Source organism: Hypomesus nipponensis, chromosome 6, assembly GCF_054491055.1.
Source record: "Hypomesus nipponensis isolate SF chromosome 6, ASM5449105v1, whole genome shotgun sequence".
NCBI classification, from domain to species: Eukaryota; Metazoa; Chordata; class Actinopteri; order Osmeriformes; family Osmeridae; genus Hypomesus; species Hypomesus nipponensis.
The window spans coordinates 3,620,771-3,692,859 of record NC_140366.1 but is presented as its reverse complement, the minus strand read 5'-3'; the positions used below and the strand labels follow the sequence as shown (position 1 = coordinate 3,692,859).

At 44.4% G+C, this 72,089-nt stretch overlaps 1 protein-coding gene and 2 long non-coding RNA genes across 3 annotated transcripts in view; 2 read left to right on the top strand and 1 right to left on the bottom strand.

Moving 5' to 3' along the window:
- Positions 1-15,931, top strand: part of fut8b (fucosyltransferase 8b (alpha (1,6) fucosyltransferase)) — a 25,051-nt gene extending 9,120 nt beyond the window's left edge. Inside the window, exons 3-9 of the mRNA XM_084700911.1 lie at positions 3,254-3,416; positions 5,468-5,582; positions 7,751-7,988; positions 9,380-9,626; positions 11,363-11,539; positions 13,783-13,933; positions 14,255-15,931. Coding sequence (XP_084557037.1) covers positions 3,254-3,416; positions 5,468-5,582; positions 7,751-7,988; positions 9,380-9,626; positions 11,363-11,539; positions 13,783-13,933; positions 14,255-14,593 — 1,430 coding nt within the window. The 3' untranslated portion in view covers positions 14,594-15,931. The remainder of the gene's footprint in view (positions 1-3,253; positions 3,417-5,467; positions 5,583-7,750; positions 7,989-9,379; positions 9,627-11,362; positions 11,540-13,782; positions 13,934-14,254) is intronic.
- Positions 15,932-48,429: 32,498 nt separating this feature from the next.
- Positions 48,430-50,224, bottom strand: LOC146286432 (uncharacterized). The gene is made up of 2 exons (XR_014758497.1): positions 50,087-50,224; positions 48,430-49,975 (listed from the first exon to the last, which is right to left on the bottom strand). It is a non-coding gene; the product is annotated as an uncharacterized LOC146286432 (long non-coding RNA).
- On the top strand, positions 50,195-51,469 carry LOC146286431 (uncharacterized). Its single transcript, XR_014758496.1, has 2 exons — positions 50,195-50,328; positions 50,420-51,469. It is a non-coding gene; the product is annotated as an uncharacterized LOC146286431 (long non-coding RNA).
- Positions 51,470-72,089: the final 20,620 nt, after the last annotated feature.

The following is a 72,089-nucleotide window of genomic DNA, read 5'->3' as shown; positions in this document are numbered from 1 at the left end:
CCTCTTTCAGCCTATTGTTGTTGGCCAAACATGAAGTCATTTTGCTCTCATGTTGTGCAAGTCTCGATCTTCTACAGTGTATCTGTTTACAATATTTAGCCATTTTGCGGAGGAACCCGCATCACTGCTTGCAGCTATATTTGAGTTTTCAATTTTGCACCACGGTGTGCTGTGAATGCTTGGTAGTGTGCAGCAATTGCTTAGTTGTGTGTACTGTTATGAATGGTATGTGTGGATCATTTGAAAATACAGTTGGAACACAACTAGATAATCAGCGTCAGCACCCTTGAGTACCCAGCATGCAGTGCGGCATGTCAAAAAACGCAAAGACTTGTGGAAAATAGTTTGGTTACAAAAGCTGTGCGAGGGATTTCAATTGTTGTGTTCGTTTAGTTAGATGTTTGTAATGTTTTTGTTGGTTAGTTAATATAATCGTGTTGGTCACCCTGATTGTGTATGTTGTGTAGTTTAATCGGATGAGAGTCGGCTGCTTTACCGACACAGGCTATTCTCGCAAGGAGCTGAATATGAACGCTGCTCTAGCCCAGTTGCCCACATGACTATTGTTAGTTGTGCATTGACTGAGAGTCTGGAAAGAGATCAACTCAAGAAGAGTTTCAATATCCTATAAAAAGTTAATACTTAGCCCTTAGTAATTATATTATACAGTCTCAGCAGTTGGTGTATAGTAGAGAGGCTAGAGAGACTGACTTGTTACCTTATGCTCATGAGTTCAAATCCTCTTTCAGCCTATTGTTGTTGGCCAAACATGAAGTCATTTTGCTCTCATGTTGTGCAAGTCTCGATCTTCTACAGTGTATCTGTTTACAATATTTAGCCATTTTGCGGAGGAACCCGCATCACTGCTTGCAGCTATATTTGAGTTTTCAATTTTGCACCACGGTGTGCTGTGAATGCTTGGTAGTGTGCAGCAATTGCTTAGTTGTGTGTACTGTTATGAATGGTATGTGTGGATCATTTGAAAATACAGTTGGAACACAACTAGATAATCAGCGTCAGCACCCTTGAGTACCCAGCATGCAGTGCGGCATGTCAAAAAACGCAAAGACTTGTGGAAAATAGTTTGGTTACAAAAGCTGTGCGAGGGATTTCAATTGTTGTGTTCGTTTAGTTAGATGTTTGTAATGTTTTTGTTGGTTAGTTAATATAATCGTGTTGGTCACCCTGATTGTGTATGTTGTGTAGTTTAATCGGATGAGAGTCGGCTGCTTTACCGACACAGGCTATTCTCGCAAGGAGCTGAATATGAACGCTGCTCTAGCCCAGTTGCCCACATGACTATTGTTAGTTGTGCATTGACTGAGAGTCTGGAAAGAGATCAACTCAAGAAGAGTTTCAATATCCTATAAAAAGTTAATACTTAGCCCTTAGTAATTATATTATACAGTCTCAGCAGTTGGTGTATAGTAGAGAGGCTAGAGAGACTGACTTGTTACCTTATGCTCATGAGTTCAAATCCTCTTTCAGCCTATTGTTGTTGGCCAAACATGAAGTCATTTTGCTCTCATGTTGTGCAAGTCTCGATCTTCTACAGTGTATCTGTTTATAATATTTAGCCATTTTGCGGAGGAACCCGCATCACTGCTTGCAGCTATATTTGAGTTTTCAATTTTGCACCACGGTGTGCTGTGAATGCTTGGTAGTGTGCAGCAATTGCTTAGTTGTGTGTACTGTTATGAATGGTATGTGTGGATCATTTGAAAATACAGTTGGAACACAACTAGATAATCAGCGTCAGCACCCTTGAGTACCCAGCATGCAGTGCGGCATGTCAAAAAACGCAAAGACTTGTGGAAAATAGTTTGGTTACAAAAGCTGTGCGAGGGATTTCAATTGTTGTGTTCGTTTAGTTAGATGTTTGTAATGTTTTTGTTGGTTAGTTAATATAATCGTGTTGGTCACCCTGATTGTGTATGTTGTGTAGTTTAATCGGATGAGAGTCGGCTGCTTTACCGACACAGGCTATTCTCGCAAGGAGCTGAATATGAACGCTGCTCTAGCCCAGTTGCCCACATGACTATTGTTAGTTGTGCATTGACTGAGAGTCTGGAAAGAGATCAACTCAAGAAGAGTTTCAATATCCTATAAAAAGTTAATACTTAGCCCTTAGTAATTATATTATACAGTCTCAGCAGTTGGTGTATAGTAGAGAGGCTAGAGAGACTGACTTGTTACCTTATGCTCATGAGTTCAAATCCTCTTTCAGCCTATTGTTGTTGGCCAAACATGAAGTCATTTTGCTCTCATGTTGTGCAAGTCTCGATCTTCTACAGTGTATCTGTTTATAATATTTAGCCATTTTGCGGAGGAACCCGCATCACTGCTTGCAGCTATATTTGAGTTTTCAATTTTGCACCACGGTGTGCTGTGAATGCTTGGTAGTGTGCAGCAATTGCTTAGTTGTGTGTACTGTTATGAATGGTATGTGTGGATCATTTGAAAATATGTCTGTGTGTACCAAATGAGAACACTGAGTTCCATTTTGTGTAAGAGATTTGATGGCAAAGAATCATCTTGCAAAGGGAGTGTCAGGTTTAGCATTTTGTGTGTGAAGTTTTCAGTTTTGTGTGTGCAGTTTTGAGAAAGCCCTTATTGTTTTGAGAAACGTGTGTTAACAATTGTGAAAAACTGTAATACAAATGTAATTAATTTAAGTCTCCAATTACAACAGTTGTGTTTTTTTGCTCATATTATTTTTGTTCATCTTTGTTTGTTTTGTATTGTTTGTTTGAGACTGTCTAAAGACAATTTTCTATTCCTATGGGGATGTTTTTTTGAATTCAATTTGAAATTGAATTGCCAAGTTTTAGACAGGAACTAGAATCTCCAGACATTGCATCTGTATGGAGTCACTGCCCTTTGTTTAGGGTTGGTTGAGTTGTGTGCTTCATCCTCTACACCAAAATAAGATTAAAGAGCCAAATGTGCTTTAATGGAGTCAAAACAACACCTTAGGTAAGAGATGAGGATAGAAGGAGCTAGGTTCACCCTGTTTCACACCAAAGCTAGACTGCAGTACATTTATCCAGTATTCAGTATTTTAATAGTAATTATGCTGTAATAAGGCATCAGTTCCTGTGGAATACCATGGCCATATATTTTTCTTTATCATTCCCTCTCTTGGGAAGAAGGGTTAGAACATTTGTCAGAACATATACTACCTGAATTGTTATATCATCCTTGACTCTTGGTTCTATGTAACTGTGTTTTGTCCACTGTTCCTCCTCCACAGGCCCAGGCCCTACCCAGGAGGAGCTGAGGAGGAGGGTGGAGAACGGCGTGAAGGAAATCTGGTATTTTGTGCGCAGTGAAGTGAAGAAGCTGGCTCATGTGGACGCCGGCGAGAGGCAACAATACACTGACACCCTGCTGCAAGACCTGGGACACCAGCAGAGGTTAGTCACCAGCAGGGTCTCATAGGACTGGGGTCAGAGATCAAGTTCCCCCCTCCCCCCAGCTACCTGGAAGCCTCCGACAGAGACAAACGAATAAAGCACTGGTGTCTGCTTGCCAAGTGGCCCATTGTAATTTTAGCTGGAGTGGCTTAGAGGGTCCATTGTCTTGGGCGGTGCTGTCTAAGCAGCTTTCCAGAAACTTGAGTTGTCTTCCCACACATCCACACACACACATTCTCGTACTATAGGTCCTTTTTCACTGCCCTGCAGTTTCCGTTGTGTGGGCTTTTGTTCGCAGCCCAGAAAAAGCACAGTTGAACTCAAGCGAGGCCTCTAAGACTGATCTTGCAACAGACTCTTTTGGATAGGCTGCCCCTGCCTGTAATTGTAAATAGGCCAGTAATTGCCTTCAATTGGTACGGGTAATCGCTGCTGTGCTCTACCGCCAACCTTGATGCCTACAGCCCGTGGTATCTAGCCTCAGCCAAGCTACGGCACTGGGGACCGCAAGACTGATACACACAGCCGCTAAAGATATAACCCAGACCCAGCCAAGCCCCTGGGGATATATCTGCTTAGTCCCTCTTTACTAACTTTGTGGCTTGTGAGGTTGGAGTTATTCTTCTCCCAGGAAGTGGTGTGTCGAGTAGAGTGGTTTCACATGATTTCACACAGTCTGTGGTTAAGGCTTCAACATGGGAGGATAAGTGTAGTGATGTGATGTACCATGTGCAATATGACTATTACAGTTTTTCTCAATTGCTAAAACACCAAAACCCATTGGCTGAACAAAGTTGGCAGTTGCCTGAACTCATGTAGCTAATTGTGCCTGTCTGTTGTCAATACCTTAAACCGTTTGACATGGTAAAACACAATTTGCAGATCTCACTTGGAATTTTCAGCAAAACTCTAAACACATTCTCAAAACACATTCTGCACTCTAATGCACGTCATCCATACTGGTAAACACAAATGGCAACAATCAAATCCAAATAGAGAAAACAACATCATCGTCATTGACTAAACACAGCCACTCAAAATTGATTTAACTTGTTTCAAATGATGTGACACAACCAATATAAGCCAATTCAGAGAGCAAACAGGTTGTTGAAGGTGGGAAAATATTGCTTGTGATGTCAACAAAGTGCTCTGGCCTAACCCAACCCAAAGACAAGAAGAAGCCCATTGATCACATGTTTACTCCTTTGATTTTTGTCCCTTTTACTGTAGTATTGTATACTGTAGTACAGTGCATTGTAGGCTGTATACTGTACAATGAACACATTGTATGGCCCTGAACATTGTGCATTGTTTACTGACTGCTTGATAGTGTATATCATTTTGATCACTTTGTTTATGATTTGAGAACAGTGTTTGATTTTGAGCACAGGTAAATCTGTTTTCAGGCAAAAGTTTAATTTTGCAAGAGGATTCAGAGATTTTGTAAATAGTGCTTGAAGATGAGGTTTTGTATTTACAGTTTTGAGAAAGTGGGTGACTGTTTCAAGAAATGTGTTTTAGCATTGGAAAAAATTTATTGTGGAAAAACTGTAACTAAGAAATAGTAGGAACTGTACCCTTATGTTATCATAACATAAAGGAAGACTATAATATCAACAGTGAAAGGAAAGCAGGGTGACACCTAAAAAAATGAAGAAATATGTCTCACATTACAATGACATTATAGAGAAGAAACAGTCATATTTATTGATCTGATAAACATTGCAGTGTCAAATGGCAGGGACAGTTAAGAATGTGCGCTTGATTGCCAATTTTGCTAAATACAGATGCAGGACATATTACACAGTCAGCCTACACAGTTATAAATCTTTCATCAAGCCACACCCAAGAATTTGCTGTTTACAAAGGAAAACTCTACTGTGTGTGTTTGTGTCTGTGCAGCTGGGTTCTGGAAGTGTCCCAGCTTGAGGATGTGACTGATTTGGGTCAAATAAATGTTAAAAAAATGAGCAATTGTTTATGAACTGTGACATTGATGTACATTCATGTATGACAAACAACTTGAATATCTGTGTGTCTGTTTGGCCCAGGTCCATCATGACAGACTTGTACTACCTCAGCCAGGTTGATGGAGTGGGAGAGTGGAGAGAGAAGGAGGCCAAGGACCTCTCTGCTTTGGTCCAGAACAGAATTACCTACCTACAGGTAATGCTGAACCTGCTGTTCAGCTAACTGTCCACCATGACGCACACACATAAAAACCCAGGACGGTCCACACAAAGCTGGCAGCTGGCAGCCCAGACATGTAACTGTACAGTCACGCACATGTATAGTGCACCCGTTATTTTCCAGAACACAAACACTTTGAATGCTTCCTCACACCTGCTCCTCCAATTCATACAACAATTAACTGTGAATCACCTGAGATGAAACACGTTTAGTTTGTGATCGCAGTGTGTCTCAGGATCTGGCTGTGGCAAGTCATCTGCCTCCTAGCACTTTCACACAGACAAATGTCACAGGTACAGAAAATCACACACAAACATGACATAGGCAAGCATATTAACACACTGTGTACACTGAAATTTCAACAACAAAAAAATACACAAACCCACACAAATGCTAACATGCATAAACACACAAATGCATAAACACACACTTACACACGTAAATAAACACACAGAGAAAAACTTAGAAACAGCAACACAGAGAAAAACACACTGTCATGTCTTCCATCTAGTCTGTGTCGATGCTTCCACCCAGGGAGGCCCCTGAGCCCCCTCTCCTCCCAAGCTCGAGGTGCCGGGCTGGGTGGGGCGGTGTGGGGCTGGGTGGGGTGCTGCAGGGCTAGGCCCTGCAGCATTAATGAGCCTGTGTGTTTGATGAAGAGAGCCTAGTCAGTCTGGCTGGGCGGAGACAGCACTGCTAACAGCTGCTGTCACCACCGCTGAGGGATCACAGCTCCACCATCCACCATCAGTAATTAATCACATACACACACACACAGATACCCATGCACAAACACCCCATTACACACACACGCATACCCACACACACAGAGACCTGGATTCACACGGCCGGGGACTCCACCCTCCACCTTCTCAAATACGGTCAGCACTACCTAGCACAGCTTGGCTCCACTCATCCCTGTTGTAGCAGACTCTCTCTGTCTATCTCTCTCCTACAGGCTGTGAGCTGACAACACTGGTGCCTCACATTGTATCCATTAGTGGCATTTTACACTAAACAATTATTGTTTGTCACTTAGAATTAGACCACACTAACCGCTGTCCCATTCAGTGTAGGTTTTCATGTGTGAGTCATTCCTAGCCTGTGTCTTATGCATGTTTCGTTTTCCAATAGGAATTATAGCCTCTGAAGGGCCTCTTAACCTACAGAGAAGTACTTAAAGGCAGCCTTTGTGTTTCATTTACCCATAATGATCATTGAACTGTGTCTCTCATCTCGCTTCTACAAAATGCCAAACAAGCGGCTTCAAGCCAACATTCAACCAGAGTATCTCTCCTTTCCTACGCTATACTGTCTGTCATCATTTAGTGCTTTTCAGTTTTCAGCTCTCATCTCTGGGGTCTGAGACATGCTCTCCAGTCCCATTGTAAAGACGCCTCTGTACGTTATTAACGTGTAGATATCACACCATGGTACATACCTATGGGGCCAATACCGAAACTGGAGCAAGTTGCTCAAAGGAAACATCCCTGTGGTTGTTTTTCCAGAGCTGACATCTGCTGAGGTTGTTCACATTTATTAAAATCCCGCAGTAATACGTTTGGAACATGAAGGTAGTGCTACTCGCAGCACTGCTCTCTGAAGCTGGTTGTGAGCGTGACGGCGTCAGCTGATGGCAGGCGGCCTGATTACTGTGAACTATCTACAGCTGTGACAGTCTAATGAGAAAAACACTCCTATTGCAGAGTAAATTGCTATTTAGGAAGATGTTTGGCTCGGATGCAGAGGAGTTGTGGTGGCTTTTCTTTGCACCACTGCGCATCGTTTTACTACTCCTAAACGCAGCGTGACTGAGCTTTCACAGTCAAGATGAACTTTCTCTGATTCGGTACCATGCCCAGCCTTTGTCCCCCAAAGTGAAGTGAAATACATTTCTCTTAAGGGAAACACAGACAGGAAGAGAAAGAAAGAGAAAAAGAGAGAGAAAAAAGAGCAAGAGAGAGAGAAAGAGAGAGAGGCTTGTGATAATAGAAGAGATGTGTTATTACATGTCAGAGAGCAGACAGATACAATATTAAGGTCAAGTAATAACGCAAACAAGCACATTTTACTTTTCTCCCATCCTATTTCACCAACTCTATCATCTCTTCCTTTCCTTTGTTGGCCTCTCCCTCTGCACCCAGAATCCGACAGACTGCAGCAAGGCCCGTAAGCTGGTGTGTAACATTAATAAGGGGTGTGGCTATGGCTGCCAGCTGCACCATGTGGTCTACTGCTTCATGATTGCCTACGGCACACAGCGAACGCTCATCTTGGAGTCTCACAACTGGCGCTACGCCACCGGGGGCTGGGAGACGGTCTTCCACCCCGTCAGCAACTCCTGCACAGATCGCACTGGGGCCACCACAGGACACTGGTCAGGTAGGTTTTGACCATGCATCAGCACACGTTGGTCATGCACATGCACTCATTGATCAACCATAACTAAGATATACAAACCTTCAGGACCAAGATAGACTGGTTTGCAGGATCTTGGACCTTCCGAACCTCTCAAAATCTTGCTTTCTTGCTAATTTCTTCCTGCCTCTTTTTTCACTTTCAGTGAAACAGGTTTGACTTGGACAGTATGTTCTCCATGTGGACTGTATGCCTATAAATGAGTAAATGAGACTAGCGGTCAATAGAGCCCATTGCATACAGTGAACTGCCCTCCTTTCTGCTCAGCAAATCTGAAGTAAAAGTTTTCAAGTTTCCAAACATGAGTTTATTCATGGCTGTTAGGGGGGAGAAAGTCTTTAGGACAGAGTCTTTGTCCTAATTAGGAAAAAAATGGAGTAGGGGGGGGCGTACAGGACTTTTGTAAGCCCACAGCTCCCCCTCTGCAATAAAACACAACCTGCCAATAATGTTACATAAGCAAAGAAAAGCTTGGGAATATTTTCTCTGATAAATATTTAACGCCTTTGCCAATTTATATTCAGCTCACGCTTGGGCATACACATGCACTCTCACATCCAGGCCCCTGTTTTTCAGTCCTTTTTTTCATTTACTTTTTCCTTGAAATACACTTTTAATGAGTAATTATTCAATTTGTCGGAAAAGGGGGTATGAAAGCTGTATGTTTCTAGTATTAAGTGTGGCAATCAATCTTGCAGAGACCACTCAAGCCTACATACAGTCATGGGTTTTGCATCCAAAGACGAACATCCCAAAAATATCTTGGTTCTACGACTGGAAATGAGTGAGGGTTGCCTGCCAGACACATCCCTTCTGGTGAGATGAGATTAGCTGAAAGAGACAGAGGGAGGGAGAGGGTGAGTAGTGGAAGGAGAAAGAGAAAGATAGAGTGAATTTGAGGAAGTGTTGTGTGTGTATGGGTTTTGGTCTGTGTATGTGCAAGGTGCGTGTAGGAGTGTCTTTGCCCTTGCCTTACTGAGGCTTTGCCCTATCTCCCAGGTGGGCATGGCTAGGAAATGCTATCAGGAGCCCAGAGAGAGTGACCTTCCTAATCAGGTCTGCTCAACCCTCGGCCTAGGGCCCCTGCCAGTCACAGGGCACCCTCTGGGGGCAGCTACCGCCAGCCCAGGCTAGCAGAGACTGGCCTCACATTGGCCTTTGAAGGTCAGGCAAAGAACTGGCTGGAACCACTGGAGACAGGGATATAGAGAGACATTTGGATTTATGTTTGGAAAGGACTAGGGATGAACTCCCTTCAAATTATCCAGGCTTACCACTCTCTCTTTCTCTCCCCAACCCTTCCCTCTCCCTCCCTTTCCCCATATCTCCGTCCTCCCCCCCCCCCCCCCCACCAGGTGAGGCCCACGATAAGGATGTACAGGTAGTAGAGCTACCCATTGTGGACAGTCTCCACCCCCGTCCTCCCTACCTACCCCTGGCCATCCCCGAGGACCTGGCCCAGCGACTCCATCGTCTCCACGGCGACCCTTCTGTCTGGTGGGTGTCTCAGTTTGTCAAGTACCTGGTCCGGCCCCAGGCCTGGCTGGAGGCAGAGATCCAACAGGCCACAGCCAAGCTGGGCTTCAAACATCCCATCATAGGGTAAGTCTCTCTCTCTCTCTCTCTCTCTCTCCCCCTCCCTCCTACCTTTTTCTACATCAACTGACTTTCCTTCTCCCTTGTCTCCTCTGAATCATGATCCTTTCTTTACCAATCCTTCTGCATGTTTTCATACAGCTCCAGGATCCATCCTCACCTGCTTTTGTCTTTGTACCCATTTGTTTTTATATTTCAATTTTCTATCTATCTCCCCCCACTCTCTTTCTTTCTCTGATTTCACTCATAATTATTCACTCTTCTCTACTTCTGTCTTTTGTTCTGTTTGCACCCTGCCAACACTCACTCTCATACATATTTTCCAAGTTCCCTTGCTCCCCCTTTTTATAAAAATCACTCTTTCTATGTGTGTCTGTCTCTCTCTCCCACCCATCATCACCAGAGATCCCACAGAAAGATAGTGCTGGTTTGAAGTTTCCTGGCTCTCCTGTTTCTCTGTGCACTGATGTTGCAAACAAAGTGCCTGAGCACTCTCTCAGCACAGCAGGGGGGAGTGGACTTGGGAAAGAGAAGAAGGGGTGGTGGAGGGGGGAGAGGAAGAGTAAAATAAGGAAAGGGGGAAGAGTTTGAGCTGACGGAGAGAGAGCATAGGGGGAAGGGGAGGCTATCTCTGAGGACACTGTGCCAGGCCAGGGTGGGTACTAATTGACGAGCTTCCCCCTCCACCCCAACCTCCTCCAGGGGAGGGGAAGTGGGAGAGTGGGGGAGGGGTATTTTTTACTCTCTGGACCTGAGACCCACAAACCAGAAGAAGCTAAAAGCAGCCATTACATCAAGTGTAGCCTGCAGCTGAGCCTAGCGCCAGCTGGGAGAGAGCCAGGGCAGAGGGGAATGGAGGAGAGGAGAGGAAAGGAAGGAAGTTAGGGATAAAGCTAGTAAGCACTGCTTTGTGTCCCTTTCTCCCTGGATCAACTGGCAAAATTAAGTGAGAGTATATTGCAGGAATCACACATCACGCTTGAAATAACCAAAAGAGTGAGCCCCTGTATGAGAAGAGAGAAGAAAACAGAAGCTGAGAGTCCTCCATCAGATCAGAGAGAGATTCAAGGATAGGAAGAGGGATAATATGAGAAAAGAGAATAATATAAATATAGGAAGAAGACATTGAAGAAGGAATGACATTCTCATGAATTACCTCTCCTCCCTTATACTGGGCTCTGTTAGGGTTTCATTTGCCAAGTAAATAAAGGTGTTTGTTGCTCCAGTGAGCATCCTGAAGACTGGTTGACTGATCTCTGGCCAAGTTTGGTAATTAGGCTCAGTCTATTTATTCTCCTTCTATTTCTACTTATTTTTCTACCCCCTCTCTTTCCCTCTTTCCACCCCAGTCTTTCTATCTTCTTTCCCTCTCTCTTTCTTACACGTACATTCACCCCATCTCTGCTGTTCCTGGTCCTCCCCTCTGTCCCACATTCTCTTTTATACATTCTCACACAGAATCTATGAAGCTTCTTTATATGATAAGGCAGTTAAACAAAGGGAGGTTTCAGTTGCACAAACACGTAGTGTTGTGTTGGTCTTTAGTTTCTTTATTCCCCCCTCCCTCCCCCCCACCATCACTCAGACATTATGCCACTGGCATTCTTTCCATTTTCATTTGCGTTATGGCTGGATGGGCTAGATGTTGACATATTTAACCAAAGTATCACACAAAAATGAATTAGCAATCTTCTCTTTCTCACTCGTTTGTCTTGTTCTTTCTCTCCGTTACCTCTCTTTAGAGTGCATGTAAGGCGAACAGACAAGGTAGGGACAGAAGCAGCGTTCCACCCAATAGAGGAGTACATGGTTCATGTAGAGGAGCAGTTCCAGCACTTGGCTCGCCGCGTTCACGTGGACAAGAAGAGAGTCTACCTAGCAACAGACGACCCTTCACTACTCCAAGAGGCCAAGAATAAGTGAGTGTGTGAGTGTGCGTGCGTGCCCGTGTTGTAGTGTGTATACAGTATACACCAAGCATGAATAACTACAGTTTGCTATGCACTATGTAGCTAATTTGTTTTTTGTATTTCCCTCTTTTCAATCCAGCATACTGGTTTACAAGGTTATATAACCATAAAGAGCTTATGAAAAAACAGTCCATCCCCAGCTTCTTAGCTCCTTATCCAGCCTCCCTCCTAGCTCCTTACCCAGCCTCCTAGCTCCTTATCCAAACTCCAACATACCTCTGTACTCTTTGCCATAGTAAAAACAGACAGACACGCTGAGATTCCTGGCATTATTAGAGAGATACGCTACTGTGTACATGGATCTTTAAAAGCCCTATGTCCGCTGGGAGGCAGGTCAGCTACAAAACATCAATAACAGCAATAACCATGGTGACAAATTAGGTGGTATTGTTAATGTATGTCTTTATGTCTAATTAAGAACCATCATATATTTGCTCTTCAAAATATACCGCCATGTACTACTACTTCTTTGCTATTTCCTATTTCCATCTCGCAGAGAATCTTATGAGGATCTTTAGTATATTGCTCCATGATTTTTGTTGGTACTGTACGCCAAGTACATGTACGCATATGTTTAATGGCTCCTATCTTGCATTACTTTGTGTAGCCATTTCACAGAAAGATAAAAACCTGACTCTTGCAACTGTCGCAGATGTGTAAAGTATCTGTCTGCAAGGCTGGTTCAGCTATAACCGAGACTATTCAAGGGAGTATGGGGAACATGCACAGATACATGACCGTTTTGGCAACCAAGTTGTTTCCAATACGATGTAGCCATGATGGAAGTCATTATGCCATAAATCTGGTAAATCTACAAAAAGCACTGAAGTACTGATGCTAAAATCTAAATCTTTTACCCACTAGGGAAAAAAGAGACAGAATTTACCACCACATAGGGTGATTTCAGGTAATGTGGGACACTTTTTGGTAGAGGCTCCAGTAGACTTACAAAAAAACTGTAACTCACCCCAGTGGTGTTTCTGTAAATAGTTTTTAGGGCTTAGGAACATTTTCATGTTGGAATGAAATGGGAATACACAGTATTTTAGGAGCTACACACTTTCAAACATAACACGACCCCCTCTTTCACTCAGGCAGCATTTTCAGGTAATGTGGGACAGCTTGTGTGGTAAAGTGGGACAGGCATCGTCTGTCAGCCTAGTCTGCTAGTATTAATAATAATTAGTTCATATACAACAATTCTAGGTGCAAGGGTGTGGCAAGATTCATTTAGTTGTGGCGTTTGACTTAGGCATAAAGTGTAACTGATGTAAACCTTAGTGATCTGCAGTCCATGTGCTAGCTAGCTAGTCACGATTCGTTAGCATTTCGTTGGACTAGCGTTAGTGGTCACTAGGACTCTCACGATAACTACTTTTTATTGTGCGATATATTGCACCAAAATTAATTGCGATAAGCGATATTATTGTCATTGTAATTTTAAGTCCATTTTATGCCACTGATTACATAATGACCCCCCGGCCCCCCAAGGCGAGTTTTCACGGCTGTCCGCGCGTCTATGTCGCTTCACTCCACATCCCTTATTGTTCACATCAAAGCATCAAAGTGCATAACTGTCCCACTGTTACAAACCCTCCCCAGATGTAAGCTGCCTAGGGCGGGGAGAGGATGCAACGCTGCAACCCCAATAAGTATATGGGAAGTGAGACCGGGTAACAGGGAACACTGGACACAGGGATATATATATATTCAAAAGTTTATTCGCTGGGACATAACCCCGACAAGGGTACAAGGGGACGGAGAGCGTTGCCAAATAAAAGAACAAAAGTAAAACCACCCTGTGTGCCTACCCACAAACTAACTAAACAAATGTACAAGGGGTGGCACCCCCTCCTTAGCTAATGTTTCTCTAAGAGGTAACTACCTATGTGCGGGATACGGGACTGGCCAAGTAGAACGCGCCTGTGAGGAGGTAGCAGTGAGGGGACAAAAACAGACAACGAACAGAACCACCGAATATTACACAATAACAGGGGTCGTAACACCCACTTTACTTGATGTCCCACATTACCTGAACTCACCCTAATCAAAAACAACTATTTTGGAAAGATTCGTTTGAATCAAGACCGGATTGCTAGTTTAGCTTTGCATTCACCATGTCGCGAATGGTTTGTAAAAAAAAATATATTTAAGAGTTTTGCTACCTTTTCATACATGATGTTTTACTGCAGGTATCCAGACTATGAGTTCATCAGTGACAACTCCATCTCGTGGTCTGCCGGTCTACACAACCGATACACAGAAAACTCCCTGAGAGGAGTCATCCTGGACATTCACTTCCTGTCCCAGACTGACTTCTTGGTCTGTACTTTCTCCTCACAGGTGGGTTCCCTGTCCTCTGCATGACATCACGTTGACCTTGATGACATACATCAGTCAGTAAATAACCATACTGTTCTATATGCGAATCACAATCAGAAACAGCTTTATTCGCCAAGTAGGTTTGCACAAACAAGAAATGTACTATGGCAGGAAGGTGCATAGAGTAAACATGTACTTTTAAATATAAAAGTAGAAAATTAAGTATCTAAATAATTCTAGCCAAGAACAAGTGTATGTGTACTTGTGGTTCACAAACTGCAAAAGTATGTACTATCCCTGTGGTCTACACTCCCGGTTAATTTATTCAACTCCCTGTCCAAGGTGTGTCGTGTGGCTTATGAGATCATGCAAACCCTCCATCCTGATGCCTCATCCTTTTTTCATTCGTTGGACGACATCTACTATTTTGGAGGTCAGAACGCCCACAACCAGATTGCCATCTACCCCCACCAGCCCCGCAACACGGAGGACATCCCCCTAGAGCCTGGCGACATCATTGGAGTAGCAGGCAACCACTGGGATGGCTACTCTAAGGGGGTCAACCGCAAACTGGGCCGCACTGGCCTCTACCCGTCCTACAAAGTGAGAGAGAAAATCGAGACCGTAAAATATCCCACGTACCCAGATGCAGACAAGCTGCTCAACTCTCAAAGAAAGTAAAGAGAGAGGGAGCCATAAAGATAAAGACTCAGAACCAGTAATGAGGCTACATTATGTACTTCACAGAGAACATACTGTATGTACTGAAACTGTGAGAAAGGAGAAAAGCTTGGACCTAAGGGTGAATAGGAAGCACTAAGCGAATGCGTGCGTGCATACTCGCATGCTCTTATGTGTGTGTGTGTGTATATCAGGTTCTGGAACCTTGCACCCACCATTACCTTGGCCCAATGCGCAAAGTTTGGTGATGTAGAGATGTAGAAATTAACATTGATTTCAAACAAGAAAGAAAACAATTAAAGCTTTGTAATGGCCAAAGCTCGCTCTCCCAAGGTGGACTGGGAACAGAGACTAGCAACCTGCAGCAAGCACTGGATCAATAGCTGAAAAACTATTATAAACTGGGAGAAGAAAAAAGGTTTTCATTTTTATTTAATTATTTTGGTGGTTTTGATTCTAATCTTGCCTTTTTCTTTATTGTTTTATTGAATGTACTGTATCTTCCTCTTTGCCATGCTCACTGCTTTCATTCCTTATTCCACCCAGACTCACTGTCCCTAATCTTGTTTTATGTGCGATTAATTGTTTACTACCATACTGTGCTTTTAAAGCTTATTTTTAATTGTCTTAGTTTCGTATGAGGGGTTTGTACATTGTAAACTGTAGGATGTATGTGTATGTAAGATACCATTCTAAATGTGTGTGTGAATGAGTGTGATTTATAAGGCTAAGACATGGTGCCTGTCATTGACGGTGAGTGGTGTGTTATGGCCACTGGTCTGAATGGTGTTGTACCCACAATGAGACTGGTGGTGCCAGTTGGACCGTCCTCTGCAGGCACGTAAAAGAATTGTGAGTTTAGTCATCAATGGTGAATTGTAGCATACAATGGTGAATTACAATGGGGGGCTGTAAAGAGCTAATGGTGCACACAAGAGCCCTTTAAAAGGCACACCAAACAAAGCACTCCACTGAGCTTATGTCCTTTTGACATCTTCTATTCTGTCCATCTGTTTGTTGGTTGTTTTTATTTTTAACTTTTAACATTGTGAGGAAAAAAGAGATGCCTATGTTGAAGTCGATAATGCCATGTTTATGTCCATCAATCACAGACATTTTTCTTAACTTATGTTCCTGAGCATTGTCTTTGATAACCACAAATTGAATAAACTTGAGAAGCCAAGACAACACTGGTGTCTTTTCAAACTATTCCATCCCTGCACCTTCTGACCTCAGACTGTACCTGACTCCAGCTGCACTCTAAAGAAGCATATTATATACATACAGTACCAGTCAAAGGTTTTGACTGGTACTGTATATATATATTTTTTTTTAGTTCATCACTTTCATCTAATGTAAATAAAATTGAGTCAGGAAACCGCCTCATTGCATTCATTATTTTGTCTAACTTTTTTCTCTTCAATGTATTGATCTCCTTTTTATGGGTTAGACATTTCTCTGCTCTCTGCTGTTCATCCAAAACTCATGCTAGGAAACTGTTTCCTAATCTGAGATTGTGCTGCCTAACTCCAGTGCTCTACTTCCAACATTTTTCAACCTTTTATTAAGTCTTCTTCTCCTAGGGCTTTTTACATAGGCCCCTCCTTGCTTACCCAGCTGTTGGTGGGTGCTACAATACATGCCTCCCTTTAATTTCATCACTGATCTGCATGCGTCATTGGACAGCTACAAGATAAAGCACAGTACTAGAGGAGTTTGGGATGTGCTGGACAGGAAAGTGGTTTTATTGCTTTCCCCTGCCTGACAACAATTTGTAAACCAATTTAGCCCGTACTGACAAGCACACACGGAGATGCACTGACACACACATTATTTCACACACAAACACAATCTCTCACTGTCTCACTCTTTCCCCCTCTCTCTTGCTGACTCTCAAAGACACATACTGTCACACACACAAACGCACACAGCTCAGAGTGGTTCAGTGAACATCTCTTCTTCACTGCGTAAGAGTGCCTCATGAACTTTATAAATGTACAACTTAAGTGGAGGGCACTTTAATTAAAACACACTGTGCTGTCACAGTGCCTTGTAACAGTCATTTAAGAGAGACGTTAGTTCAGTTAACTATTCTGTTAATTGGCCAGTGCTCCCCTGTGGAGGGCATTCTGGTTTTTAACTGACCAATGTACTGTCTTTATTTGCACTCTAATTGTTAATGCAAAGAAAGAACACAGAAATGTGTAGGTCCCCTTGTGAGGGTATGACTTTGACAGAGTCAATTCCTGAGGCTTGATAGAATTGTCTGATTTAGGTCGTGGATGGTTGTACCCAGTCCCTGTGATAACTACGTCCACAAAATATCCTGTACTTTTTCACTGCCATGAATTTTGTTTTAAGACCAGGGCCAAGGTACCAGGAAATAGGATGTGGGGCGACAAGTAACAAAGAATGGAGGTTGCATGAAAAAAATATGACAATGTGTGGAAGTCAAACTGTAAGGGGCACCTGAAATCATTATGATCGCCCAATGGGAAATAGAGTATAAACATGTATGTGTTTGTGCTGTGCCCTAAGCCTCCATCTCAGAATTCTGTCACTGCAACCCTACTTTGGCAGGGAGGTGCATACATTAAACATATAGGAATATTGAAACTTAAATATGTGGACTAACTATACAAAATGAGCAAGTCTAGCTAATACTAAGGGGGGTCCAGCTAATACTAAGGGGAATAAAATAAATAAAATATAAGTAGTCATAATTTACAATCTAACCTAAAAAAACAGATAGTGCAAGAGAACGATACAATAGTGCAAATTGCAATGTGCAGGGTGTCATTGTGCAGCTTGTGATTAAAAGTCAGTGAGAGTCCTTGGCCTTGTTAAAGTGGCCAACAGCGGATGGGAAGAAATTGTTCTAGTGGCGTGAGGTTTTGGTCTTGATGGACCGCAGCCTTCTGCCGGAGGGGATCAGCTGAAACAGGGAGTGTCCAGGGTGGGAGGGGTCAGCCACAATCTTCCTTGCTCGCCTCAGGGACCTCGAGGTGTGCAGATCCTCGAGGGAAAGCAGATTGCAGCCGATCACCTTCTCAGCAGTGCGGATGATACGCTGCAGTCTGCTCTTGTCCTTGGCAGTGGCAGCAGCGTACCGATGGTAATAGAAGAAGTGAGGATGGACTCAATGATGGCTGTGTAGAAGTGCACCATCATTGTCTTTGGCAGGTTGAATTTCTTCAGCTGCCGTAGGAAGTACATCCTCTGTTGTGCTTTTTTGGTGAGGGAGCTAATGTTCAGTTCCCACTTGAGGTCCTGGGAGAGGATGGTGCCCAGGAAGCGGAAGGACTCCACAGTGTTGACTGGGGAGTCACTCAGGGTGAGTGGGGCTGTGTTCTTCCTGAAGTTCACAACCATCTCAACTGTCTTAAGAGCATTGAGCTCTAAGTTGTTCTGGCTGCACCAGGTCACCTGGGGCCAGTATTTCAAAACTTGTAATCCAGATCAGAATGATCCGGATAACCAAATCCCCCTGTCGTCAACCACGGATCAACCTGATCCATCACGGTATTTCAAAACTTTGCCGGATTGGATCAGAGTGATCCTGATACAGGCAGATTGGGATGTCCAAATCCGTCACGCCCCCTGGATCACAGATAGGAAACAGGAAATGGAGCGAACATTTGACCAAAAAAAGGAGAAGTTGGCATAACTAATTGTCTCTAAATGTAAGTATAATCTTGGTCAGTGTTAATGCGTCCTAAGACTAGATGAATGGCAACCATTATATTGAGTTAACAAATTACGTAAATTATCGCAAAGTTGAAAGAAGAGCTCGGCGAAGTCAATTAAAGCCAAGTTCGCGCTAATGCGAGCTAACCCTGCTCCATTGACTTCAGTGTTAAGGAGCTAACAAGTTAGTAAATAGGCTAGCGTCGGTGTGTTGCGATCCACAGTTCACATTTTAATGCATTTACTCACAAGGCATTGTGTGTAGATTTTAAAATGTGTTGTACATATCTTTTTAGGAAAGATGTCAACAAAAGGGACAGCCCTAAAACCGTATTATTTGTTTTTCTTTACAGATGTTTGTGGAAAGAGAAGACAGCCAGTTAACACAGACCTGCTCCAAATGGCATAACCTTTTGAGCTTTGGCTATGAAAATTAAGTGTGTGCTGAATGCATGTTAATAAATACATTTGACTGATTTTCAGTGGAGGCCTTTATCAGTGGGTGTAATTTAACAAAAAACTGTTAAATTAAATAAGGCATTCATTTTCACAGTGTTTGCTGAAAAAGAAAGGAATGTGCAAAGAAAATAAATATTGATCAAACAGCAGTGAAACTGAGGTATATCTGTGTCAAAAAAAGAACTTTTGGGAGAAGTTACACTCAGGCTGTTGAAACCGTTACATGTAATCTCCCTCAAATCCACCTCTGAGGTGGGATCAGGGTAATCCTGATTTTTAGGATCAAACTGATCCCGATTTCCCACTAAAGTTTTGAAATACTCAACAGCAGTCTTTTATCCCGATCAAAGGCAGGATTGGATTCCCGAATTGGATTCCCACTCATCCCTGTCAGAGATGAGCCCAATGAGGGTGGTGTCGTCCGCAAACTTCAAGAGTTTGACAGACGGATGACTCGAGGTGCAGCTGTTGGTGTACAGGGAGAAGAGCAGAGGGGAAAGGACGCAGCACTGAGGAGATCCGGTGCTGATGGACCGGGAGTCAGAGACTTGTGTTCCCATCTTAACGCACTGCTTCCTGTCAGACAGGAAGTCTGTGATCCACCTGCAGGTGGAGTCGGGCACGTTCAGCTGGGAGAGCTTGTCCTGTAGCAGGGCGGGGATGATGGTGTTGAAGGCAGAGCTGAAGTCCACAAACAGGATCCTGGCATAGGATGCTGGGGAGTCCAGGTGCTGTAGGGTGAAGTGGAGAGCCATGTTAACGGCATCATCCACAGATCTGTGGCTGTTGGCTCTGTAGGCAAACTGCAGTGGGTCCAGGGAGGGGTCTGTGATGAATTTGAGGTGTGCCAGCACAAGGCGCTCAAAAGACTTCATTACCACAGGTCAGGGCGATAGGTCTGTAGTCATTAAGTCCTGTTGGCCTTGGCTTTTTGGGCACAGGGATGATGGTGGAGGACTTGAGACAGGCTGGCACATGGCATGTCTCCAGGGAGGTGTTAAAGATGTTTGTAAACACAGGAGACAGCTGGTCAGCGCAGTGCTTGAGGGTGGCAGGAGAGACAAAGTCCGGCCCAGCTGCTTTGCGGGGGTTCTGCCTCTTGAAAAGTCTGTTGACTCTCCATTAAGGAGGGTGAAGTTATCACTGTAGAGGGGGGGAGGCCACATGGATGGGAAGGGGTAGTTCAGGACTGTCCAATTGTCTTTCAAATCTGCAGTAGAACTTGTTCAGGTCGTTGGCCAGGCGGGAGTCGTTGGTGGAGTGGGGGGCTCTGGGCTTGTAGTTGGTGATTTGCCTGAGCTCTCTCCAGACAGAAGCAGAGTCGTTAGCAGAGAATTGATGCTTCAGTTTCTCAGAGTACAGTCGTTATCCTCTCTTACCGCCTTGCTAAACTTGTTCTTCGACTCCTTGAATTTGTCTCTATCCCCACTCCTAAAAGCTTCTTCCTTCTCTGAACTCAACCTTCTCAGCTCTGCTGAGAACCAGGGCTTGTCGTTGTTGAAGCTCACCCTGGTGCGTGTTGGTATACAGCAGTCCTCACAGAAGCTAATGTATGATGTCACAGCCTCAGTGAGTTCATCCAGACTATTGGTAGCAGTCGTGAACATATCCCAGTCCATACATTCCAAGCGCGCCAGCAGATCCTCCATAGCCTCACTGGTCCACTGTTTTGATGTCCTCACAACAGGTTTACAGAGCTTTAATTTCTGTCTGTATGCAGGAATCAGATGAACCATGGTATGGTCAGAGTGGCCCAGTGCTGCACGAGGGATGGCGTGGTCTACTGACTGTAGTGTAGCAGTGATCCAGAGTGTTCTCTTCTCTGGTTGGGCATTTGATGAATTGTCTGTATTTAGGGAGTTTGTGGCTGAGATTACCTTTGTTAAAGTCGCAGAGTACAATAACAAGGGAATCCGGGTTTGCTCGCTCCACACTCAGAATCTGGTTGGCGAGCGTGCATTGGGCCTCTTTAACCTGTGGACCCGGCGCCATGTAAACTCCGACCAAAATGAGCGACGCAAATTCTTGTGGCGAGTAAAAAATGATTCCAGATCCGGAGAACAATGTTGCAGAATCACTGTCACATCTACACACCAGCCACTGTTGATGTAGAAACAACCGCCTTTGATTTGAAAGCCTAGCGCGGCACTGGCTTGAATTCCCACTTAATCTGCCACTGGAAGCAGAAAAGTGGGAAATAACTCCACAGGAGTTGTGGTCCTTATGTTCAGAAGTACTTCTCTCGTTAGTAGGGATGGGTATCGAGAACCGGTTCTGTAAGGACCCAGTTACAAATTTCTAAAAACCCGAATATCAATAAGCTCCAAGCTTATCGATACCGCTATCGATACCAAGTAATATAATGTAACGTTGACTTATGTCTCGAGAAATAAGTAACGATATTTAAATCAAATCGCTGATGCACAAACATACAACGTATAAACTAATAAAATGACTAAATTCAATTGAATGGCCTGCCAACTGCCTTTAAACTAAACAAAGAAGAATGTTATTGCCTCAAGCACTACCTAGGTAGCGAGCTCGCTTCATTTATCATTTTGTTGCTAGCTACGATGGCAGAACGCACGAAACGGTCAAAGGCTTGGCTACATTTTATTAAAGCCGAAGATAAAGACGAAGCAAAGTGCAATATATGTTCTAAAGTAATTTCTTGTAAAGGGGGGGAAACAACTGCGATGAAAAACACCTCAACGTTGTGCATCAGAGAAAGATAAAAAGCAGTACTTCGACTGTCTCCAAGTCGCAACGGTGCAAACTCCAGCTGCCTTTGCAGGACAATCCTCTGGTAAGCGCACCACAACTTCGTAGCGAGTCTCAGTCGTTGACAATAATAAGCCAATTCAGGGCTCAACAGTGCAACTATTTCACGCGCATATGCCCCTAAAATTTGATGTGTGCGCGAACTGCAAAAATTATTTACGAGCACAGTGTGTGAGTATAGACAAGCCTCCCCCCCTCACTGTTGATCATTCAAAACATAGCCACCGCAAGCATGGCTCTGTGGGATGCTTAAACATCGTGTTAAACAACAACAGAGACAGAAGAAAATAGGGATAAGATAAGGAAGGTTTGGGTTTGGTTAGCTGGTCATTTAGCTATATCAGGTGCATTTTGTTGAAACGTGTTCAACTTTTCATAAAGTCGATGAGCTTGACAATGTCACTTCGTCAACCAACCAATCACAGTCTAGTTACTCATCCAGGTTGTGGACAGATTTAGATATAGCCAGTCAGGATCCATTGTGCCTATTTGCTCCTTTTAGCCAGCCTCCTCCTGAGAGCAACACGCTCCCCTTGTTCTATTTTACATGTTTTATTTAAGAAATAGAAAAGTATCGATAGTGGTATCGATAGACTCGAATCGTTAAGCAGTCTCAAAAATTGTATCGATATTGATAAAAATTAACGATACCCATCCCTACTTGTTAGAGAACCCCGGAAATCTTGGCAGAACACTGAATTAACAGACAAAACGAGACAAAACAGAGCGCACCTAGCAACCACGGCCGCCCTCACCGGCGCCATCTCTCGCCATCAAGCCCTACTTCGCTCATGCTAACGCGCTGGGTTGAAAAATGAATATGCCAATAAGAATCACATCCAAACTGAATGACATTATCTTCTCCGGCCAAGACAACAAAATCTTTCTCTGTTGCACCGTTCCCCACTCAGCTTCTCTCTAAGTTTGCATGCTGCAAGTTCAGGCAGTGATAAGCGCGCTCTGATGATTTGCATGTTAAAAAAACTATATTTTTAATTTGTAGTACATTGTAAGAGATACGAAATACCATCGACATTCAGTTACAACAGGACTGGTGATACGAGTCTTATTATTAGTAGACTATTAGCGGCTGAATGTGCAATGTCCAGCAGCCATTGGGTCAGATTGCGAAAATATTTGTATGTTTTTTTCTTTTAAGCGTTTCAAATTTCGATAAGTCAATTTTCAGACGTTTTAGTTGAGTCTTGGTCTACCAAAGCCCTAGTTATTTCCCTTCTTCTCTTCTCCCTGTATGCAAACAGCTGAACCTCCAGAAATATGTCAGGAAAGCACCCGAAGTTAGCAGACAACACCACCCTCATTGGACTCCAAAGCCAAATGTATGCATCTTGAGCACAACGCATCATACAGTTTAAGAGAGAGATAGTGAACCGCCATTAATAGTATATGTAGCTGTATAATACAACATCCTAGACCTGGCTGAAGAGATGGCCCTCAGTCACCTCAGTGGGTGACCTATTGCTTCTCTGGAGAAATCTCATTCGACCCAACTTCCCCCAGGACACAAGTGCCTACAGAAGAGGTTAGTTATTAAAATAACTGATATGTATATTTACAATGTTCCTAGTCTTACACAACTTGACACCCTGATTGTTTAGTAGCAGTACAATTTGTTGTAAGTGACTGCTGTTAGATTCTCAGTAGTGTTGTCCTTGCCCTGTTTCCCTGTGTTCTCCCTGTCTGTTTCAGGTTTTCAGTTTGCTTCTTTGTTGTTGTAGGGCAGGGGTGGGTAGTGTTGTGTAGCACTTGTCTTGGGCTAGTATTAGGAAAAAGCACTAAATATCTACCTAGATTCGAAGGAGAGGTAGGCCTAAGACACAGAATAAGTTGAACAAATGACCAGTTTATTGCTTCACACTTGGTCATGCAACAGTCACAATATAGACAGTTTAAAATAAAAAAAAGAAGAGTAGATGTTTGAGATTAGTAGAATTCTTGTCGAAGAAGTCTTCTTTTCAGTGTGTGAGTGTGTGTATGTACAGTTCCCAGGATATCATCCGTTCAGTCCATGAATAGTGTGTGCTTTAAAGTTCCGTTCTGGTCCAGGTCTTTTTGTGTATTGTCCCTCTAACTACCTGTCTACCTGACGGCAGGACTGGGTCTGATGTTTCAATATGCGAATCAGGTCCGGATTATACGGTAGGCCACACCGCATCCATAATCTGGGTTTGGCTCGCCATCTCAGCATTCAGGTTCATCTGGTGTACATAAAAAAACAATCTGAGTTTCCAGTATGAAATTATTGTATGCAACACTTCACTTGACGGTCAATTTGGATGTCTAATTGGAAAATATAACTTATTAATTTGATTACAAGTAAATTATAGTAATATTTGGAGTGTTTTATGTATTTTCTATACCAAAATTCGGGAGCTTAGTTCTTCGCGTGTCTCATGGAAAAATCTTGAGAGGAATAAGGGATTTCTTATTCGTGGGGAGTTCCCTTGAACGGAACGCATACTGCGCCCTCTTTAGGCAATAATTGGTACTACCTTTGACGTTAGTAGCCCTAACTTCATGAGGGTTACAGTTGCTTTCATCAACGAAAATTATGACTAAATATCGTCATCAACGAACCTTTATCAAGTGACGAAAACGAGACGCAACGTAAATGCTGGTGATGTGACGATGACTATAATTAAATGTATAATGCAATATCGTTGACGAATAAAAACAAGACGAAATGTAGTTTACAAAATAAAAACGAGACAAAACTTTATAATCTTGTCTCGTTTTGCTATTTCGTCTTGTTTAGTCGTGTTATTATTATTAGCTAAGTCATGAGGCTGTGCTTAATGTGTCTCACTTTAACGATAGCTTTAGACGTTAGCTTTAAATGTTAGCCACTGGAGCTGAAACCGACTGAGAGTCTGAGACAAACGTGTGTGAGTAGCATATGTTTGTAAGAGAGTGTAAAGTGGGTTACCATGTGTGACTAATGTGTGTAGCGACTGTGTGTGTGTGCGCGTGTATTTATTTGTATGAGAGTCTAAAGTGGGTTCTACCTAACTGACTGCATGTGTACTAAGCATCCCTTGTTGGCCAAATACTGTAGCTAATTTTGTCATTCACATAGCAATCACAGTGAACTGAAATTTGGCATCAACAACATGACTTTGAATACCTTATTCTAGATTAATAGGCCTACATTAAACAAATGGTTTTGGCATTGACATGCTTCTTGAGACTACTGCTTAGACTACGTTTGTTTTGATTAAAAAGAGACTAAAATACAATTGACTTAAACTAGACTAAATGTCATCAGTTTTTGTTGACTAAAACTGGATGAAAATAGTCGTGGATAAGTCTGACTAAAATAAGACTAAAATGCTCAGACTTTTAATCGGCTGAAACTTGGCTAGACTAAAAAGAGTATGAACGTGACTAAAACAAAAAAACTAAAATGACAGCTTGACACAAAGACTAGACTAAAACTAAAATTAAAACAGGCCGCCAAAAACAACACTAGGGATGGGGAACCTTTTTTCTGCAAAGGGCCATTTGGGGGGCCGTACAGAATAAACTTAAAAATGTGCCTGCTATATTTGGTTAAACATTTAATTACCTCACCCCTAATGAGATGGCTGGAACTGCTTCTCTTTGGTGAGGTTTGTGAAGTTAGCTGGCACGGACGCGGCCTGCTTTGACTCGGGGTGCAGTGAACATTTCTGGGGGGGTATCATGATTACGGAAAGGGATCGTATTATTTTTTATATTGCTACAATTTTTGAGACTGCTTGTCGCTCTGAGTGTAAGTCAGGCGCAGAGCCAGGCGTTGTAAACATTCGGGGCTTAGCCCAAACCAACAACGTATTTTGGGTTTGATTTGCTAGAAAGGAATTCCACAATTCCACATTGGTACGCAGCGCTGCGCGCCTCCACGGTCCTCTTCCACATACTGCTGCTGCCAACGTATAATGCACCTAATAATATGGTTCCTGCAGTGCCATGGCGAGCCAGACAAAATGATTTTGCGGGCCGGACGATCCCCACCCCTGTTGTAGGGTTTTCCAATAAAACTCTTCCTACAATGGAGCCTATGGTTGACGCGTGTTCTATGTTCTAAAGCAGTGGTTCTCAACCCTGTCCTCAGGGACCCCCTGTCCTGCATGTTTTAGATGTTTCCCTGCTCCAACACACCTGATTCAAATGCATGTTCGTTACCAGGCTTCTACAGAGCTATATAACAACCCTTTTATTTGAATCAGGTGTGTTAGAGCAGGGAAACATCTAAAACATGCAGGACAGGGGGTCCCTGAAGACAGGGTTGAGAACCACTGTTCTAAAGAGAAAATGTTCCGCCGGAGTTCTCTTCAACGATTTTTTTGTTGTTGACACTTTTCATCTTGACACGTTGACACAACATGGTCAAAGACTCCTCGTTTCTTGAGCCATACAAAAACAGATATACTGCCCACTAACGGCAGGCTGCCGTCGGCAGTGCAATTAGCCCCAAAACAATTCCCTTGAAGTTACAGGCACCAATTACATCAATAAAATATCAATGAAGGTAAATAGCCATTATCAAATATGAACCCAACACTAAACACGAATAAATCAACAATCACGAATAATTGTGTTCCAAAAACATTAAATAGGCATATGGCACCTAGATTATCGACCTCTAATTGTTCTAATAATGCCGCAACTTAGAACAATTACCACTTCTCTGAAAACATTCAAAGATTATCAAGAACAGACCATTCACATTTCCAAACATTCAATGTTTAAGCACATGAAAAGGAGTGCCTTTGATAGGCATACTAAATGTCTTATGTCCTTCAATAAGTATTCTTTATCGATCTTTTCCAGAAAAGATTGGACATATATTGCACCTGCTTTCATCTACGCCATGTGTAGAGGTCATCCTGGTTGAACAATCCTGGAGGTAAGGACGGCTTAGTTTTCAGTAACTTTCCTTATGGATCTTATCAACCGTTCCCACGCTCCACCATTATTTGAAGCGGCAGGAGGATTGAATGACCACTTGATCCCATGTTGGTGGATGGTAGATGCTAAAATTGTGAGAAGTTCCAGTCGGCAACGGCCGCCTTCAGCTCGCAGTTTGCTCCAACAAAATGTGTCCCATTATCTAAACGAATCTCTTTCACTTCTCCTTGTCATGCTATGAAGCGCCTGAGTGCATTTATGCAAGAATCTGTGTCTAATGATGAGGCAAGCTCAATATGCACTGCACGGCTAAACAGGTCAATGACTCCATATGTTTTATGAGGCTTCGTCCACGTTTCACCTCAAATGAACCAAAGTAATCCACACCGACTCTTGTGAAAGGTGGGTCATCCGGCAGTACTTGCTCTTGTGGTAGGTCAGCCATTAGTTGTTTTCCGACCTTTCCTTGTAAGCGGCGACAGGTCACACACTTTCCAAGGACCTTTCAGATAGCCGTGTTGGCACTTGGGATCCAAAACTTCTGACGCAATTCAGAGAGCATGTGATTGTGCCCTCCATGCCCAGTGTCTTCATGGATCTGTTGGAGAACCAGATTGGTTATGTGCAAGTCTCTGGACAAGAGGACAAGCCGCTTGCTGCTCTCTGGCATAGCTGCACAACTTAGCCTTCCACCAACAGGCCGTCTTGAAGTATGGGATTTAACTTATACAAGTGGCTGCTGCATTTCACATGGTTCTTTAAACAGAGAGGAGATTGTCAGAGAATTTCTCCTTCAGACAGAATATGACTATGAGAAGCTCTGCCTCATCAAGGTTTTCCACTGAAATATGTGCGTTTTTGAAGCTTTCTTTGAGACTGTCCATCGGACTTTGGTTTGGTTGTTGACCACTGTCAATGCTGGCTTTCTCACAGGCTGCATTCAGCACTTCATGCCTTTGACAGAGACTCCAAAGCATGGCATTAAGCTTCAAGAACCACGCCACAGCTTGTTTCAATTTTATCCACGATGAGAAGTAGTTTATCAGTTTCTTGAATGGATTTACATGTTCTGTCAAATTTATGGAGTTTACTTTAACTCTTTTGATCTCAGGATCATCTGAAGTCTGCATTGTTCAATGGAGTCTTTGGCCAGCACTCAACAGACAGCAGAGGAATTCTGGGCCTGACACCCAACTTGTGTTCTTCAAGAATTCACTCTTTGACCTCTAGAGGCGTAGTCAACCAGGTTCTTGTCAGTGCCAACATGTCTCCATTGTTCCACATCAGAGCCTTTAAGGATAGCTGAAGTTCTGTTCGCCACAAACGTGCGGAAATGTGTTGTCTCATTTTGAAGATATCTCAGCACCACCGTACTGTCAGTCCAGAACATTGATTGTTCAAGATCTAGTTGAAGCTTTCTTAGGACACCGTCCATTTTCACGGTTACTGTGGCAGCGGTCCACTCCATCCGTGGAATGGTAGGAGGTCTGAGAGGTGCCACTCTGGACTTGCCCATCATGAACACACAATGCAGTTTGTTACTTGCGCTCTGTATGAAAAGGTAACTGATCCATAAGCATACTCACTTGCATCAGCAAAGTGATGTAGCTGTGTAAACCCAAGAAGACTTGTTAACCAGTCAGTCCACCGTTTTTTGATGTGTTCAGGTAAGTCGTTATCCCATCCCATCTTCAGTCGGCAACGGTCTTGTATGATGGTCTTTGCTGGTAAGACCACAGGCGACAGGATGCTTAATGGGTCATACACTGAACAGACAATTGAAAGAAGTCCCCTTCTTGTGAATGGGCGGTCTCTGGTGGTGATTTTAAACTTAAATTTGTCAGACTCGACACACCAGTTGAGTCCAAGGGCTCTTTCCAGAGGAAGTTCATCATGGTCAAGATCCAAAGTTCATCTCTCCAGCCAGTTCAGACTTTAGAATGGAGTCAAGCACTTTCCGACGGTTGCTCACCCATTTTGTGAGATGAAAGCCTCCGTAGACTGTCTGTACAACTTCGGCTTTGAACTGTCCACTCTGCTCTTCAGCACACTTCCTCAACACAAAACTAGCGCAGCTGGAGGATGTGGCTCCAAACAGATGCACGGTCATCCTGTGTTCGGTAAAGCTTGATTGTAGTCCCCATCTGGCCACCAGAGAAACCTCAGTAAATTGGAGTCATCGGCAGGCACCTTTACCTGGTGGAACATTGCTTCCACGTCCGCCATGATCGCAACATGTTCTTGTCTTAATCGAATGACAACGCCAATTCTCTTTGGCTCTCGACAAAGGCGGTCACATTTTTCTCTCCTCTCCTCCCTGACCTTCCCTGCTTCGCTCTGTCTTGTCTTGTCTGCCTCAAGATACTCTCTCACCATCACTCTCCGAAACTAGAAGCATGGAATTCATTAACTGGCCTCTCAATGCAATTGACACCATCTTCTCGAAGAGAAGCTCGGGTTCAGCGGAACCCAACTGTCCTGACGGGACGTCCGGACCTGGCTACACGATGGACGCGTGGGCGAATTGGAGTGTCATGTGTCTAACGGCGCTTTCCGTTGAGGATGTTGAAGACATCTTTATTTTCGGAACCGTGATTACAGGCTTTCTGCTGTTTGGAATAGGCGGTTGGCTTGTATATCGGAAAGTCAAGGAAATGGCTGAGGCCATCAAAAGCCCCCTTAGGCTGCCCGACCTGATTGATTAGGTGGGTAGAGCTGTTGGAGCTCTGACTGTGAACTTACAGCACAATATGGATTACAACAGGGATAAGTTTGCGGCTCTGCAAAGGAGGATCGAGGAGATGGAGACTTTCCTGAAGGGTGGATGTGAAAATTGAGTCGCGTCTACTCGTCTAAACAACTACACCAATCTTATCTACTTTCGGCCCCGTAACCAGCACAGGCCTTGGCCAAGGCCGTTGCTGGAAAACAACTCCCCTGGAGAGCGCTGAAGCGAGACTATCTTGCTCTTCCCTTCCCCCTCCCACACCATCATCTGTGGCTTGGTCTCTACCCGGGTCATGACCAAGGATGTCTCCTTGCCAACACAATCTGCATAGGGAGACTCGGACTGATTGTGGCCTAGGTTGAGGGCGCCAACCCAGACCTACTCACACATTAACCTTTCTAGTTGGCGACGTTAATGGCTGCCTAGGTAGGCTCTTCTGCCAAAGTAAATTCTGTGTCTGTGCAAACTTTCATGGCAAATAAACATCAATTCATTTATTCAATTAGACTACTGGTCAGGTCTGGGCCTTGCAAAAGCTGTTCGTTCAGGGATGTTCCTTGATAGAATGCTATATTCTTCCCTTCTTTGCGCGTCATCTCTTCATCAGACAGCTATACTGCATAGCCCTTCTGAATAATGCCGCCAATGAAGTCTGTATTCCTTGTGAAAGCAGTCGTCCCTGATGTATTTCCGACTTAAGCTCTGTGTTCCCTGCTCGGCCATGATCCGATTGTTTGGCATGTTGACCATCCAGTTCTTGAGAGGCAAACCTACGTTGTAGTGGCTGTCGACACGTTTTGCAGAATCCATTACAATGTCCATGAACTGGTGGTCTTCTCGGGACATTTCCACTTCATTGTGTTTCCCTTCCTCTGGGAAATCCATCTGAAACTGTTGAAGCCAGACTGGCCACTGAAATGCAGTTTGCCATGGTCTTGGTTGGTGCTCCTTTATCTGTGTGACTGCAGCTTTCTCTTATCAGTCCATTCACAGTCCAGCCGAGTTTGGTTTTTACATATGGTCCATTACCAATACTGCAATCCAATGTCAGCTTCAATCTGAGGCCGTTTTATATCTTTAAGGTAAGACCACCTTTTGAGATCCTTTGAATGGGGTATGTTTTCTTTACCTACGGGTATTGTCTTTTGCGTGTAAGCATCTGGAAGATCAATGAACTCGTCACCTGACAGACTGCTGACCTCCAGGCCAGACACCACGTAAGTACTGAAAGGTTTCTCTTCGTTCATGGTTCTCAGCAGTATGTCGGTCTTCCGTCCACTGAGCTTAGATTTGTTCATCAGTGTCTCGGTAAAAAACGTGGCTGAGCTACCCGTGTCCATGAAGGCATACGTCTGCAGCACCGCACTTCCCATCTTGGCCTTGACTTGGACAGGAACTATTGCAAGTATACAGTCATCTTTCCCGGTTCTAGTCAACTCACAACCCTCTGGCTGAGCAAAGAAAAAGGCACTCAATACTGTCTGTCACAGTTGTCCCTCTTCTTTTCAGCATCATTTACACTGTCCTTTCTCTTGATGTGCAGCAGTGTAGGATGAGTCAAGGAACACACCTCACAGCTCACCTTTCCTTTATATAATTTATTCATATGGCCATGCTTCAGACAGCTAAAACAAAGTCCTTTGCTTCTCAAGAATTCTATTTTGTCTTTGTGTGGCTTGCCTTTAAGCTTACTACAGGTCTCTATTGCATGCTCACCTTTACAGAAAAAACATGCTGGTGCCATTTGTGAGTCAGGACCTGTGTGCTCAACTGAGCCTGTGTCTTTCTTCTCCACCTTTCACGCAACTTGAATGGAAGCTTTGCTACAATAGCCTTCAAGTCTGCAACGTTATCTAGTTCTTCCATGTAACTCACTTCATCCATGGTGTTTCAGCAGGCTGTTAGGAAGAGTGAGAAGGCATTCAAAGCCTCAGTATCCTCTGGTCTGATAGGTATCCAGTTTAACACTTTGTTCATGTAGGCCATGGCGATTTTATAGTCATTTCCAAAATGCTCTTTGAGTAGTTGCTTGGCCCTGTGGTATCCTGCATCTGATTTCATGTGAAGGCAACTCTTTATCAGCTCTTTGGGCCGTCCGCTAGAGCAGTGTTTCCCAAAGACTGGGTCGCTACCCTCGGGTGGGTCGCAAGAGATTTTTTGGGGGTCGCCTTGTGACGATCTAAATCTCTGCCAGGGGCGATTTCTTAAACAAATTAATGGTCAAATATTTACTATTGTGTTAACATTTTAAATGCGTTACAATACGTTCATACGTGCCTGAGGGGGCACCAAATATTTGCCAACTGAAAAATCATCAGAGTTATTATAATTCCGATATTATTTCAGTAGGCCTATATTACGCACCTTTTAGGCATGTTTATCACAAAACAGGCGAAACAAGAGATATATTTAATTGCTCAAAAAAGGTTACGATGGTGCCCCCCCCACCCCCACCCCACAAAAAAACAAATACACACTCAACTTTCCAAGCTGGCCGTGGGTGCCCTTTTCTATCTCAGTGGCCAATTTACAATGTAAAATATATATGATTTATAAAAATGAACTTCCCCTATTTGAAAGACCAGCAGCCGTCTGCGCGTAATAAAACTCTTCTCGTTGCGCTTATTGTGAACTTTGATCGCTATTTTCCAACAGAGAGGTATGCCCTTCTGAATGATGAAAGGTGGATGCAAAATTCCTTCGAATTTGAGAGTCCTCAGGCTTAACTTGAGTTGACGCTTAGTCCTACAGAAGAAACCGAGTTGTTACAGCCCAGCTGCGATCGCACTGACGCTATGGATCTGTGACCTTATCATTCTGGATAAGCATTTCGTCAGAATATCCTGTCCTCAGTAGGGCCACTATTTCTAATTATATGCTTATTCCTTTCACTACCACGTACATGTGCGAATTGGGATTTTCTGTGCTCACAAAAATGAAGACAAGCACAGAAACTGACTGAAAGCTTCACCTGATATTTGTGTTGCGCTCTCCTCCTGCGCCACGGACTGAAACGCACTACAAAAACGCAGACAGGCCCAGCTATCCCATTAGCAATGTTGAAAAGGATACAACATGTTTTGTATAATTTGTAATCTTTTTGTAATTATTTCATATTTTGTTCCAATATTGCTGGTTCAATTGAATGTTGAAAATAAGAATACATGGGCTATATGTTTTTTTTATAGCTGTATGTCCAATTAGGCACTTATTGGATACCTTCTTTAAACATTGCTGGTTCAATTGTTCAGAGAGAAGTGATCACTCAGTCTGAGATAGCTTATTAACAATGGCAGTAGGCGTACAAGTTCTGAAATAACAAAAAAAATAACAGTAAATATCCTCATTATTGTGCAATAATGATCAAATCTTTATACCTTTATTTTGTGATTTACGAATAATCTCTATTGGCTTGGGTCGCGAAGGCTTGTGACTTTTAAAATATGGGTCCCAAAAAAAAATAAGTTTGGGAAACACTGCGCTAGTGAACTGTTCAAAAAGTAGAGACGGTCTTTGAAGCTTTCAGTTCAAGATTCTACGCCATGTTCAGAGGCTCTTACAATGCTGTTGTAGTCTAGAGGATCGCCACTGTAAGTAGGGATGCCTAATGGGGGCAGTGTCATCATTCTCTGTTGCTTCACCATTAACTCTTATGTTGTTCTGGCGCGTCATAACACTGCAGAGCGTTTCCATGGTGTAGCCACCTGTAATTAAATTGACATTATTCTGTTGCACAGCAGTAGAATAGTTCACTCACGACTGTGCGGCAACGCACAGCTCCAACCTCCTTGTTAAGTTTGCTGACGACACAACCATCATGGGCCTCATCTCTGACAGTGACGAGTCAGCCAACAGAGAGAATGTTGACAACCTGACATCATGGTGTCAGGACAATAACCTCTCTCTCAACATCAGCAAGACCAAGGAGATGATTGTGGACTATAGGAGGCGGCAGGAGGAGGAGCATGCACCCCTACTCATCAATGGATCTGAAGTGGAGAAGGTCAGCTGCTTCCTCGGATGAACATCTGCAACGACCTCACCTGGTCTGTTCACACGGACAAGGTGGTCAAATCGTCCCGTAAGTGCCTCTTCTTCCTGAGGAGACTGAAGAAGTTTGGTCACCATCACATCATCACATCAACTTTTACAGATGCACTATAGAGAGCATTCTAACTTGTTGTATTACAGTGATGTATGGGAGCTGCACGGACAGGGACCGCAAGGCCCTACGAAGTGTGGTCCATTCTGCTGAGTTCATCATCGGCAGGAAGCTCCCAGCCCTATGGACACCTACCACACACGTTGCCTAAGGATAGCCGGCAGGATTCTAAGAGACTGTTCCCACCCGTCCTTCAGTCTCTTTACCCCGTTGCCTTCTGGCAGGCATTACCGCAGCATCCGGTCGTGCACACGCAGACTGGACAACAGTTTCTACCCAAGGGCCATCAGGCTTCTGAATGGACACTGATATGGACATTGATTTACTGCAGACTAGTCACTTATACACTGTCACTTTCAGATACTGGTTGCACTATCAGTAACATTGCACTACTGTACCTCACTGTACCTCGCCATCAGGCTCCGGTATGGTCATTGACATAGTCACTGATCTGCAATTTTGCACTATTGTACTGTACTCCACTTAGGTTAGTATAGGTTATAGGGTTGAAATAGGTTATATGTGCATTTAGGGTTAGTATAGTGTATTATTTATTGTTATCTGTAATTTAGGAAGTTTTAGTATTAGGGTTAGTATAGTCAATTATTTATTGGTATCTGTATATTTAGGCTCAGCATAGATGTAAATTATGTTCTGTGTACTTATATGTTATGTTATGCCAGGTGCTTGCGTTGTCTTGTCTTAAGAATTTCAGTGCCCAGTCTGACCTTGTGTTGTTCTGTGTACCTGACAAATAAAAGACTTGAACTTGAGTAGACTGGGGTTGTAGTAGCCTGAATTCACCATGTCCATTTTCCTGTTTGTTAACTGGATTTTGGCCCACGGGTAGGCCCAATAGTAAATATCCAGACTCAATTGTCATTCCCCCTACAGGACTTACTTGTGAGACGCGCTCATTTTCATACATTCCCAAAACTTTGTGTTTAGCATCAGAGGCTGCAATAGCCGTTTGCAGTTCTAGAGTTTCCCTTTTTATTCAACCTCCTGATGTTCAAGATCTTGCCTTTGTTTCAAAGCTGCAGCCTGTGCAAGTAATGTGTCTCTCTCTATTTCAGCTTTGAGGCGCACTGAGTATGTGCTGGACACTTTACTTCCGTTATGCTGGGGACACACTATACAATCTTTTTAATCTTATAAGATTTTTAATCTGTGAGAGACCTATCGTCCCCAGCATTAGCTGACCAACGACTTCTGCTACTACTGCTTTTAGCAGCGGACACCATTGACACACTGTCTGCTAAATGGTTGCGTCACATTTTCTAGCTTGTTTCGCAATGATATCATAAAGTTAAGGTTAGGTTTGTTAAATCAGTTATTGCATTACTTACTTTGGCCTTCACAACACAACGTCTCCCTCACCCATCCACACACCATCTGGTTATAGGCCTCTAAACCTTTGTAGGATTTAAGGTCTTCGGCTGTGTATGGGCTCGGCGAGAAAACCAGGTAGTTGACTATATCGGGATATGCAACTGAGGGAAGAATCACCGGGTCGTCACGGATCCAAGAGGGTGCTAACTTGTAGGTATCTGCACTGTCAATAAATCGTAATTTCTCGAAATATCGCACATTTTCTTGTGGTCCAAATCCTTCCCTATATGCCTTTGCATCTTGGACGTGCTTTGATGAGCTTTTCGGTTGTTTGGACATGGCTACATTCACTTAAAGTATCCAAAGCACACAATACTCTTTGTTCAGTTATTTACACCGAGTGCCTCCACAATGGCCGCGCATCCGGATTACTGCCCAGAACGTGACGTAGGTGAAAACCCTCTATGGAATCTTGATAATCCAGACGTAATTTTTATTTAACTCTGCTAACGTTGGCATCGTCTTCCATCAGCCGTTCAAGCTCATTAGCTTGGCTAGTTAGATGATCTAGTTTAGCTTTTCTAGATTGAGTTAATCTATGCACCTTTTCCTCGATAGCCGTCTGTCATTTTACGTTCTCTTTTTTTACAAGCTAGCTCTTGGTATTCTTCTTGCATAATAGCAACTTTCCAAAATTATCCAGGATCATTTGTATTAGCGTTTCGCTAACAAGGCTAATTTCCATTGCTTTTGTGCTTCTTTCCTTTAGCTTCCACAATGCGCAATTTTCCACAACATAGCCTACCTTGTAGAACGTTATCTGTCAAAGCGGTCCAGTTTCCACAATCCTTGTCCTTTCCTTTCTACGAACATGGCGTAGAATCCAGTTTCCACACGGAAATTAAAGGGTTTTTCTGACTAAATGTAGGGTTTTCCAATGAAACTCTTCCTACAATGGAGCCTATGGTTGACGAGTGTTCTATGTTCTAAAGAGAAAAATGTTCCACCGGAGTTGTCTTTTATTTTTTGACACTTTTCATCTTGACACGTTGACACAACACGTTCAGAGAAACCATGAGACTCTTGGGGCCTGTACTACGAATCAAGATTTAGCGTTAGCGAGGTAACTTCAGGTTCAACCCAGGGTTTTCTGTACTACGACGGTGGATCACTTGTTACCGGGGTAGATCGCCATGGTAACACATGCTGAACGGCTAACCTGGTCGGGAGCAGGTTAAGTTGGAGATCAGAGATCAACCGGTATAAAAACCCTGCCCATTAACTCATTCTTGACGATAATGTCGTCACCGTTCATAGTAGATCCTGTGCAGCTTGGTGCGCTCAGAAGAGCCAGAACATTTAGAGACCGGCAAAACCCTTTTGCATTCCCTCATGAGTATCTTTCTGAAATACATTGGTTCTTAGCAGAGGGAATTACGTATATTGCCAGCTTCTTGAGCCGTATGTTGCCAATGCAACACATTGAAGCAGTGCACTCACAGTCCCACAGACTGTATGCATGGCGTTTCGTTATTTCGCCATGGTTACTTTTATAGTGTGGGTGATGCAGAGAACCTGAGCAAGAACTCGGTCTGCCGCGCAATGTGCAACAGATTTTCTATAATGGCTGTTGCCACCATATTCTGATTAATGTAGTGATGAAAAGAGATTTCCAAAGTGCCCTTTGTAAAAACTTTGGACTCTAATATGTTTACAAAATGAAACAAGGTTTTTCACTCATGTTCTGATTTCTGTTCTGGAAATGTATGCAAATAATATTGTTTTGGTGGCTTTAAAAGGACTGTATAATGCGTTGATCTTCAAAGGGTTGTGGCCACCAGGGGGCATCAATTAGAATGCAACAAGGTGTTCCTTTTATGAGTTTAATTGACTAACGATGTACATATCGATGTTTGTGTGGTTCTGAAACACATATAGGCATGAATCAGTAATATCATAAACTTAAATGCAGTGTTATACTAAATGCTAAACAATGTTACACAATATACAAAAACAACATAATGCTTGCAAAGCCATGTCCGCCTATATTCGGCGTTCTAAACAATAGAACACACGGCTAATGCGCGACTCCATAATGATGTGGTACAACCAACAACAAACAGAATAACTTACTCGTAGTTGCACGCACACATTTTCCGTGATTCGAACAGTACAGCAACACTTGGATATATATCAACTGAGTAGGCTAATCCTTCGGTTCTTGCACTCTCCTCAAACTTTGCCGACACCACATAGAACCGTCCTCAATGAGCGACAGAGCGGAGTGCCGCTCCTGATTGGCTGATTCTTAATTAGTCCGTTTTAGCTGCCTGAATAGGTCGTCCTTCGCAACAGATATCATATTTGACAACTTAATCATTTGTTCATTTAAACATACATTTACAGGAAACTACTAATGAAAACAATATTTGACCTACTATTAGTTATCAACTGGGGAGGTTTCATGTTGATATGTTATCCCTATTCACTGGGGTGTCTCCCCTTAACCCTTTTGTCCTTGGGTTGCTTTGACCCATTTTATAATCGTTTCCATATAAGAAATTGGGGTTTCTTTCAACCAACACCTTTCAAACCAAAAATAACAATGGGTATCTGTACACAGCTCTTCACAAGTGATACATAAATGATCATTTCACTACTTTCAAAGAATTTTGATGTTTCATTCACTTTCATAGCATTTTTCAAAAATAATAGGACATTGAAAGAGATAAGTGGTGGAAACCCCCAGAAAAGATTCAAAAGGCAACAAAAAAGCCACAAAAAGGTATAAAAAGACCGAAACGTAAAAGTTTAACAAATACATCCTAATGTGTTCTCCCTTCCCTTGGAAAACAGAAAAATATGTCAGTTTAACTAAGTTTAGTGTCATTCATTCAGTCATGTACTATCTCTTCTCATATTCCAGTTTTTCTGTCTCCAGCCTTGTTTTTTTATTATTATTACAAGCCTCTTATAATCGAGCTCCAGGGTTCTTTTATACAGAGCCCTCACATTGTCTGCTCCAACCTGAAACAAATAAAGAACATTGTCCCTTTCCAAGGTACACTTGGACAAAGTTGAAGGTGTCCATTTGACTACTGTGTTTCAAGGTTCATTGCTTATAGTTTGTGTCTTGGCCTTGAAGTGGAGGCCCTAGGCTCAGGGGGAGGAAGAAGTTCTTCTTCCTGCTGAGTTTAACACCATAGCAATTTTATCAATTGAGTCATATTTGAAATGAGCACTTTAAGGATTCGTGTCTTATGTTGTGACCACCACCATTAGTAAGTCATTACAAAAATTCAATCACAGCCACATGTTCACACACTCTCACCATCTGTGTTGCAAGTGGTAAATAATACTCAAAAGTGTACCCCCAAAATGAGCAGGCAGACACAGTTTCTTGATCATCTAGGACCTCCACTTGAGAAAGTATATGGTATATTTGATCAATATTCAGCAACCACATAAGGCATACATACTGGCGTATGACTATTAGTTTCACTGTTACCTCTGTATGGTACAGTGGGACGACAGTGGCTGGTGGCAGCAACACCACTGTATTTCCTGTCACTGCAGAGAACAGTAATACATTTCAATCTGTTATGTATTATGTTCCTCGCTGACATCCGTACAACCACCGCATTGGATCAACATTGAATAGTGTTTTGTTACTGAAGCTGTAACCTTAATTACTGCCAAAACATTCTGAAGCCCTATACTCTTATACTAATAATTATCAATTGGAGTATTAACGGGAAAAAAATGAAAAAGCTACTTGAGAATTTGAAGGTTATACTGTCAAACTGACTGAAGAACGAAATAACGACGTGAAATAATGAAGATAGTGTGGGTCATTGGCTAGTCAATTCCCATGATGCAAGGCGGTAAATAGAGTAAAAATTTGCTGATAAGTTTGCCGTTTGTTCGAAATACAAATGTAACTTCATGAATTAGTTTTTTAAATGTGTCTGCTTAGAATGTAGTGTTTTGTTGCGTGGTAATTGTCATTGTTGTGCTGGTTTACCATTGTAACCATGAGTTAAATGACTGTTACGTTTAATGAGAAGAGCTGGATTCATTAAATTTATATGCCTGTCAAGTAAGTAGCTTCTTTCCGAATCGGCAGTGTAAGTTTGTGAGGGCCCCCCGTTCTCGCCATGTGACGGAAGATCTAAGGGGCCCCTAAACATTTTAATTTGATAGTAATTCATGTTAAAATTTATTTTTTAAGTTTACTTTTGAAGTACTTACATTAATTGAAAGTGCACTTGAAAGTATTGCAAAGTATACTTTGAGGCTCTTAAGGAAGTATACTTGATGAACTGAAAGTGCACTACACAGGTTACTTTAGAGTATTCCAAGGTATACTTTTAAGTACTTTAGGAAGTATACTTTATGAACTGAGAGTGCACTACACAGGTTACTTTAGTATTCCAAAGTATACTTTGAAGTACTTCAGGAAGTATACTTGATGAACTGAAAGTGCACTACACAGGCTACTTTACAGTATTCAAAAGTAAACCTTGAAATACACTAATAGTGTACTTTAAAGTTTACTAAATGACCTAAAAAGTGGGCCAACTCAGTTTACTTAGTACAAAAATAGTATATAAATAAGTACACTGCCAGTATACTTTTTATACTAAGTATACTTGCAAAATAAACTTGAAGTATACTTCTTTTTTTTAAGGGGGGAGCTAAGATATTTAATCTGTTGCGCTCTTTGATACAGCCGGATAAGCCCGGTGACAAGACGTATGATGTGATTGTGCAAACATTGGCAAGGCACTTCTTGCCACAACCGTTGATCTTAGCGGAACGTTTCCGTTTCCATAAGAGGAATCAAGAGGAGGGGGAGTCCTTGAATATGTTTGTTGCTACCATGAAAAGGCTAGCTGAGCATTGTGAATTTAAAGAGTCACTAAGTGAAGTAATAAGAGACAGACTGGTGTGTGGTCTCAGGAGTGAAGCCATACAGAAGAGATTGCTTACGGAAAAGGTATTGACAATGGACAGGGCAGTGGAAATAAGCATGTCCATGGAGATGGCAGCTAAAGAGGCACATCAGCTAACTTCAAGTACCACACAGCGTAAGATTTCAAGTGACACTTATGAAAAGCACATCAAATGCTACAGGTGTGATAAAATGGGACATGTCAGTGTGAGTGAATGGGCAACGCCCATAGTTCCTGTAATGAAAAAGAACGGATCTCTCAGAATTTGTGGGGATTCCAAAGTGACAGTTAACCCGGTGTTGGAAGTGGAACAGTATCCACTCCCTCTTTTCGAGGATCTGTTTGCTGGCCTAGCAGGAGGAATACAGTTCAGCAAAATTGACCTGAGCCAGGCATACCTGCAGATGCATGTCGCGGAGCAGTCATGACAGCTGACCATCAACACTCATAAGGGGCTATACAGATACTTCCGTCTGCCTTTTGAGATCACATCTGCCCCATCTTTGTTTCAGCGAGCGATGGATCAGGTCTTAAGTGGTCTGTCTGGAGTACAGTGCTACCTGGATGATATCTTAGTCATGGGGAAGACTGAGGAAGAGCACTTGAGAAATCTTGAGGCCACCCTGCAAAGACTGAAAGAATATGGACTCAGAGTCCGCAAGGCTAAGTGTGAATTCTTTAAGTCTTCTGTGGAGTACTTGGGGCATGTGATTGATGCCCAGGCTTGTACAAGGCTCCATCAAAGGTCCGAGCCATCACTGGGGCCCCAGCTCCTCAAAATGTAAGTCAACTACGTTCCTATCTTGGTCTGCTTAATTATTATGGAAAGTTTATTCCTAATCTGGCATCCATGTTGAAGCCACTCCATCAGCTTTTGTGCCAAGACAAAGTGTGGAAATGGATAGCCCAATGTGATCAGGTGTTTGCACAAACCAAAGAAGCTTTAGTGAAATCAGAGGCATTGATACACTTTGACCCCTCGCTTCCTGTTAGCCTGTGATGCATCGCCGTATAGCATAGGTGCTGTAGTGTCACATGTTCTGGCAAATGGTGAAGAAAGACCAATAGTGTTTGCGTCATGCTCACTCAACCAGGCCGAAAGTAACTACGCCCAAATAGAGAGGGAGGCCCTAGGGATAGTTTTTGGTGTCCGGAAGTTCCACCAATACCTGTTCGGGAGGAAGTTCACTCTGCTAACAGATCATCGTCCTCTCACCACCATTTTTGGGCCACACACAGGGAGTCCGTTGTTGGCTGCGAGTCGGATGCAGAGGTGGGCATTGATTCTCTCCGCTCACACCTATGACATTAAGTACCGCAAGTCTGAACTGCACTCAAATGCTGATGGTCTCTCCAGACTGCCATTGCCTGACATTCATGTCATGTCTGAGCAATCAGACATCTTCTACTTCCAGCAGGTAGACGGGACACCAATCACCTGTACACAAGTGAGACGTCAGAGCAGAAATTAACCTGTGCTATCTAAGATGATTGATGTTGTGGTGAGTGGAAGGAAAGTGGAGAGGTTAGCAGAACTGAAACCGTATCTCTCAAGGAAGACTGAACTCTCGGTCCAAGCAGGATGTCTGTTATGGGGGCAGAGGGTAATCATTCCACCAAAGCTGAGAGAAGCACTGCTACAACAGTTACATTCAGGGCACTGTGGAATGGTTTGCATGAAAGAACTCGCGAGGAGCTACTTCTGGTGGCCAGGACTCGATCATATTGAAGACAGGGTGAAGTCTTGTGGCTCATGTCAGAGCGTCCGCAACAAACCACCGTTGGCCCCTCTGCACCCATGGGACTGGCCTGAGGAAGCATGGCAACGGGTACATATTGATTTTGCCGGGCCATTTGAAGAGACGATGTTGCTGGTAGCTATTGATGCACATAGTAAGTGGCCAGACGTTGCAATTATGAGATCAACCACAGCCCAGAAAACGATTGAGAAGCTGGCGGAAATGTTCAGTCGTTTTGGTTTTCCAGAACAGCTGGTGAGTGACAATGGTCCGCAGTTTGTCTCTGAAGATCTTGCCAAGTTCCTTGAAAGGCATGGAATTCAACACATACGGTCTGCTCCATATCACCCAGCTACTAACGGATTAGCAGAAAGATTTATTCAGAGCATGAAACACTCACTCAAGGCTTCACAAGGACAAGGTTCCCTCCATCAACGACTGCACGCTTTCTTGTTGTCATACAGGACGTCATGGCATGGCACGGCGAAAGAGAGCCCATCAACCCTTCTGATGAAAAGACGTTTGCATACCAGCTTTGATCTTCTGAAACCTCCCAAGACTAAGTTGGTGGTGTGGCATGAACAACAGGCGCAGATACAAAGGCGGCAGAACACGTAAGTCTTGTAATTATACAAGTGGTGCAAAATGGGTTCCAGGGACAATTATTGCACAGACAGGTCCTGTGACTTACACGATCCAAACAACTGAGGACAGGGTCTGAAAGAGACACACCGATCAACTGCTACAGGGAACAACAACTCCAGTGTTATCTTCACCTGGGGGGTGTCCACAACCAGTGCCACCACGCCCCACTGAGGTACCTACTGCCATCAGTGTGCCAGCACAGATTCCAGAGTCTGCCACAGTCGCTCTAGACCCAGTTTCTCCAATGGCTGAGTCTATGTCATCCCCATCTGCGCCGGTGCCACTGTCTGTCAACACCGGTGTATCCTCACCCAAAGAATTGTCTGTTCGTCGGTATCCAGTCAGGGAACACCGACCACCGAACCGGTTGAGGTATTAGATATGTAACATACCCAGTGCTGTGGGGCAGAATAATCCCCAGGGTGATGTCGGGGTTTGAGGCAGTCTACCCTCATTTCCGTAGCATAGCCTAGGAAAACAAACACATGGGATTAAGATAGTGTGGTTATGGGTAGAGTTAGTCTGTAAGTGGGGTTTGTTATTTGGTGCATTTCTAGGTGGTACTTTTCATTTAAGGGGGGAAGAGTTGTTATGTATTATGTTCCTTGCTGACATCCGTAGTACAACCCCTGCACTGCATCAGGGGAAATGTATGTATACTGTGTTGTATGCCAGCGAGGGAAGTAAAGAGACAATGAATCTGACTCTACCTGGTCTTATTCCTGAGTAATACGATTACCACGACAGAACACACTCCTACAATATTCATAAATAATTGTTGAATGAACATGGTGACATTACTTGATTACTTGAAACATACATATGCCTGGGCTTCCAACCTGCTGCCACCGGGGTCTGAAGAAATGCCCCCTTCCACTCCTTCCATCGTGGGGTGACCCTGATAGCTGGAGAGGGCCAGCTCCTCGGCAGGAGTGAAGTCCTGTGGAGGAGTGAGGAGCCACCACCCCCCCCCCCCCCCCCGCCCAGTTGCCTAATTCTTCTTCCTGTTGGCTGCAAGCAATTTCATTGTTCTATAGGCCTTTTGTAGCTATACAATATCCTACAAAAGGGACTAGTTTAGGCAATTCAGCCTTGTACTTGTTGGCCTTAAAATATGTAAAAGTATTGCCTACTGCTACTTACCGTTTTGAATTGTGGTTTCATATTTATTTTTGATTTGGTCCCACAATCGTTTGCCACTGCAGTGTTGCAACTAAAATAATACAGCAAAAGTTTAACATTGTGGAATGCACACATGTAATATGGTCACATCTTCAATAAGTCATGTAGCTTACGCATTTACAGCGTCTGCTATTTTCTGCCAGCTTGGCAGCAGCGACATTGTTGAATTTTTCCTATGTCTGTATTCCTGATATGTATTACAATATTTCATGCAGGAGGAGTAGACAAAGTTTGGAGGATTATTGTCTGCTCCTCCTGCGTGAAATGTGCGGCTCTTGTTTCGTCCATGTTTGCGATTGGACATACGGTTCAAACACCGCCCCTTTATGTGAATGCGCACGTCTCTAGATTGGAAAGATCTGGGTTGAGTTAGAGAATTGATAACCGCCGTCGTAGTACTGCTTATCGTGATTGCGATTGTTAGGCTTGGGGTAGCCGGGTAACTGAAAGTAATCCAGAGAATGTTGATCTTGATTCGTAGTACAGGCCCCTGGTTTCTTGAGTCATGAAAACATACATACCGCCCAGCTACGGCAGCGCAATTAGCCCCAAAACAATTCCCTTAACCCTTGTGCTGCCTTCGGGTCACATGACCAAAAGGTTCATAACGAACCATCGTTGTGTTTACCCAATTTTACCCAATACAAAAGCAAATTAAGATAATTTTCTTTTAACCGGCGCAAGGTGGGGGGTCTGAGACAGCCCAACGGTTAAAAGAAAATGCTTCACTTTGTTTTTGTATGCGGTAAAGTTGTCGCAAACGAAGGTGGGTCACAATGACTGATGGGTCAGAATGACCCGAGGAGAACACAAGGGTTAAAGTTACAGGCAACAAACATCAATAAAATATTAATGTAGGTAAATGGCAATTGTCAAATATGAACCCAACACTAATTATGAATAAATCAACAATCATGAATAATTGCGTTCCAAAAGTATTAAATAGGCATTTGGCACCTACAGTTATAGTTTGTCCTTGTGTGTATTTATGGTTGGTTAGTCTTTGTCAGTTATGTGTGAGTATTCCCATTGTGTTCCTGTTTGTCCAAGAAAATAAATATACTTTGTTTTTAAATCTTCCCCCTGCATCCCCCTGCATTTGGGTCCTCCTCCTGAACTCACCCATGACAAACTAGACACAGTGGATGCCAGCTAGCGACCGAGTGAAGACGCTGGGCCCTGAAGCTTCCTGCAGCTGTGTGGGGGAAATGTCACTCATCCATTTCTTAATGCAATTAAGCAAGCCTTGAGTGTTCATAGCTACACTGGGTGGTTTTATCAGAGAAATCTGCATGCTGCTCTTGAAAACGTAGTCTCTTCAATGGACTTGGCTTGCTATCTTAACATAACTGATTGCCTACTTAGTCAATTTTTACTTTGAAATAACAATAAAAATAAAAAAAAATTAAAGGAGAACCCTGATGCAACCATGTAAGAGACAGGAGGAGAGGCAGTTGGAAAAAGAAACACACCCTTTGCAGTAAAAATATGAGTCTGCCTTTTCATCAAAGTATTTTAAAAAAAAATTAAGAGCATGAAAGTAATCATACGCACTGTCATGCTGTCTCTATAACTGCACAAGAAAATCACCCTAGATGTACAATTGTCCAGTGCTTAGGCAAGTCAATAAGCAAACAAAATGCACTGCCTTGGGAAAATAGTCCGCTCCATCAAATATTCATCATGTCAGGGACAGACCTGAGAGGGCATGAGGATGAAAATAGTCATTTGTATCAGCTCTTGAAAGACGAGGCATAGGGTATGTCTTTTTAGCCACAGTGGTGCAGTGCCCATTGGGAGCAATTAGGTGTAAATAACAAGGGCAACGTTGCGCAAACTTAAGCAAATTAATTGAACAGTTTTGAGGTGATGAGAAGGAAGCACATTTCCTAGAGGTGGTTTAAGTGACTTCGGGGCCCCAGGCGAAGACAGGCATGGGACCCCCCTTAACTTTTATTCTCACCCTTTTCAATCCATATCATCTAAACAACCACACAAAACTATGTCCTTAAGTAACAGACGTTACCTTTGCCCCCCTTGGAAGAATACTTAATATTATAGCCTACTGATATTCGCCTACACTCGGGATTGAACTCACCATCTCCAACATCTCAGGCCCTTGCACTACCAGCTATGCCAAATTGAACTGGCCCTTTCCTCACTAACGAGCAGCGCTCTTTATCCAACAGTGGTTTTGGCCAGAGCGCTGGGTCATCATCTATAGTGTAGTAGTCAAATTGTGTTGACGGGAGAGATAATCACTTGCATTATGTGGGAGAAAGCAGTTTCAACATTGCTTTTACCTCAGTGCGGCATGTTTGTACTTCGTCATGCTTTGATGCGCAAATTGCGAAACAAATACCCCTGAAGTGGGCGCAAAAGCGTTGGTACATGAGGCCCTGAGATTCCACTGTGTTGAGCGGATGCAACCCCTTAACCATGTATTGCTGCCAGTTAGTAAGTTAGCCCGACAGCATTTCATCCATAAAGAGAACCCTGATTCAACTGCTCTATGAGCGATTTTATCAACACTGCTCATATTGCATTTGGCCATATCCATGTCTTCTTCTGACAACCGTCTGGTGGTCCCACCTCTCAAGAGTGCCCGGGCCCAACCCAAGCTCTTCTCCTGTCTGGCCCCCCAATGGTGGATTTATTTCCCCACCTCCATCAGAGAAACTGACTGTCTCTCCACCTTCAAGAAAAGGATAAAGACACACTTCCGGGAGTACCACGGTACTGAAGATAGATTTGTTGGATCGGATGTTTGTTTATTTCCTCCGGGAACACAATGACACTTATTGAGGGACTTGTTGCGCTTGTTGGTTAGTTCAGTCAAGACACTCACGTGATTGATATCACCATTTATTTATACACATGACAAATGGTTTAATGTTGGCGGAATGGATGTACATGGGGAAGCGCTCCCTGCCTTCTCACTGCAGCATGCATGACATGAGGTAGGGAGCAACAAATTAAATCCCTCACGGGGAGAACAGATAGACAACATGGGGGATAAGGGGATGGTAGTGGGTGGCAGCAGCGCAGAACACAAGGTAATCAAGGACGCATGTGCGTGCGACTTTAGAGAGCTGCCTATTGTAATGGCAATTTTTGACATATTTACTAAGAGTGTCTTTTTTAATAGACTGAGGTTGTGTTTAGACAGATGGTCAGCTAAGGTATTTGGGACTGATCTAATCAACAGTTTCCTGGGGCACTAAAGTTGGGGAGAGTGGTCAGCAAGTTAACCTCTGCCCTCCTGAGCCTTGGCCTCGGGAGATAAAGCCAGTGTCCTGTTTATCATGAACTACATCAAGGACATGGGCCACTGGCCTAGGGGTTTCTATTGTCTTAAACTGTCACTGACTAGTGCTGACCAATCATGGTGACCGCTGTATTGATTGATTATTAACATCTGGTATCTGTTCATATAAGGGAGCCTTTCCTTATTGTCCTTTATCACTCTTATGAACGACCTGTGTGGATAGCACCTTCTTCGTTGAGACTGATCAGCAAAGCTTTGTTTAATCATATGTAATTGTATAGTCTAAATAAATTGTATTAAAACCATATCCCTTGACTATTCAGATCTACACAGTGCCACTCGAATTCTTCCATTACACTATCAAGCTAAGCGTATGGGGCTGAGAACACGGCGATGGATGATATGGCGCGCGCTGCCCGGGTGCCATGCCTAAACTTGCTTCGCTCATTTGTAACTGATTTAACTACTTGCTACTCGCTGTGAATTATATTATTGTTGCTGGCTTTCTTCCAGTAGCACTTTTGAGGATCATGTTGTTTAATTGTAATTTGTTTAACCACATGCTCTTCTGGTTCAGGCAGGAGGACTCAGTATAATACTTGATACTTTATTTCACACGGTACAACACATGATTGTAACACTGATTTGGCATTATGGTTCTGCTTGCATCGGCTCCCTGCCACACCCAACGGAGACACCGTCTCGACCTCCGAGCAGAGAGCAGCGACGCATTCCCCCTACGACAGGAACACAGAACCAAGGGTGGAGGCCGGGGAGGCGGAGGCAGCAGATTAAACAGATCATCCTGTGTCGCACTAAGCAATGCAGGGTGCAGCGATATCCTGATTAAATAGGCCGCCCTGCTAAGAAGGTGTGCCCCTACTGTGTGGTGTGACGCGTTGCTAGTGAGGAGCTGCATCTCGCGTCCCCTGCATGAACCAGCTCCACTTGATTCCCCCAACACAAAACCACACCAGACGAGACAAATGTATGAGACTACTGTGTGTATGTGGTGCTCCTGTTGTGTTAGATTTCGACTGAGATGAGCGTTGTGTTAGCCATACTTACCCTAAGCATTGTATGTCAGAGCAGATGGTGCCCCTAGCTAGCCTGGCTCTGCCCTCCTACGTACTTCCGCTCAATTTGGATTTTGCTTCTGTAATAGGTCTGGCCATTCGGTACGTAAGTCAGATTTGCAAGAACAAGTTTTGCTGACTTTTGGTATTTCTCACTTGTATACTTTTTAAGACATTATGGTTTTTGTTAAAATTATTCTCCCATTAACCCTTTCACACGTACGTTCTAAATTGTTTGACTGGTCCCCCAGAGTGAGTTTTTAATGCGCGTGATTTTGGATCAATTTTAACGTTCCAGAAATTGATTATGACGCATTAATGTCGAATTGCTGTACAATTTAAGCATTTCTCTGTTCGCATTTTGAGTTGAACCTGTTGGACCCCGTAGCTTTGACTAGGCCACAACCCATTGGTTGTTTAGAAGATTACCCCCCCCCCCCCCCTCCTCCTCCTTCTTGATGCATTTCATCCGCCTCGTGGGACCATGTGTACTTTTCATGGCGACGTTTTTCTGGTAAGTGAAGTGTTTGTTCAACTGAAGTTACAACACCTATATATTTTGCATGATATTGAGATGAAAGTATTAACTGTTCATTACGAGGTGATGTGTTTGCTAAACTAGCTAGCTCGTAATAGTGTATTTCAACTAGCTAGAGTGTAATTCAACTAGCTAGCTGTTTCTAACTAGTGGCCATGTTACGTAGCGTTATTTAGTGTAGTCGGATTAATACTAAATACTGCAGAAGTCTTCGGTCCAAATGGATTGCTATGCAACGATTATTGTTATCTGGCAGGCTTTCATCTAACGCTAGTAACATATTTCATGAACACTGTATATCTAACTATCGTACTGTATGCTAGCTGAGTAAATTGCACAGGTGTCGATGTACAAAAGACACAGTAGTTCAGTATTTTCAAACAATTATTTTTATTTTATATCATTAAAAACTGCTTTTCCAGAGGGAATCGAAAAACCAGTCAGCCCATTTGAGCCAATAAAGGCAAGACTGGAAAATTATTCCCCGACCCCTAGCAAAAAGGCGATCAAGCAAGCTCCTGGAAAATCTTTAGGTTTTAGGTTCTAGGTTCTAGTTTGGCCACTCAACGGCGATGGTCGAAACGTGTTATCTGAAACAGAAATAATAATTAGTGCATAATAGTATAAAACGAGAAAGTATAGCTTGAAGTCCATCTGATATATGTACATATAACCAATTGTTTCATTTTATGGAAAGAACAATTAGTACACATTGAAACAACTGGACAGCTTGACGGTTGTCTGAAAAAAAAAGAGAGTTTATTGTTTTGGCTCCAGACGAGGGCTCCGAGCAGGTTGACTCCTCTGTTGGTTTACTATGTCGTCCTTAGTTTTTTTGAACCATTCTTAGTCTGGCCCCTCACCTGAGACCACTTTGTCTTGGGAGACCCTACCAGGAGCACCAGGCTCCAGACAACACAGCCCCCAGGTTCATTAGGACACACAAACCTCTCCACCGCGATAAGGTGATGGTTTTAGAAGAGGTGGTTAGTTTTTTTTTTTTGTTTTGTTTTTTTTTATAACAGGAACTGGATCTGAAAAAAAGTTTTTATAACAGGAACTGAACTGGATATCTGGGGAAAAAAAGAAGTTTTTTTTTTTTTTTTTTTTTTTTTTATAACACAAACTGGATCTCGAAGAATATCTGAAACAGAAAATATATTTGTGTGTTCGTGTGTGTGTGGGGGGGGGGGGTTATAACAGGAACAGGATATCTGAAACAAATGTTTTTTTTTGTTTTTTTTTGTTTTTTTTATAACCGGAACTACATATCTGAAACAGAGAAAGGGCAGTACAATAGAAACAATTGTTATATATCATTATATATGTATATATGTATAATGCAGGGAGTGTTGAAAATCTGCTACTTGTACCGTTGGCTTTTAAATCCCGCTCAACGCCAAGGCAGAAAGTCACATACAAACCTGCTACTTGAACCGTTGGCTTTTAAATCCCGCTCAACGGCCAAGGTAGAACGGGAGATCCGTTGGCTTGATCAGTTGTTGTGGCATGACCCCTCACCAAGATGTCATGTGAATGTCCTGCTTGAACCGTTGGCTTTTAAATCCCGCTCAACGGCCAAGGTAGAACGATGGGTGTTTAATAATGTTTGAGTGTGTGATACTCCTCAAAACATGGGGCAGCACACAAGGCAACGTTGCATGCTACACACATGAACTTTGTCACTTTCCTCTCCTTTCTCGGACGCGAGGTAGAAGTGCACACCTTGCACTGCCGCCTGGTCCTGCTCCCTTGGGTAGCAGTCTGAGGGACCTCCGAGGGAAAGTGCCTGGCAGTCAACCGCAGAGGATTGTCTGATGTGGGACGGCCACCGGTGGATGGGCGTCGAGGTGTATGATGCACCTCGAGCAGCTGTTTCATCAAGTTCAGCCTGTATTCCTGGTAAGTGATGACTCTCCCTAATCAGAATGGAGTAAATGAGTAGGATTCAGTAATCACAGCAACTCAATTATTTTAAAAGCTTTGTAAGGAAATTATGTAATTTGAAATGTATTGTGCATTTCTCTCACCAGACTGTTGACGGTGGACGATGTGGCCATTGAGAACAGCAGTGTCTACCAAGTGAAAGAAGACTTTCTTATACCACTTGGTAGTCTTCCTGGCACATTCGACAAAGCTGTTCACCATGTCCGCCTTGTCCACAGCCCCCATCTTCTGGTTATAGTCAAGAACACAAGCTGGCTTGAGTTTCCTCTCCCCGGTGGCATGATCAATCCTTGCCGTGGCTGACATCACTGATGAATGAACAGTGGTGAGCATATGAACGTCACGTTTATCATGCCACTTAACGGCCAACTGACTGCCATTGTGTTTAAACTCCACTTCACCCTTCTTCATTCTAGGGCTGAAGGCTGGCATCCCCTTCCGATTTGCCCGAACGGTCCCACAGGCCCCGGTTCCTCTGGAGAGGAGGTGCTGGAACAGCGTTGGACTGCTGTACCAGTTGTCGATGTACAGGACGTGGCCCTTTTTTAGGTGGGGTGCAAGTAAGGTCATCACGACCGAGCCAGATATCCCAAGTCCTGGAAAGTGGGTGATGTCAGTGGTGGATCCCGTGTAAATGATCATGTCCTGCACGTAACCGGTCAACACATCACAAAGGACAAAGAATTTGACACCAAACCTATGCCTTTTTGATGGGATGTACTGCCGAAATGCCAGCCTACCCTTCCACTTCATTAGGGATTCATCGACACAGAGGTCTCTGTGTGGCACAAAAACCCTTTGGAATGAAGTGGTGAGAGCACTAAACACATTTCGGATCTTGTGCAGGGGATCATTTACGTTAGCGCTTGCACTGTCGACGAAGTGCAAGCAACGGAGGAGAAGCAGGAAACGGTCCTGGGAGAAAATAGTGGCGAAGAAGGGGGTCAGGAGGATGGGATCTGTGGTCCAGTAGTCTCGGAGGGACGACTTTCTCACAATTCCCATCAGGAGGACAGCGACCAAGAATGAGTACATCTCATTCACGGTTGTCCGCACCCATTTAGCAATCTTGCCTTTTACTCCGGACGGCATCATCTCCTGCTGCACTGAGGCATAGCGGTTTGTTTCCTCCACTATCTCCTCGACTAGTTCTTCTGTGAGGAACAGTTTGAAACACTGAGCCTCAGTGGGATCTTCGGGGGGGGTCTGCACCCCAGACAGTGTTTCATTAAACACAACTCTGGGTCCAGGGGGAGTGAAATCACTGGCGGCCCACCAGCTGGTGGAACTCACCTCCTCCACTTCATCCCCCATTTCCATTTCGCCTTCACTAGAGGGACCTTCGGCCTCTGGGTTTGCAAGGTCCTCTAGGTTTGGGGGCAGACCCTCACCATCACTGTCATCACTGCTACTTGCATCAGTGTTGTACTCCTCCTCTTCGTCTGAATTAAAAAATATTTCCTGGATGTCGACGTCTGTAAGTTGCTTCCTTTTGCCCGAAAAAGATGCCATTTCTGGTGTAATACTCTAGATAAGTGCGTCTGCTAATTGACTAAATCTTGTTTGTTTGCTGGATGTTTGCTGTCCGTGTTGTCCTTGTCGAGTACGAGTAGCAAGTGGCGGGTTGCGAGAGACACTGACAGCACCGTTACGTCATTTGTCATTGAATGGGGAAAGAATCTCAACAGTGCTGAGGTATAAATATTTTATTTGCTTATGTTTTCACGTATATTTACAAATAGGGGGCGAATCAGATATTCCGATTATCAAATATATTGAAATGACTCCAAAATTGCCTTTTATATGGAAGTTATACAGATGACAACAAGTTAGCTTCCAAAAGCCATCGATTTGCCGGTGATGGGGGCAGCCATATTTGTTTACATTGCAATGCAGTATGGGTGGATCAGTAAGTGAAAATAAATTACTTGTAAAAAGTTAGTGTGGTCAAATACAACGTAATGTATTTCTTTTCACCAGGTTATTGCTACGTACGGTGTATATACTGTTCCGATTTTTAAATATTCACAGTGATTTTAACGTGTTTATGATGTGTGCACGTTAGTTATGTGGACAGATATATGAGCTAATGTGGCTAATAGGGATCAGGTAGTTTTTTTTTTTCTTGCTTTGGTTAGCTCGTCATAGCGAGTGACCGGTGGGAGGGGTCAAATGTATAGTGGCTTAGCATCTTCCCGCCTATCCCCCTTGAAATTTGGGAGGCGTGCCAACTTATTTACATATCTTTACCTTTATTTGCTGTCAATATCTATCAATTACTTTATTACTGTTACAATGGATATCTGGATCGTTGGATCATCAATCGTCCACTGGCTGGAGCGCCACCTGACCGCCACCCGGTCTGCAAGGTTCACCCGAACCCTGGGGCTGGACTGTCAGGTCCACTGGATGGGCCGACGCGGGATGAGGTGGGAGCAGCTGGTGCCACTTCTTCGCCGGACGTCGGGACCAGCACCGGCCGTGATGGTTATCCATCTCGGGGGGAACAATCTCGGGTCGCAGTCGGGGTGTAGCCTTTTGCGCAGCATTAGGCAAGACCTCAATTGCATCCACTGGATGTTCCCCGACACCATGGTGCTGTTCTCCGATATCATCCAGCGGAGAGTGTACCGGAGCCTGGCCAGGGGGCGCAGTGCCTATGGCATTGAGAGGTCAAGGCGGTTCGTGAATGCCAGAGTGGCCGGCTTCATGGGCAGAGTTGGAGTCGCTAACAGCAACATCCGCCATGACCAGGACGTTTTTAGGAGGGACGGGGTTCATCTGAACCGTAAGGGGAACGAGCTGTTCCTGGAGAATGTCCTGGTCGGCCTGAGAACCGTCCTGTAAGCGTGTGGCTTACGATACAACACAAAGGCTCTTTTCAGAGCCACCCAAATACCCACTAAATGTGCAATTTTCATAATGTGGTCAATCACCAATAGGCTATAAACCTGCACTGATGCGCAGCGCGAAATAGTAACTCGCACTCGATGTAGAAAGCTGTGGGATGTTGCTGTGGCTGTACCAGTAATATTAGTATTGGTGCCGGTGGGACTTTTGTAGTAAGGGTCAGCCGGATGGTCCAGCGGAACGGCAGGTTGTGGGCACTACATGTCAGTGTTTCTGTGTTCACAGTCGCAGGAGTTTGGAGCAGGAGTGTAGGCTACCGACCGGCAGGAGTTTGGAGCGGGAGTGTAGGCTACCGACCGGCAGGATTCAAGGCGCAGATAGAGGACGACACTGAACAAAACGAGATAAACGTGTGCCTCGACTAGAACCAATGCCTTGAATTAAAACGTTGTACTGCCAAATGGTTTCGTCTGTTTATAATCTGTTTTCATTTAGGTGTGCCATATTATTTGGGTGTGCCACCCGTGTTATTCGGCAAGATTACCATCAGAATTTAAAAAAACCTCAAGTTAAAGTCTTTTATTGTCAGATGCACACAACAACACAAGGTCAGACTGGGCACCAAAATTCTTAGGACAAGACAAAGCTAAGCAACCTGGCATAACATATGTACTCAGTGTCATCATCGGTCATTCTCCTGGGATAGTTGAACATTGTGGAAAAGTTATATTTCTCTGACTGGTGAATGTGAGCGCAAATCATATGAGCGGGAATCATGTGAGTGACGTGTCTGACGACAAATATTTGTAAAAAGTTACTGTACTGTGGTAAAATTAAACATATATTCCTTTTTAAAACATGTTGTTGCAAATTAGGGAAGTAGTTGGTATTCCGATTTTCAAATATTAACATATTGTGGTTGTGGTATATGATTTTAGTGGTAATGGTAGTGTATAGAACACTGGCAATTTACCTGTGTTGTTGCCTGTGGATAAAGGCATTGATGTAAGAAAAATAGATTGGACGAAACTGTCTAGCACAGATCTCAATAAATATGTTAGTGATACTGATGCTTTGCTGTGTAATATTCATGTACCAAGAGATGCCTTATGGTGTCGGGATATGAACTGTAAAGATGATCAACATTGTAAAGAGTTATGTTCTTTGTATGAAGCAATTGTGGAGTCTCTTAAAATTTCGAGCAGGCCACTATATAAACATAGGACGAAAGTGTTCAATGCTAAGCCAGGTTGGAAGGACCATGTAGAAGAGCTCCATGCAGAGGCCCGAAATGCTTTTAAAGAATGGGCTGAGTCAGGTAAAAGCAGGCATGGCCCTTTATTTGAAAATAAAAAATGCACTAATGCTAGATTTAAAAATGCACTTCGCTATATAAAAAGAAATGAAAACACTATGAGGTCAGATTCACTGGCAAGGAAGCTGCAAAAAAATAATGTTAATGACTTCTGGAAAGAAATAAAAACTATTAATAATTGCAAAAAATCTCTTCCATCTAATATAGATGGTGTGAGTGGTCCTGATGAAATTTCACAGTTATGGCGGAAACAATACTATGAACTGTTAAACTGTGTAAAAGGTAATATGTTTGTAGTGGATAGTGTAGATTTTAATGATGATGTTATTGTCACTGCTGCTGAAGTCCATGAAGCAATATTGAAGTTAAGAGATAACAAGGCCTGTGGTCAGGATGATATTACAGCTGAACATGTTAAACTTGCCAGTAAGAAACTATACCCTCTGGTGGCTCTATGTTGCACAGGCCTTTTTTGTTCATGGAGTGTTACCAGATTCTATGCTCTCTGTTGTGCTAGTACCAGTGATAAAAGATAAAGTGGGGAAGCTAAACAGCTCTGATAATTACAGGCCAATAGCTTTGGCCAGTGTCATGTCCAAAGTGCTGGAGACAGTTCTACTGAGTAGACTTGAGAGGTATGTCCTGTCTACTGACCACCAATTTGGTTTTAAAAGAAAGCATGGTACTGATTTATGTATTTTTGCACTAAAGGAAATTTTAGATAAATATAATAGGCAAAATTCCACAATGTTCATGTGTTTTATTGATGCTTCTAGAGCTTTTGATCGTGTTAATCATGGGAAATTGTTTTTAAAATTGTCTAAAAGTGGGGTTCCTGGTTTTTTAATTAGAATCTTGGTCTATTGGTACTCGCATCAGGCAATGAGGGTGAGATGGGGGAGTGTAACATCTGATCCCTTCCATGTTACCAATGGTGTTCGCCAGGGCGGAATTTTGTCTCCTTTTCTTTTTAATATGTATATGAATGACTTGTCTTTGATTTTAAATGCATCTGGTACAGGCAGTAGGATTGGGGACTCACTCATTAACCACCTTATGTACGCAGATGATCTGGTCATCTTTAGCCCATATAGTGCTGGTCTACAACAGCTTCTGAGAGTATGCACACAGTATGGTGATGATTTTGACATAAAATACAACGCAAAAAAGAGTAAGATCATGATTGTCAGAAGCAGAGGAGACAGACAGTCAACCTTCCCTGACTTCTATCTGTCTGGCACTGCACTTAGTGTGTGCAGTGAAATTACATACTTGGGCCATATTATGTCTAATGACCTGTCGGATGACAAAGATATCTATAGGCAGCGTCGGAAGCTGTATGCACAAGCGAACATGCTCTGCCGTAAGTTTAGTATGTGCTCTGTACCTGTGAAAATCTCACTCTTTAGAGCGTATTGTACGCCGCTGTATACTGCCCACCTGTGGTGTCGTTATAAACAAGGCAGCATTAGAAAGCTTACAGTGGCCTATAATGATAGCATGAGGCTACTGCTGAGAGCTCCAAGAAGCTCCAGTGCAAGCCAAATGTTTGTAAGTGTTGGGGTCCCTACCTGCTCTGCTGTGTTACGTGGCCTGATGTATGGATTTATGTGTAGGGCATCTGAGTCTGAAAATAACCTAATTGCAGTTTTGGCCAACCCTCTATGCAGTTCGGTCAGATTTTCTTCCAGACTGTGGAACCATTGGCGATCATGTCTGTATGCTTGGCACTGAATATTGTGAAAGGCTGTGTATTTTTTACTCTGTGTTTGTGTATTTGTTTATGTTGTTTGTATTGATATGGATCCCCCTGGGTCTGAAATAAAGAATTATATATATATAGGATGATAAGCTAATAACCGATAACGTAGGCTGCCATGTTTATTGTTTTGATCAGTACTCAATGCATTGTGGGTGTCAAAGGGTCAACGAGATCACCTACTCTTCCCACGAGAAAATATTGAGGCGTACGGGGTCAAGTGGTACATCATCAAGGGTCATATTTGTTGCCGGAAGAAAAAAACAATCTAAGATGGCCACTGGTAGCTCAAAACAAGACGAAAGACAAACTTTTGTCTGATGTTTTAGATGCATATTAGTGAACGTATATCTATTATTTCGATCTGTAGTTGGTTGTACAAAAGTAACATGTGTTGGAAGTGATAGCCAAGTCAAGGAAAACGGATAATTTTATGGTTTACTAGGTGATGTGAGTAAAGCGTGAGTTATTTTTGGTTAGCTATTAGCTAACATTAGCTAAACTAATTTGTTTGAACGTTTTCATATGGATAATAAAGGTAAACTTTCTCAAAATATACAGTACATCAAGACGTATGTTTATAATATACACGTAGTCTAATTTTGAAGAGTTTATTGTTACGTAATAAGCCAAACTGGACATTCTAAGGACGCGTTCTAAACATACGGGTATGTCCGTACGCTCCAGGGACCAGCCAGGACTCGACATACCGGTATGTTCGTACGCGTCAAAGGGTTAAAAGTAATGGTAAATCCTTTCAAATCATTAAAAAGCTTCCTCCTCTTTCAAACGTAACTACTTCAGCATACTTTCAGCTAGAGACACCATTCAACCTTTAAAAGGTTCACAAGACATTCAGCTATTCCCAAATGATTCAGTTTTTTTCAAATATTCTAGATTTTTAAGATTGAGCAGCCAGCAGAGTGGCACACTGCTGGCTGCTCTTTTTCTGATATTCAACTAAATTGTCAAACAAATTCCTCTGACGTTCATATAGTTTAACTTACAGAAACAAGTTATACCTTAAAATGTAGGAAAACTTGTCCTCTTTCAGCCAATGTAACTACTAAAACTACACATTTTCAGCTTTGAGCCATGAAGCGAGAGCAGCCTTTCAAATTATCTTACTAACTTCAATGGAGAGGAGGGTAAAATTTGTCAGAGAAGGCTGAAAGGAAGACGATTTTAAAACTGCCTGTAGATCGTATTTCTGACCGCACAGACATATAAAGGACATCTCTGGTTTCGGAAGAGTCTTGGGTCTCGGAAAATATCCGACTATATCCGAATATAAGGTTTTTATTCTCTTCAGTGTTGAGAAGCACCTCTCTGATTCAGCTGTAGTCATGGGCATTGTGATGAGGATCTTCAGCAGAGCCACAGTCTCCGAGAAGGTGTCCTGCAGGTTGTTCCCCCTGAAGAGCTGGTACAGAGCCACAGCACCACTGCAGTTGTTGAACTCATTAGTGCTGTAGATGAGTGACAGTTAAACAAAACAGCACCGGGTCCCTGGCGTTGGGGTGGGCACGGAGCTCGTACCTCCCCCCTCCAGAAGAAGCGGAAGACGAGCCGCGTCAGAGGACGCCGCATACTGGCCGGCATGGGATACACGTAGGCCAGGAAGACGAGAATCAGCAACACCAGGACCAAGACCTTCCCCACGAATGTCAAGGTCCTGGCTTTCCACATGGACAACTTCCGCCCGAACGCTTCCAGGCCCTGGTCTAGTTGGCCGTGGCGCACTAGGCTGCCTGAAAGTGCACCTTTAAGATCCGCAAGGGTCCAGCACTGAGAGACAACAGCCCTGGTACATCCGTCCGGTCTTTCCAGCGCCCAAAGTACTTCACGGAAGACTTGGTGAGGTTCAGCACCGCACCAGAGGCCCTCATGAAGTCCTGGAAGATTCCCAAGACTCGGATCAGGCTAGCGTCGCTCCCCAGGAGCAGGGTGGTGTCGTCTGCATACTGGGTCATCTTGACCCGTCGGTCCCCATTACCTGGTACCAGTTAACCATTCACACCGGGTCAGGCCGAATAGCCGCCGCCAGGGGCTCCATGTAAAGGATGAACAGCTGGGGTGAGAGCGGACACCCCTGCCTTACCCCCGATACCAGATCAAACCGCTGCCCCAAGTGCCCATTAATGGAAACAGTGCACCCCATGGCAGATTACAGAGTACTAAGCCACCCAATGAAAACGTGCCTTAGTCCTAACCTCTCTAACACCTGAAACAAAAAAACCACCATCAGAGGCAGCCCGTGGTCCTCGGCCCAGGCTTTGGCGTCCCGGAGCAGCTGAAGATTCCAGCACACGGACCAGACCCCACAGGTCTGGTCCTTGTGCACGACGTATGGGAGTGCTGTGCGCAGACGGTCAGACGGTCGGCCAAGACCTTGGCCAACAGCTTATAGTCTGCGCACAGCATGGTCAACGGCCGCCAGTTCCCCAGATCCGTGCTGTCCCCACTCTTATACAAGAGAGACAGCACCCTGACGGCCATTGACCCTCCCAGGGATGCCGTGCAGAGGACCGCGGTGAGGACCTTGAGGACTGCCGGCCCGACCACACCCCAGAACCTGAGGTAGAAGTCAGCCGGCAGGCCCGGCACCTTCCGCCGGCCCATGCGCCGCAGGACCCCCCCCAGCTCCTCCAAGGACAGCGGTGCCTCCATTGCCTCCAACCCCATCTGGATGCGCCCGCTGAGTCAACCCACTAAGGAAGACCTCGCCAAAACCTGCGTTTACCTCCCTGTCACTAAAAAACGCATGCGGGCCTTCACCCCCGAGAACACTGACCTCCCCTTCGCCTCCCTGACTGAGGCGAAGAAAGAGGCCGAGCATGTCTCATTCTGCTCCACGAAATCTTGACGCACCCTCAGGAGGAAGGTGGATGGCCCTCAAACGGGCCCTGAGGTCGGCGCACGTTCGGGGGACACTCCCTGGTTTCCCCAGGAGTGCTCCAGCTCTAGTTCTTTCTGCAGCCCTGCGGTCTCCACCCTCTGGGCCCTTGCCTGCCTCCTGCAGTGCCCCTGAATGAAGTCCCTCTAGTAGGCATTAGTAGTCTCCCACCACTCGACCACCCCTGCGAAAAGGGGCTTAAGGCCCACGAGTCCCTGAAAGAAATGGCCCACAGATTCGCAGAACGCCTGCTCTTCCAGGGCCCCCAGGTTCAGCTTCCAGTACCCCAGGCCAAAGACCGGCACCCGGGCCCGGACAGTCAGCAGGACCCCATTGTGGTCGGAGAAGTAGACGGGGAGCACCGCCCCCAAGGACCTCGGCAGGAAGACGTGGTCCAGCCGCTTCTGAACCCCACGAGAATTATGCCACGTGGGACCATCTAATCGCGGGGTAGTGCGCCCACCCCCGTCAACCAGCCCGTGCCCCCTGAACAGTGCCCTCCACGCCCCTACACTACCCTCACCCGTGCCCCCTAGCTCCAGGTTGAAATCCCCCCCGACTACCAGCGCCCTGTTGGTGGTGCAATGGGGAGCCACGCTGTCAACCAGCTCCTCCATCTCCACCCTCCCCTGGGGCCTGTGCACGCACACCACCCGCATATTTAATGCCCCCACTGTGATGACCGCCCCGATACCCCTCCCCTGCATCACTGTGAAGGACCCATCCACCCGGAACCCCCTCCGACCCAAACAAAATCCCCATCCCAGAAGAGTGGACCCCACCCACGCTCCACACGGCCCCTCCCCTGCCCCACTCCCGTGCGAAGTCCCGAGCGTCTGCCCGGTCCCTCAAGTGCACCTCCTGCAGGAAACAAAAAGTAAAGTCCAAACCCCCCAAAAAAGAAAAAAACGCCGCCCACTTAACCCTGTCCCTCAACCCCCGGACGTTGAATGTGCCCACTGTGAAAGACATTTCAAACCCCTAAAAAAAGAAAACCCCACACACAATGGATCCCCATACCTAATACGCGTACAGGTCCCCCTCCTCCACCCTGTCCCCCCACGAAGCCGGCATCGGGTTGGGACTACCCCCCCCCCCCTCCACCTCACCCACCCGCTCCCCAAACCTCCCCTGGGCCAATTCCTCCGGGGTGTCGTACGCGTCCGAGTCCTGCGACTCCCCCCCTCCTCCATCTCCACCCCCCCCATCCCCCTCCTCCCCGGGCCCTCCCCTTCTAGGGGGTGGCTCGTCCCCCTGAAGCTTCTCCCGTGTCCACCTCCCCCCTTGCCTTCCCGGAGACGCCGCATTCCCCCGGTCTACCTCGTCCAGGGCCCGCTGGATCTTCTGCAGCGACTCCAAACTGGGGTCCCCTGCCCCCCCCCGCGGGCTGTCCCATCCCCGACACTAGGGCGATGAAAAGGAGGTCCCATGGGGACGGGGGGGGTCTGGTGCCGCCTGGACGCCCTCCAGGGCTGAAAGCAGCGCCGTCAGCCCCCCCCTGTCCTTCCCAGCCCCCGCCCGTCACCTGGGTTGGCCGGCATCAAACCCGCTCCCGGCTGCTCAACTTCCCGGACCTCCAGGCCCGGAGGCTGCGCCGGCCCCGACTGCTGCCCTGACGTTCCTTTGCCGCACCGGAGCTGGCCACTGCGCGCCAGGTTCGTCCTGGGCCCCCTTGGGCCCCCCCGCCGCCGCCCCGTAGAAGTGCACCCTCGTCGGGCAAGCCCGCCACAAGTGCCCCCGCTCACCGCATACATGGCAGGCCTTTGGGGCGAGGCAGTCCCGCACCAGATGCCCCTTCGCACCGCACTCCTTGCAGCGGGGCCCCAGGCAGTTGGCCTCCAGGTGCCCCACCGCACGACACCTCCGGCAGTTGGGGACAATCGCCTTCTCCTGGACGTGGGGGCTGTACATCACCGTCACCGTCACCACTCTGAGCTTCTGCCTGGCCAGGTCCACCACCTCGTATTGGCTCAGGGGCTTCTGATGCCCCAGAGCCCTGCACCTGGCCAGGACAGATGTCACTATCGGCCCCGACTTTAGGGTGAGGTCTTGCCCCCTCTTTGGCACGTTGTCCTGCAGGCACAGGACCGCCGCCGGGGTGAGTTTCAGCATGTCCATGATGACGCGCCTGGTGAATTCGTCCCTCACCAGACGCGTCGCCGAGGGGTCGTTCCACACACAGCGGATGGAGTTCTTCATCCCCGGCTCCGCCCTCCTCGGCCTCCTGTCCCTTTCCCCGCTGGGCGCCTCTCCGCTGGCCCCCTTCCTTCCACCGGCCCCCTCCGCGCCACCGGCCCCTCCGCCGGGCACTCCGCTCCCTGTTGCTCCAGCGCAGTCCGCCACGGCCATCCCGGCAGCTGCAGGGCATCCTGCTACCCCCTGCAGCTCCATCGACCCTTCCTCCCTGGGCCCCGCTCACCTCTTGGGGCTCGGGGCTGCCCGCCACGGTCTGGTTGTCGGTACAATTGCCTGGCCTCGACAACGGCCTCAAGGACCTGAACTGGCTGTGCCTCCACAAGGGCCTGCCGGTGCGTGAGGTCATGCACCGGCACGGCCTGGCACGGACCCCGGTGTGCCCGCGGGCCACCTGTGGCAGGGATGAGACCATCCGACACGTCATCTGGGACTGTCCTTTCGCGGGGGTGGTGTGGGTGCGGGCGGAGGGTTTGCTGGGGAGGGTGGTGAGGGGGTTTCATGTCACTTGGGCACGGGTGGTGAGGGGGGTGGGGGCTTCGGAGGGGCACAGGAACCGTTTCCTCCTGTGGCTCATTATCTCACTGTTTAAACAGGTCCTGTGGCAGGGGAAGAAGGAGTGGGTACTCCGGGGGGTCGACTGAGGGGTGGAGGGCTGTGTCAGGCGGGTGGAGGACAGCCTGAAGGGATGGATGGGGGTGGACATCCGGCGGTGGGGCCCACGCGCTGCCCGGGACAGGTGGAAAGGGGGGCTGGGCCTCATTTAAGGGGCCTGGTCGTTTTTTTGTTGCCTCGGGGGGTGGGTGGGGTGGGGGATGGCTCCCCTGGGGGGGTCGTTTTTCCCCCTGCGAGTTGGGGTTTGTGGTCGCCCCCTGTGTGGGGTGTGTATTTTTTGTTTTATTCTGTCTTTGTTTTTTTTGGTCCCTTGGTAGGGCCTGTCCTGTCATTGCGTTTTGTGTTTTTTGTTGGGGCCTGTGTCGCCCCTGGTCTTTGCTCTTAGGCAGTCGGGAGGGTTTTTTTGGCCCCTGCTGTTAAGTGTTGTGTTGTTTTTCTTGTGTTGTTGTTTTTTGTGGTTTTAGTTTTTGCTGTGAGTGTTGTGTTGTTTTTCTTGTGTTGGTTTTGAGTGGTTTTGTTTTTTGGGGGTTTTTTGCCGCCCCCTGTTGTTTGTGTTGTGTTGTTTTTCTTGTGTTGGTTTTGTTTTTTGGGGGGTTGTTTGTGTTTTTGTTTGACTGTTTTGGTTGGGGTTTCCCGCCCCGCGTGGCATGTTTTGTGTGTTTTTTGTTCCGAGGATGGTGGGGTCTGTGGCCCCGGCGACGTGTCCATTTGTGTGTTGTGTAATACAACTTTTCTAAATTCAATTAATAGAAAAAAACGAAAAAGCTACTTGATAATTTGAAGGTTATACTGTCAAACTGATTGAAGAACAAAATAACGACGTGAAAAAATGAAGATAGCGTGGCTCATTGGCTGGTCAATTCCCATGATGCAAGGCGGTAAATAGTGTTAAAATTTGCTGATAACTTTGTCGTTTGTTCGAAATACAAATGTCAACTTCATGAATTTTGTTTTTTATATGTGTCTGCTTAGAATGTAGTGTTTTGTTGCGTGGTAATTGTCATTGTTGTGCTGGTTTACCATTGTAACCATGAGTTAAATGACTGTTATGTTTCATGAGAAGAGCTGGATTTGTAGGATGTTAATGCTTTTGGAGTAAGTAGCTTCTTTCAAAATCTGCAGTTTAACTTTGTGAGGGCCCCCGTTCTCGCCATGTGACGCAAGATCTGAGGCGTTTGAGGGGCACCTTAACATTTTAATTTATTAGTAAGTCACATTTATTAAGTTTACTCAGCCCCTCCCTGAGTCACCACCTTACTGTGGTGGAGGGGTTTGCGTGTCCTAGTGATCCTGGAAGCTATGTTGTCGGGGCTCACCATCCGCAGGAGGGGTCATGGGGGTCAGATGCAGTGTGAGACGGGCGGCAGCCAAAGGCGGGGGCCTTGGCGGTCCGATCGGCTGCAGAAGCTAGCTCTAGGGACGTGGAACATCCAGAGCCTTAAGGAAGAGGAGGAGTTCAAGTATCTCATGGTCTTTTTCACGAGTGAGGGAAGAATGGAGCGCGAGATCGTCAGCATCCGCAGTGATGCAGGCTCTGCATCAGTCCATTGTGGTGAAGAAGGAGCTGAGTCGAAAGGCGAAGCTCTCTATTTACCAGTCGATTTACGTTCCTACCCTCACCTTTGGTTACAAACTATGGGTAGTGACCGAAAGAACAAGATCGCGAATACAAGCGGCCGAAATGAGCTTTCTCCGCAGGGTGTCCGGGCTCCCCCTTAGAGATAGGGTGAGAAGCTTGGTCATCCGGGAGGGGCTCAGAGTAGAACCGCTGCTCCTCCCCGTCGAGAGGAGCCAGCTGAGGTGGCTCGGGCATCGATCAGGATGCCTCCTGGACACCTCCCTGGTGAGGTGTTCTGTGCAAGTCCCACTGGGAAGAGGCCCCGGGGAAAACCCAGGACACGATGGAGGGACTATGTCTATCGGCTGGCCTGGGAACGCCTCGGGGTCCCCCAGGAAGAGTTGGTGGAAGTGGCCGGAGAGAGGGAAGTCTGGGCCTCCCTGCTTAGGTTGCTGCCCCCACGACCCGACCCCCGGATAAGCGGCAGATGACGGTGACGACGAAGTTTACTTCTTGAAGTATATATTAATTGAAAGTGGACTTGAAAGTATTGTAGCTTCCCCGGTTGAATAAGATGGTCTCTTTCACTGACTGTTCACTATCCTTTATTAAAACCGTGTGTTGCGAACACACTGTAAGAGCTGAAGATACAAATACATTGAAATAAGTGACTCTTACATGATGTGCTTCCATTACCTTTCAATATAGCTGGCAACAAAACGACACGTTTTATCAATAGCATTAGCAATAAACATATGCGCATAGCAAATTATTATAAACATGAAATATTAACAACTTTAACACATTAATCAAACAAACCTTGTTCCCTCATCAACCAGTTGCTAAATATGAATGATCTTCTCCGTATTTATTACACTTCTACTAATTATTTTACTCATGCGCTATCTTTCACAAACTCTTCTTCGACTTCTTCTTCTGCAGGTAAGTCCGATCACAGCACCTAGACGCAGCATGTTACGCCATCATTTCAAAATAAAAGCAAATACCATATATAACGGGAAAACAAGAGACAAAGTATATAAAACATTTGCAACCGTAAGAAATGGTTGTGAAGTCATTTACAGGAATTGCGATTCAGAAAATAACCCCCCCCCCCAAAACCTAAATAAGTTCGATATTAATTTAGGGGGACATGGCTAATTCAAAAGCAGTTTGCTAGCCGTTGCTATCCACACCACTGATTATTTGAAAGCGCAGGAAATTAGAACGTTTCTTTAGTAAGGGACCCGACAGGGCGAACAGCACAAAACGGAGGGGTTTAGTTTTGCCCTGAAGGGGCTTATTTCCCCAATAATGATCCGCGTTCTATAAATGATCCCGCTTATTACACGGCTACTTGCCAACAAAAATAACTTAACACCGCGTGTCTTTTTACAATGTATTTGTTACCATTCGTATTGTTGATCAGCAGAGAAATAGTTCGCCAAAGACGTTGAACTTCATAGACTTTGAACATTATTTAGGCTTCAAATCAGATGACGTCGCTAAGCAACAGAGTACGCTGGGGTTGAAAAGTTACCGGACGGACTACTTGTAGAGTGCTACCAAAGACGTGAATCAGAAGCAAAAAGGCCACTTCCCTTGACAGCGGTCAAATATTGCAACGGTCTAATATGAGAAAATTGTTCACCGCAGAACGTTGGGAAGCCCCATTCAAGTGAATGGAGCATTCTACAGCATTAAGAATAGCCGTGTAATAATTAAGCAATAAGCCCCAAGAGGCCGTGGTTTACGCTGATTTTGGAACAGGTAAGGGGAGTTGTTAGGCACGACGCGAAGCGGAGTCTTTTTCAATTTGAAATATTCGATGCGCAGTAATATGGAATGTTAAAGAATGTTATGAGGACAACCTGTGAGGTTATGCTGGATTTTACAACGGCATGGAATGCAATATAGCCAATCACAATCAAGGATGGGAACAACCAGTTTTAGAAAAACAATTAGAAACTAAATAGTTTAATAATAAACCTTCATTCTTCTGCTACTACAAAATATAGTTCCTACCTAAATCGTTGCCACGCAACAGCCAGATGGATATCATGACCGTGTTTTTCAATTTGAAATATTCGGTGCGCAGTAATATGGAATGTTATGAGGACAACCTGTGAGGTTATGCTGGATTTTACAACGGCATGGAATGCAATGTAGCCAATCACAATCAAGGATGGGAACAACCAGTTTTAGAAGACATAATAAAGTTTAGCAGTAGCTGTGGCATTGAAGACAGTACTGCCTACTACACTTCCAGTGGGAGAGCAGAGTCTGTGACTCTGTGGCTAACGTCAAAACAAGACGCAGTCTCACTCAAATTCCAAGTTTTACACAAATAACAAACAGCTGACCCGCTGGCTGTCTTCGCAATCAGCATATCTTTAAAACACTGCTGTCCATTTAGATGTAGAATTGACCCTTGTACGAAATTAAGAAAATACTCACCAGACGCAGATTGACAGTTGACTGAGTTGACAACACTGTTGTTGCTGCTGCAATCGTCAATGGAGGCTGACAGGCTCTCACGTAGAAAACAAATCAACGTTTTTACAGCAATCTATATTAAAATCTCACCACCTTGCTGTTTTCACAATAGTCATATCGTCATAACATTTCTCTCTTTAAGTTTTTTCAGTAAAATTGAACTATAAAATTAGCTACAAAAAATACTACTATGACGCTTTCAAGCATGGCTGCTGCCTAAAAGACGAGGCGGTCTCACGGGCGACCTGCACTCGCTCAAATTTCAAAGACTGTCACGACCTAAGTCAAAAATGCAAGATTGCAGTTCCACTCGAAATCGCTTTCTCTACAAAGCCAAATGGTTGTGATTTTTGGGGGGTGGTATTTTTCACTTGTAATCCAAGCTCCAATTTGCGAGCTAGAAAGTCTCCATTATGTTGTATCCATGCGTCGTTGCTAACGTGTGTTGACGTGGTGACGTAGCTAGCACAGGTTACCCTTCGTCGACAAAAGGCACTTTGTCCCCACAAAAACGTAACCTCCTAAACTGTGCAACGGAACGTAAATCCGAATACAACCAACGCAATCGAGACGAAGACAAACATTTTGACACAGCCGTTAGTGTAGTCCAAATATTGACTGAGCCTTAGGGTGGCAAAAAGAAACAATAAATAATGAAAATATATATGCGAGATAACAATGGTTTGTGCTCGCCGAAGGCAAGCACACCCCAATAAGTACACTGCTAGTATACTTTAAGTAACATGATAATAGTATACTTTTTATACTAAGTATACTTACAAAATACATTTGAAGTATATTTATTTTTTGTAAGGGTATGATCAAACAAAGAAAAATAGATCCCGTGCACAATGCAATGCCCGAGATTAGCCTATTGTATTTAGTCCAAGGATGTCGGCTTAAATGTACGTAGCCTATGACAAAAATGTACGCCGGACACAGAACGCATGCTTGAAAGTTGACACAACTACTTGTCAAACATATTTAAGGATACTTGACTCAAGACAAAATCTGCTGATTCACTGCGTGATTAGGAGGGGGGATGGGCTTGTACTTTGTACAAACAAACACAGCCTACATGCAAAACATTACAGCTAGTACCACCGCCCTAGCATAAGTAGCCCAGGGAAAAATCGGCTACACCGTGATGCCTATCACATCACGCATGACGTGCCCACAAATGTACTTGAAGTTTAGGTAAACAAGAACAAATTGAGTATTTAGTGATCCTAAAGTTTTTTATTATATTGAGTGGGTTCTTCAACACTCCATCCATCCAGCCAAATTTTTGTCAGGGAATCCCTTGCATATTTCAGCAAGACAATGCTAAACCACATACTGCATCTGTTAAAACAGCATGGCTTTGTAGTAAAAGATTCTGGGTGCTGAACTGGTCCACCTGCAGTCCAGACCTTTCACCAGTTAAAACGTGGTGGATCATGAAACCAAAAATATGATAAAGAACACCCAGGACGTTGAGCAGCAAGAATCCTGTATTAGACACAAAATGGAAAACATTCAAAACAAGAAAACAACTCCAGCAACTGGTTTCCTCAGTTTCCAGACAGATACAGACTGTTGTTACTGCAAAAGTGTTTTTGATCATGTAAAATAACTTGTAATGATATGTTTAAGTAAATGTTCGTTTTAAAATAAAATTTGAATGCCGACACAACATCCCAAAGTTTTGTATGTTTGCGCCAAACATTTCAGCGATGACTGTTTCCTCAACTTGGGCCAATACAAAGCTGGCCTTGCTGACCATCTGAAATTAAAGTCTGGATCAGTAGCAACACTCCTTGGTCCAGCTACAAACCTTGGACAAGTAAGTCAACTAACGCTATATCATTTTGTTGCTTTACTGTATAGTCTATGGTTACCTAGCTTGTTACCCTTAGAATGTGGCTGTAACATTAGCTCTGCAGCTAACAGCCGAGTTACTGTTGCTAATGTAAAGGTAGATAGCATCAAGTATGTGTGTGAATATACACACTGTAACGCAAGTGTTGTACCCTTTGTTACTTGGATAACCGTTCTGCTGTTGGTGTTATCTGCCTCTCCCCTCCTCATTAGCATTCAAAGTAACAGACACAGAAACGGCACGTCCTGAGGACAGCTCATTGTGGGACTGCTTGTAGTGGCTGTAATTCTGAAGGGAGGTGTCATCATATTTTCTTTGTCTTTTACATGTCTGTTTATTATTTGTAGTTGAAGGGGTCGTTGAAGACACATGTCAGTGAAGAAATCTTTCAATTTTCTTTTTTGTTGTACGCTGTTCTGATATCGATACAAACTTGGCGCTCAAAATATGCTAGCCTCATCACGTGTGATCACGTTAATCAACGTATGCTGAGCTTAGTTAACCAAGTCGTCCATTTTTATGAGGGAAAGTGGAAAATATTAGATGCGTTTTGTTGTACAAAATAATTGGCAACCCCATTTCAATTCCATTCGACCCCAAGGCTGGGAACCACTGCTCTAGTCCATTCTCCAGCTCTCCCCTCCTTTCTGCCTTCCCAGTCCTCTGTGCCTAGTTCTCTCACCCCTTTCCCCTCCCTTTCCCCACCATCTCCCTTAGCCCCTTCTAGCCTAGTGTCCCCTGTTCTGCTACCCCAGGGGTGCAGCGGCAGCGTACTGTGATGACCATTAGCATCTGGCTGCGGCTTTGGGAGATAACAAGTGATTTAGGGCTCTGTACCCCAGCACAGCCAGAGAGGAATGACTGCTCGCCTCTTATCGCCCCCTCCGCCATACTCCACACACTTTTACATTACACTTTGCTATTTACTGCCATCTGTCTTCCCAGTCAGGGTTTGATAAAACTGCCTGCGTGCCTCACCACGGGAAGGACTAGTGACTGAGGAGCACAGAACACAACCCCGCCTGCATACATATACACTCCAACTAGGAGGAGACAGCTTGGGACCATGCTGCAAGCTCTATGTCTCATAACAGAGTCACACTTGAGTCTGTGAAGCTCCCTTGCCAAACTAATTGAAAATGAATAATCAAACTGATGCATCAGGGGTATTAATTGGTCTCAACCAGATAAACCATTTGTCACTGGAGGGAATGTAATGGGGATTTGAGATGTTATCATTTTCACAAATGAAAAGGCTGGCAATTTGTGGTAAAGTAATTTTCTACCTGGGAATTCCTGGAGAATGGGAGATGGTAATGGTGGGCTATACCTCGGGCTGCAGGGAGCTTCACCCAGCTTGGACACTTCTATATGCGTGTGATTAGATCTTAATGCTACAGCAGCTGTGGGAACCTTGGGTAGGCATGTAAAGAGGATTATACTGTCTTGATGAATGCCTGATTGCATGTGACAAAAACGTCCTCTGTCTGCAGGGGTTGAAAAACGCCCGGCATTTGAGAAAGGAGAAAGGCACATTGGGAATCAAGAAGAAAGAGTATGAAATTAGGCTTTTCTGTAAATTACTAAACATGCTGATTTTGTTTTCTTCTTGTGGCATTGCGAGCGTTGTTTGGGGGCTGCTCTGTAATTATGGTGTCATTGTGTGACAGGAGAATGGCTCCATGATGAGCAAAGGGACAGCTAGGTGTTGGGAGTCTAGACGAAGGCTGAAAATGACAAACCCAATTGAGTGTTGGGGCACTGCCTCGTCTGCTCATTCTCTCTCTTTCCTTCTCTCATCCCTTCTATCCTTCCCCTTTCTACAGTTCTACAGTCCCATTCCCCACCACTACTTTACCCATCCCTCCCTGTCTCCCCTCTTAGCCCTCGTCCCTTTGATCTGATGACCAAGCAGAAGTGAGGCGCGCCTGTGTAATTAACTGTGATGCTAAGGTAAATAAGTCTACCCCCCAACCACAATTTGGCAGATTATGCCTGAGTCCTGCATTAAAGTGCATGTTGCCGCTGGCTGGGTAGCGCAAATATGGCTGTCAGTTATACCAGGAATAAATCAGGAGACGGCTTTCTGCTTATCTTACATTACAGTTTCTCATCAACACACACGGTGCGCACTCTCTGGTCTTAATGCAAACCTAGCTCCTACTTGTTCAAGGTATTGTATTGATGGTATTGGTGGTAATGGCATTTTGGGTGTCTATTTCTATAGCCCATTTCTATAGGGTGTCTATGTGTATTGACCAATTCTATACCATTGGTCATTTTAAAGCCGCCTGAAAAAATGTATTTGGCATCTATAAATAACTGCTGAAGGATAGTATGAGGGTATTTACAGTCTGATGACATAGTGCTGGCATCCAACACATTTGTGAAATGTGTTGATTTGTGTTCAAAGTAGCCAGGTGGTAAATCAGTCACGGCATGTATCTGCAGGAGTCTTACTATTCCTCAGCATATTAGTCATCCGCTTTACAAGCTTAGGTTTACTCACCCTTTTGTTTTTGTGAGCCAAGATTAATCAAACCCTCTCCTTCTCTAGGTGTGCACAACTGTTTTTTTTTATTTTCTTTAAGATGTCAACAAGCCTGTCAGACTTCTAAATGTTTTCTTTTATGTCCTCTTTTGTTTTCTTATTTTGTTGTTGTTGTATCTTTTGATTTAACTCCAGTAATCCCTTTGAATGCCGGTGAAGAGTACAGTGCTGTTAGATAGGTGTATATATTTATCTATTTATTTTGAAGTTTCACCCCGTGTGTGGGCATTACAATTCATAGCAGGTTTTATCCATAGTTGAGTGAAATCACATACTTGGAGGTTTCGATTAGACATGCTGCTAGATTACTGCCTGCAGCTCCACTCTCCCTGGCCTTTATTCTGGCCTTGCCCTTGACCTGACTCAACAGTGAAAACATCCCTACAGATGATGATGTGTCTGTATGTAAGCGTGTATGTGCATGCTTCTGTGTATGTGATTGTGTGCGTGTTCAATGTGTGTGCAAACTTGAACACCTCACAGTTATGCATTCATACATCTTTGTGATAGGGTGTTGATTTGATTGTGCATTGAAGACCGTTTTTGTGCACATATGCATCTGGCCCAATCCAAACTGTATGTGTGCTTATTACCTCTCCTCTGGTCATCCTTGATGTTTCAGATTATATTTAGCTGAAAACAGCATATTTTCCTATTCTCTCTCGAAAGTTACCTATTCTTAGCCTGACGTCATACTCATAATTCAAGTCAGAATATGAGTCTGATAACTCTCCGTTGGGTTGTGACTATGGGGCGTGTTTCAACCGAACCCGTAAAACAAATGCCTCTTCGCTCAATTGGATAGACCTACAACCAATCATAGCAACGTAATATGTTGTTTGTTGAAAACAAATTCAACCCAAGCGCTCTTTCGTGACATTGTTGATTACGTTACTGTTGATCATCTGTCCATCATCGTATAAAGCCCGCCCTGGAAATTTCATTGGTCCGCCCAGCTCCTGGTTTTATATAGTTCACCCCAATACGAGCCCCTCCAGACCAAACTTCCCGACCAATTTTTTTTTGTGGGCGGGGCTAAATTGGGCTGGCAGCCAGGCTAAACTATTCTTGACCTCCTCATGGAAGTTCTAATTTTGTAGTGCTTGTTGTAACTGGGGAGTCTGGAGCGATAGATTCAGTTTTACTGTAGATATTCTAGAGGACATGCAGCCTTGAGCTCACATTCTTTGCATGGTAAGAGGATTTAATGACAAAATAACAAAGGGCAAATCCTTTTATCCTGCACTATTATGTATTCACACTCACGCCCACATATGAGTGAATATGCATATGTCCCCACTGGAACATTGAAGACCCAGCTCTAAACCTGTGTTGTCCCCCCCAGGGAGGAAATGAACAGGAATTACGAGAAGAATTTATTAAGATGCCTGAGCACGACATTTATCAACGCCACAGCAGGGATTATGTCATTGCCAAGGTTTATCCAATTCTACCAAATTCATATTGTCACAGAAATGTCCAATTTACTGAATACCTGTAATACTCCAAAGCAAACAGCCCATCCCCAGCCAAGCCACTATTGAGAGAATGAGGCGTCATTGGCATCTATGGCGTCAATTCAGTGCCACAATTCACATGTGCAAAGCTGTAGGGCGAGCAGACAAAAGTCAGAGAGAGCATTGGCACCAGTGTTGCCAGGTCCGCGGTTTTCCTGCGGAATTGATCTTCTTAATCTTTTTAAAACAATAAATATTTTATAATTAATATTAGGGATGCAGTGAACTGAAATTCCTTGACCAAAACCGAACTAAATGAAACAGTTGGCTAAAGGCCAAACCGTGGCCATGTTTTTTTGCAGTTTTCTTTTTTTTTCAAATCTTTTCGCCATTGCATAAATGTAATATCCTAAATGTGCTTTTTACTTTAACAAAATTACTGAGCACTTTTCATAGAAATGAATGGGGACGCCATCTTGGAAGACAGAAGTAGCTGTCTCAAGTTATATTAACTCTATGGAGCAAACCCTGCTGC